Raw genomic sequence first — 70,117 nt, forward strand, 5'->3', positions numbered from 1 at the left:
TGTATGATCGCTCATCATCGGTCACGGCCTCAGGCGATATAGAAAAGCGGAGGGAGGGAGAGTCTAAGCGCACGGCAATTTGCATAGCTACAACCTAAAGGGAGCCCAGCGAACTGCACAACGTCATTAGACTTCTATCTTCGGCCTCCTAACCTCGATCCACACATCCTTAGTCTCGGCAACAAGGCAACAGTTCCTAGGCATCATCCCCACAGGCTTCAACTCATCATCGACCATCCTCAAGGCAATAGGCAACATGAACTCATGGCAGCCAAGCAATCATATGGCCACCGGCAACATAAGAACAGTAAGCCCTTATTGCACCCATTCATAGAATACCGTAATCATGGCCAATACCAGCGGCATAGCACCAAAACAAAGGTATGGCAATAAGCTACCATATGGCAATAGCCAACACAACCAAGTCAGCAACACAAAAACACTGAGATCGTAATGCTGACAGCATTAGGCTATCCCTCATCTGGTCAGGGGAAGCACATATGTCGTCCTGCTCAATGGAGAGACCTAACTGACCAAGCCTCCTCCAACAAGGGAGAATGATCAACACAAGCGTTAGCCAAAGCGGAAAGGATTGGCTAGATCAGAGAAAGGGTGGTGTCTCACACACGGCCGGATTGGTACAGGGGACATTGCCCAACCGATGACAGGCACATTGATCTCCAGGGGCAGAACACGCACCCATCAGCATGGCAATGGCAACAACAGAGGAAGAAAGCAGCCACCCACACTCGCCAACATGCCAAACCAGACGAGAACAGCACACGCGCCGGCAACAATAACACCCGGCGGCGCGGCTCACCAAGCCACCGGTGGCAATGAATCGGCCAACATGAATATGAACAGCTCATCAGCTAGAAAAGCGACACAACATGCAGTACACATCGGACACGGGCGGCCGGAGCTAAATCTATCTCAACACGCTCGCGCGGCAATGGAGGTCCACACGGCCGGAGACAAGCCAAAACAACTCAACAGGGAAGGTCACCAGAGCGTAGATACATTTCCACGGCAACAATGAGGACACACGTCGGAGCGCGACCACGCTTCCATGACCCTTTGGCCGGAGCACACACATACGCATTGACAGCAGCTGCCGGCCGAAGCTAAATCGATCTCAATGCGCTCGCGCAGCAATAGAGGCACACACGACTGGAGAAGCACAAAGAAAACCAAAATCGACATCAAGCGGTGGCACCCTATGAACAAGGCAGCAACAGCACGCCAGAGAACATATACAACGGCGATCAACAGCGATGAGAGGGGGGTGCCGGATCGAAACGAAGTTCACACCGGTGACACAGCACATGACACTAGGATGCCAGCTCACCACACCGGCACGTTGGTGTGCGGCACGGTGGTGCAAAGCACCCCACGCCAAGGAGAGAAGAGAGGGGCGATTTGGGTCAGCTCAATCCGGTGTGGCCTGGGAAAAGGTGGGGTCCAAAGAGAGGGAGAGAGAGGGGGCAGGCCTGGGCCATAAAGGAGAGGAGAGGGGAGAGAGAGGTGAGCGGTGGAAGAAAACAACCCGTCTGCTCTTTTTCTTTTTTTTTCTATTTTCTTCCTTTTCTTTTATGAATATATATTTGTGTACAATGCAAATATCTGATGAAATATCATCGTACAATACCTTAACCGGTGCGCGCAATTCCTCTGAGGAGTCTGCATCGAGGAGGATAAGGTTTGGTGGGCATCATTCCACTTGACTGATTGCGCTCAACAATGGCACACGCGCCTCGAACGCAAAGAAGGCACGCCATGGTGGACTCGCTTCACCGAGCTACTCAACCTCTATTTTTGGGCCACCCTTGTGTGCCAATCCCTAGGGCGAACTGGCGGCTTGATGCCATACAAGGCTGTAACCGACTACTGTGAGCGCTTCCTCGAGATCTTAGCCCACGCTAGACCCACTAACGACATCTCAACAGGTGCAACTCTTTACTGTTTGTTTGCAGGAACCCATGAGCATTGACGTCTAGTTGAAGAACCCACATTCCCTGAAGGTCACCATGAGCCTGGCGCGCTCCTTTGAGCGCTTGAAACAGGCATTCTAGGCGAGTGGTCACACGCTTCGCGCCGTGTTACACCTGTCGCTTCAAAAGGCCAGTACCAACATTGTCACCCTAGCACCAACTAACACATCGCAGACAACCATGGCTACCATGGTTGGGTGCATGGTGAAACGGTGTTCGAGGCCGAGATGGAAGATTGTCATCGTCGTGGGCTCTGCTTCAACTGTGACAAGTAGTAAGTGCGTGACCATAACAAGTCATGTCAGCGGCTCTTCCTCCTAGAGCTGGGCGATGAGCTGCCACCGCCGACTGTTGTGATGACGACATTGACACCAACACGTCACACATCTCACTACATGCAATCGCCAGCTTTCAAAAGCCCAATACTTTGCAGGTGCAATGCAAAATTGGTGGCGCGATGCTAAACACCCTGTTGGATTCGGGATCTACCCACAATTTCGTGTCCTAGTCCATTGCAATGTGCACTAGCCTCCAGTTCTAGGCACGGGAATCTCCACATCATGGTGGCCAATGGCAAACGGGTGCCATGTTCTGACGTGTCTTTTTTGACAGAGAATTTGGGGCATGTCTCTCTGAATGAACTGTTTAGGCTACTCCTAGTGCATAGTATTATGTTGTTGTATCTAAGACTGCCACGTCATAAGATGATCATTAATTTAATGTGTGGAGACAACCCTCCAATGCATAGTGTCATGTTGTTGTTCCTTAGGAGTTCTCAAAACAATTAATTGTTCTTGTGGTTGTGTCTATGAGAGTAGACCCAAAGATTTAGATCACGTGCAAGAGTGGTATCTTATATAATGCCTCTCCCAATGCTTCAGTATGATTGGTTTCTTAGACATTACTCCCTCTGTAAAGTTTACAAGGTGCATTTTTCTGAGGCTCTTAAACCAAGGAACCCAGTTAGTTTATCAAAATGCTCATATTTATAGTTCCATCTACTCTAATTTCATGCACTTATTAATGCATCACTGTCACTAATGCAACTGCATGCATGCATGCATTAATCGTGGGAGCCTCTTTATTGCCTCGTGCAAGGTGGATGCGATACAATTTTGTATAAAACCTCATAAGTATGTACACGCTTAATACAATCTCAAACGAAAGAATTGAAATTAACCGCCAAGATTAGGCCTTTAAATATTGGCCATGAAGCATGAGTAAGAACTGAGTTTGCATTATCCGCCCGTAAACAACAGAGCCATGGAGGCAATTATCCCAGATCTCAGTGAACCATTGCCAATTTATACAGGTATACTGCAAAGCTTAGCTACTCTTCATTTTTATCTCAATATTTTCTGCATCCTGTTCTAATCATTTCTGTTTCTTTAGACATCCCAGACTTGAATGAGGTCATACCTGAACTTCATTCTAGCGACACATCTCACCAAACTGGTGATCTTCATGCTAACATGGGTTAGATACAAGTTCTCATGTTCTTTTGTTGTGAATGCGCGCACCAAGCTGCAGAGTAGCATATCGTTTTTTTAAAAGAACATGAAATTGTTTTTTCGTTTTCAATAGATGAAGATGTGAATGGTGAAACGCAGTCCTCAAACAACGGGAGAATGAACTTTTAATTGATAATAGTTTTTGGCCAAGAGGTCATCGTCGTCTTCGCCCTCCAAGTCTGGCACCACTTCATCCATGGAGGAAGTTGGATACTTTTTGATCATCTTGTTCCACGCATAGCTTTAAGTAGCCGAGGGGATTATATTAAACGTGCATGCATGCAGGATGTATGTATTGGAATTGACATGTATTAAATACCTGAGAAATACGATGAGAAACAAGGGTATTAAAGGAAAATGACCCACAAAAGGTGCTTTGGGAAATGTGTGCGCCTTATAAATTTTTAAGGAAGCTCTGAGAAAATACATCCTATATTTTTCTATGAGGGAGTAATTAGATGTCCACGTAAGAAAAAAAATAGATGTGACAAGCTATTTAAAGAGGAGAGATATGAAGCTTGTTTCTTATGAAAGAAACTAACTCTTTAAGCAATCTTAGATGATTACGAGATAACAAATTATTTTGAGAGATCTTAATAAATAAGCAACACACATCGAAAGCTTATTTTCTAATATTAATTTCTTACTCTCTCATCTAAGATATTATTGAGAAAAAAACATTAGGAGAGACCTAAGATACAGCTTGATTCTCTCTCCTATTTATCTGTTTACCATATCAGAAAAAAAATTCCACAAGACACCTAATAAATGTGCATAATACAGCCATTGGGAGTAGTCTTAATTAACGGAGCGAGTATTGAGTTGGGAAGATAAAACGTTGCATCGCTGGGCGTCACAATTGCCAACAAACAATGCATTGATTTCTAACTCAGAAGCCAAGGATTTACAATCCAAACGATTCAGCTTCGCAGAACTGAAACCCCTCCATCTCCCTGCTTCAGTGCTCCTATAAAACCACACGCGAGCATCCCCGTCTGAATACTCTAAGAAGCACCAGCCACATCGATCCATGGCTCCCAAGATCCCGCTGAAGCTGCTGGTAGAAAGCAAGTCCAAGAAGGTGCTCTTTGCCGAGGCCGGCAAGGAGTTCGTGGACTTCGTGTTCAGCCTCCTGACCCTGCCGATCGGCGCGGTGGTGAAACTCATCTCGGCGGGCACCATGTATGGCAGCATCGGGCGCCTGTACCAGAGCGTCGACCACATCAGTGCCTCGTACCTGCTCCCCAACACGGACAAGGCGGACCTGCTCCAGCCCAAGGTGCTGCACCCGGACGGCCGTGAGCTGCTCCTGCTGCAGGGCGGCGAGGCCGACGGCGCGTCGCCGCTGGCCAAGTTCAAGATGTACACCTGCCCAGGTAGCTGCGTGACGGTGACAATGGAGAACAATGCCGAGTGCCCGAATTGCAAGCAAGCTATGACCACAGAGATGACCTTCGTGCTGCCGTTCGCGGCGCGCGCCACGGCGGCACCGCAGGGGGCGTCGGACGACAGCGGCGGGTACGTGAAGGGGCTGGTGACGTACATGGTCACCGACGGCCTTGAGGTGACGCCCATGTCGGCCATCTCCAGCATCACGCTGATCAACAAGTTCAGCGTCGGCAAGGACGTCGATCTCGCCGAGAAGTTCGTCAGCGTCGGCATGGACGAGGTTCTTGTACTTGGACTCCCTGTAGCTAAGTATTTGCGCTGCTATTTCTGACATGATCTTCGTCCGTGGTCAGGGGCTGGCCCTTCTGAAGGCGGCGCTGCGCTCCGACACGGTGCTCTCCGACGTCTTCCTCGCGAGGAAGAAGTGATCGTGATGCTGATGAACCCATAAGTTACTAGAACTACTGCTTGCTGCCTATGTGTTTCTGCGTTGGTGTCCTGTTTCAGTTTCGGTCTGCTGTGTCCGTCAGTTGAGTTCTATAGGTTGTTCCGCAGCTACTATATATATAAATAAACCTTAATTCTGCAGCAAAGCCAGTTTGCATTGCAAATCTGTTCCATAATTTGACTGCAAATCTTTACGTTTGGCGGTGTTTCTTGGGATCCTTAATGCCTCGGCATCTGTTGGATCAGGTACTTCTGAGACGTACCCGCAGCGGTAGTCGATAACTGTGCGCTCGGCATTTTCTGTTCTACTGACAGTACCTACAACTTCATTCCAATCTTGATTCTTTTCTTTCAACCTTCATTTGAGATTCAGAAGCATGTGATTTAAATTGACATCATTGACCTTATGGTCGTTATGATGTTCCTGACCCCACGATTATGCGTGTGCCCATTGCAATCGGCCAAAGGTGAGATTTTGTTTACATATGGTTGTAGATGCACACTCTAATCTAGAAATTGTGCAATTCCTGACATTATGCTTTTTCTATAGATAGATAGATCGACGGATAAAACGTAGGATTGACTCTATGGGGGGGGGGGGGGGGGCATAATTCCGTTCCCACACCTGCCTGCTGGTCCCTTCTGTCCTGCGCGGGAGCCGCAGCAAGAGGCACGGGTTGAGAGAGTGAGAACCAAAGAAAAAAAATGTCTTTTTCACGACGGAAGTGGAGGCGAGCCAGCAGCGTGTTTTTTTAGATTTTGATATTTTAGGAATTTTTTGAAACTGGATCAGCGGTAAAACTATTCAACATGGTGGCACATATTCTGCACCAATGCTTTTGTTGTGGATGTTTTGTGTGCCACGATAGGGGCTCGGACTCCCCTAGCACGTGCGGGGCCTTTTCGCTCTTTTCTCTTTCTTCTATGTTCGAAACATACAGAGCGCGAACAACTCTCTTCCTTTCTCTGTCCTTTCCTAAAATCCAAGAATTCAAGACGATTTGACCGTGTATTTGCTTGGGATTAGGTCTGCAAGGTAATCTCATTCATTTCCCCTTGTTTTTTGTCTCGATTTTTGGTGATTTCGATGCGAACCCTAGAGGTAGGATTCCATGAAAATGCGCTCGTTTTTGGGCTTTATTTGCACCTTGGATTCATATGTAGGGCAATGTAGGTAGCACATGGGTTGTGTATACAATTTGGTTCAATTCCGTTTAAAGTTTTTGGTTATTGGTAATTTAAGGTTGTATATCAGTGCAATTTTATTCAATTTGTGATGAAATTTATATGTATGTGTATGATAAATGTAGATTTGATTTATGATTGCATTAGTTCATTTTAAAAGTGAGGGTTTATTGTTATGCATTGATAATTTGTGATAGTACATCTTCATATGATCCTATGTAGTGTGTGCATGTTGTTCAACGTATATAAATGTTATGTTTTATTTTTGGCAAACAACTTATGTGTTGCGTTTTAATGTGCTATTATAGATAGAAAGAATAGTCCGTATGCACTAAGATGGTGAAATTTTGCAAAGTGATGATGGCAGTGCTAAGTTTAGCAGTAGTATGAGATTGAAGGTTGTAGTTTTCAAAAATCGTCCCAAGTTTGTAGAGTTGGTAGAACGAGTGAAGGAAGCGGTGGGGTGGAATGAATCGAGTGTAGTTATTGAGTTGCAAGGAAGGTATGATGTGGGTCATGGCCATAGTCACAAATTAATGCTATACTTGGAGGGTGACATAGAGTGAGAAGCATATGTGGACAGGGTGAAGGAATCTCACTGGAAAACTCTTGAGGTGGTTGCGGCAAGAAAGGTGGTTCAGATGAATGCCGATGATGGATTGGATTTAAACCAATCTCCATATCTTGAAGGCATCGATGCAATGTGTTGGGCTGACGAGCGATTAAATACTGAAGTTGAAGTAGGTGCAAGCCAGCCTTTGCCCTGGTAGGGTGGTTCCCAACCTGCAATTGTAGATGCTGGTGAAGATGAGGCATTGAAGAGTGATTTAGTGTGTTTGGCACAAGAGGTTGGTACAATCAATGCATCAACGGTTGGTGGTAGGGAGGAAGGTGATTTGGAGGAAGCAAGTCGTGCAACCAAGAGGGAGTTGGTATAGATTGACTTTGATCTAGAAAAGGTATCTGATGAATTGGACCCTTGTGTATTTGGCGACATGACAGCGGACGATGTCCCTTGAGGCTAAATACGAGGAGGACTTCGATGATGATGGTTCCGTTGGCAACATGAGGGAGGAGGATTGCCGTGCTTTCAAGTTGGTGATTGGCTGCCATCCTCATGTCTCTGAATTTAGGGACCTTAGTAGGATTGAAGGTGTTGTAGTAGATGGAGGTCATACTACAGCCTTGGTATCTGATGTTTCTCAAAGACCACTTATGCAGAAAGGTATTGAATTCCTCACAATACTATCCTTGAAGATGTGGCTACAAGAATATTTCGTGAAGCACAACCGGCCATATAAAGTAGCTCACTCTAATTATAATGTGTGATACACTGTGCAATGTGAGAGAATAGGATGTGTGTAGATGGTCTGGAACCGCAAGACAGACCGCAGCACATGGAGAGCCACTAGTGTTGTGGAGCTCTACACATATGCTGATGACCAATGTTTGAAGAAGCATTTGCAGTTGAATGCAAGATTGTGTAGGAGCTTTTCGTCTACAAGGTTAGCTATGGCGATTGGAGTGAAGCGTATGTACGTATTCCTACCTTGTTCCAAGCAGTTAAGGAGTGCAACCCGAGCATGGTGTACCACATAGAGCCGCATTGGGAGAAGTTCATAATTGTTGATAATGTTGTATAACCTATTTATGGTCATGCATTCTGGTGCTTCGGACCGTGTGTGGAGGTATTCAAGCATTACAGGTCGGTCCTCTCGGTTGATGCCAAATTCTTGACAGGGAAGTTCAAGGACACTTTGATGATCGTGATAGGTGTATATGGGGAGGATCAGCTGCTTCCTCTTGCTTTTTCTCTAGTGGAGAAGGAGGACAACAAGAATTGGGAATGGTTCCTACACTTAGTTAGGATTAATGTAATCGGACCACATCATGAAGTTTGTATCATATCTGACATGCACAAAGGTATTTTGAATGCTGTGGACAAGGATATCCCTGGTCTTTGCAATGTGCACCATAGGTGGTGCGTGAGGCACTTGGCGGCCAACTCCCATCGGCAAGACGCTACAAAGGGTCAGACGGAGGAACTGAGATATATTTGTATGCTTGAGGAGAAGAAGTTGTTCTTTGAGGAGTTGAAGAAGTTGGTTGTGTTGCTTGATGAAGGTCCTCGTTAGTGGTTGGAAGGTCATATATCAAAGAAGTATAAGTGGGCTAGGGCATTTGACAGGGAATGATGCCGATATGATGACTAGCAACATGGCTGAGGTTTTCAACAAAGTGCTTAAGGGAATTAGGGTTTTTCTCGTTACAACAATCTTGGCCTACACCTTCAAGAAGTTGAATGAGTACTTTGTTGATAGGCTAGGCAAAACTGAAAAGTTGAAAAATATGGACAAGCAAAAGTGGGGAAAAGTGGTTTCGATGAAGTTATCCCAACAAAAGACTAAAGTGTCACATCAACGTGCGGTGTTCTTTGACAAGAAGCCATGAAAGTATGAGGTAATTGAGCATGGTGGCACAAGTGTGGGTGGTGAGGTGGTTGGCGGTCAGGCATTCGTGGTCATTCCCCCTAGAAATGAGTGTAGTTACCAACGACCCTAAATATATCACCTTTCATGTTCTCATTTGATAACACTCTGCCGTATTCATAAGTTGGACTATTAGTCACCTTCACATGTTCCATTCGAGTTCTCTTTAGATGATGTCATTGAAACATGGTCACCTCACTTTGAACCGTACCTTGATCCTACACAGTAGCCCCAATACCAAGGTCGCACTTACGCGGCAGATGCTGCTCTCATGGTCAACACTAGGGGAAGACAGAAAACTAAGTGGTTGCAGAATGACATGGATAGGATGGGGTCATCACGAAGACAAAACTACATGGACTACTTTTTGTATGATGGCACTCAAGACGAATGCTCACATTTCCATAAGAAAAGGCATAAAAAACTGGCATGCCCTAAACGTGAGCAATCTAGGAGGGGAAGAGGGGATAGTAAGGGTGTGGCACGCCGCAACAGGACAGCGAGACAATCTTTTTGTTTCTCATCTACCGTAATAGTTAGAATTTGTAAAATGTACTCCAATTATGTAACTTTCTTATGTTTCTGTTATCTAATTGTTAAATCTTGTGTTTTTAGGATGACACATCTCCTAGCCTTGGAGGAGCACTACGATGTGACACACCGGGCAACGAGGGTTGCCGGAGGAGAGGTAAAATTTCACATCCTACTAATGGCATTGTTTCTTTTGTTTTTGTATTTTTGTTATCTCCATGTAATTGTTTTTCTTTTTTCATCCTAGATGCCACTGACACTCCGCCCACGAGGTCACCCCGCTATGGACTATGATGAGCGGTACACCCTGTACTTGCGACAGATAGGGCTTATTGGTTTCTCCACTCTTTACCAGCAAGGAATGACTACGTTTAATGCACCAGCTCTGTCTGCCCTTGTTGATAGATGGAGACCCGAGACACACACCTTTCACATGCGTTGTGGGGAGATGACTGTGACGCTTGAGGACATGGCTATTATGTTAGCTCTTCCTATCAGAGGCTAGCTGGTCATGGGGAGCATGGCTTCAGGTGCTTGGCGGGATATGGTGGAGGAGCTCCTTGGTCTTCGCCTTGACGAGGATTCGCATGAGTCGAAGACCTCCGATGTTCCTCTCACGTGGCTGGAGGATAACTTTTAGAACTTGGATGAGGATGCCGACGAGGAGACTGTTGAGCAATACGTGAGGGCATACGTGTTGCACTTGTTTGGGGCTATTTTGGTTCCAAATTCAGACGGCAATGTTGCTTCCTGGATGTTTTTGCCGCTACTCAGAGATTGGGCGGTCGTAGGGACCTACAGTTGGGGATCAGCAACCTTGGCATGACTTTATCGACAGTTGTGCTACGCATGCCATCGAAGCAATGCAAATTCTAGCTTGGCTGGTTGTGTTTACCTTCTTTAGAAGTGGATGTGGATTTGACTTCCAGTGGTTAGGCCTGCTTGGGTGGAGAAGAAGCATTGGAGGTTTACCCCTGACGATAGGAAGCCCACCACATCTTATCTAAATGATAGTTGTCGTGCCAGTTGGACGAAAGAAGATGTTGTACAAGTGCTACACAAATGAGTTGGACTACCTACAACCTGAACATGTAAGTGTTATGTAGAAGTGAATCATAAGTTGTGATAATTTGATGTTTATTTGGCACTAATAATTGGATCCCACTTGTAGGTGGAATGGACGCTATATCAATCTTCGGTGGTGCAAGCGATGGACTTGAGCATCTTATGTAGGCGAGATCTGCACTTGTGGTTCATGAGATGCCCCCTGATTTGCTTTTATGTGGTCAAGTACCACTTCCCGCATAGGGTCATGAGGCAATTCGGGATGTGGCAACATTTTCCACCGAAACTGTTCTCTACTAGCATCGACCTCCACAAGTACGTGTAATGTTTTCAAGTCTCCCCTTATTTCCATCTTACTTCAACGTATAGACAGCTTCCTGTATGTATGTGAAAGTGCATCTGGCCCTTATATATGGTTTTGATAATTAATGACAATACCTATAGACTAATAATATTGTTGAGTTTGTTAGTAAGTTGTTCATAGGTGATGCATGGAGGAGACATATGCATCAAGATGAATGAGCTCTTAGTGATACTCATAAGAAGAAAGAAAAACTCATATAATATTGGCGATAAGCATGAATGCTAAGTTACTTATGGAGATCAAGTAACTAAAAGTATGTTATTATTAATAGAGTTTTATAGACTAATCCATGTGCCTTGTGCTTGAGAGTAAGTTGGGGTTAGGATCCATAAGAAGGTATAAGTTGAATTGAAATCATATATGCGAAGAGTGAAGAACAAGAATGAACTCCATATATGATAAAGTGAACTCCTTGAAGATGTCGAATACAAAGTTATTTTTCTATGATAAGATGGTGAAGGACAAGTAAAACTCGGGTACGATGGACCCTCCGTGGTGAAGGGCAAGAAAATGGCTGGGCGTCGAAGGACCAAGACAGTGGTGAAGAGCGAGTGAAGGTTTTGCGCCAATACCGTGGGAGGCTATGGGAAGCTACAGGTGATTTGCATCAATCACATGAAGAACCAAGAAGAAATAGAGTAACGACGATATAAAAGTTGACAACCCTCTAAGTTTGAAGGAAAGGAGCGGTACTCGAAGGTATTCAAAAGTTCAAAGTGATTCAAATGAGTTTTACATTTGAATTTGAGTATATGTGTGCCACACTATTAAGAGGGATGCAACATGAGCTATTTGTCGTGTCTCAGTGCTCAATAGTTTCTAATCAACCCAAAGTGAGAGTTCGCTTTAGGAATTCAGTGCGGAAAGTGTGGAAATGTCTGAATTGGGTTTCAGAGTGTTCCTAGTATGATCAAATGTGTTTGGGATCAGGAATTTAGTTGGGATTTGTAGCCCTCTAAATAAGCTTTTCGTAGAGTCTAAAATCGTTAAAATCAAACTTCAAGATCAAAAGTTATCGCCGTTTTCAGAGCGTCAGCTGTGCTAAACTCAGACACTCCAGGTTGACCCAGATACATCGGATTGGACAGAGTCTCCGAGTTTAGCTCCAAGCTGGATGGTCTATTAGGGTCTAAGTGTTTCACCCTGAGACTCTGGGTTCTGGTAGTTGTCCGGACCTCCGAGTTGTACTCCGGCTAGGGCTCTCGCTTATACTTTCTAGTGCCAACTTGGAGACTCCGGGTTGACCCAGATACTCTGTGTCAGTAAAAAAGCTGTGTAACGACTAGCTTTTGGGAGAAAGATATAAATAACCTCTTAACTCCACCCTTGTTTGCTGCTGCTTGGGCACAAAGAAAAATATTATAAAGCCAAAAAAAACTCCTCCCCGCTCCATTTTAGTGTGAGATTTGAGAAGAAAAGTGAGTTAGGTTGAGAGATTGAAAGATTGAGTGCAAGTGAGCTAAATTCCATCTTGAGCACTCGAGTTCATCGGCAAGAAGTTCATCGTCATATTTGTTACTCTTGGAGTTTTGAGCTCCTATGTGGCTAGGCGTCGCCGGTGAGCACCCAAGGTTATGGTGCACCGTGGGAAGTTTGTGAAGGCTTCAATTTCGCCTCCAGAAGGAAAGAAATCAAGAGTGGAAACCCTAGCTCAAGTGTGACCAAGTTTGGAGAGGAAAAGGGTTGAGAGAGACCCGGCTCAAGTGTGACTGAGCCCCTCAACAGAGACGTAGGAATCTCTAGAAGAGGTGTATGAACTTCGGGAAATAAATCTTGAATCTTCTTTCTTATTTTCGTGTTCTTGTATTCTTGCTTGATCTACTTGCTCGTGTGAAATTGATTATAGATTCTCCGTGGATCTACTTAGAATCATCATTTGGAACACACGACTCCATTCGGTTTGAGCTAGAACTCCTTAGACGTCCTTTAATTTCAGTTTTGAGTTCATTCTCTGCTGAACCCGAAGGTTTCAGATTTAACTCGGAAACTTTGGATACTGTACAATTAGATCTAAACCTGGAGTATCCAGGTCAACCCGGAGTGTCCAGTGAATAGTGTTTTCAAGATTTTTAACTACCATTTTATTGCATATCTTTTGCAAGATTTGAGTAATCTTTGTCACCCTAGAATTGTTACCTCCACATTTAGGGTGTGTTTGGTTGGAGGGCGGGGTTGGATGGGATAGGACCATCCCTATTTTTCTGGATGGGACGATCCAATTTTCTGTTTGGTTGGGTTGGATGGGTTGATCCAATTTTCTGTTTGGTTGGTGGGATTATGGTGGATAGGGTGAGCCAATATTCTGTTTGGCTGGATGGATTGGATGGGTTGAATGATTGTGATGACTTTTGGGTAAGATTACCCCTTTGAGTTGAAAAACTTGTCTGATAGACTATCATGGATTGCTAATATGCTCGTGGGATAATCCGATCTACCGAACATTGCATCACCATTTCTGCTCGTCCTTCTCACTAAAGGGATTGACATTCTCGTGCTTGCATGGTGTTCAGATTCAGAGAGCTGCCAAGATTACTTCCATAGATACTTGCATGATTGATGCATGCCACAACTTCCATGAGCTTACATACAAGCTAAAATCGTTGATGGAGCTTCAGGGCAAGCAAGCTAAATTTGCAGAGACAGAATGCTGTGCTACCAACTTGCCATGAATGTACTTCAACGCAACTAGCGATGATATTCTTCATTCAACATCAAAAGTACTCCTGTAAATTGTAATTTCAGACACAAGATTGTAGATATGAAGTGATATTATATTTAGGATATTTTTCTTGGACGAAATTATAGCACATTCAAACTAAATTTAGCTGTAAATGTTTTTAGACGCTGAACCAGCAAGAATTTGACAACTCACAAGTGGTGTATGTTTGAATATTGTCCCTCAAGGCATCACATATACATTCTTATTGTCCCACAAGACAGCTGCTCAAATCAACATAGATATGCAACACACATATGCAAAAGAGTATGGAACTATACAGCACCACTCTGGCCCATTTGATATGCAGCACACATATAAAGCACACATACATCACTTTCACTCTGCCCCATTTGATACAACATACATATGTTGCTACTAAAGCAGACCATACAACCAAACTTTTCATATATCCATATCCAAATGATTAGCACCATACAAGTTCTCCATATAAGGTCATACATAACCATAAAATGTCATACAAAACCACATAGATTTGAAGTTCTCCATACGCCAAATGATTAGTACCATAAAAGTTCATATAGAACCACAACCATGCAAGCACATCAGCACCACTAGTGCATTACACATCAGCACCACTTAGCAAAAGAAGTTTGATCCTTACAAGCAAAAGAAGTCTAATCCTTACAAGCAAAAGAAGTCTTATCCTTACAAGAAATATGAGGATTGTCAACCCAAAGTCTGATGCTTACAAGCGAAAAAAGTCTGCTTAACATCCAAGAAACTTCTCACTTATGAACTTAGCAACCCAATTTAACTTATGATTGAATGGTAGTGAGTTGAAAGCTCTAGCAATATGAGGATTCTCAACCAAATGAGCATAGTAAAAGGATATGTGTGTCTCATCAAAACCAGGAAGGTTATTCAAGTTGTCCAACAAATCTTCGGGCACATCCTTGTCAGATTTATTGGCCTTCTCTATTGCAATGGCAAGCCTTTCGCCAACGGCTTTGAATGTAGAAATTAGGCCTTCCTCTTCACTTTCAGTTGTCTTGGCTCTCTTAGCTTTGGTGATCGAAGATGTTGCCCCATTGTCATCTGCAGTGGTAGCACCACCCACATCCTCCTCTTCACCTTCATTTTTAGTCACTTCGGTAGCTAGAGGCCCACTTGATCCCTTTGCATACTTCCCCGTAGCCACACTAGCACCAAAGATAGTAAGCATCTCACCATAGTGCTCAATAGTTTTGTTTAAATATTCTACATCAGCTTTATGATCCTAGCAATGAAAAATTAATCCACAAAATTGAAAGAAGCATATGTGCTGCTGACCCATAAACTAAAAGCTTGGTCGTCTTGTCCATCTACAATACCACAATCAAGCACACATCACAAATATGAGGAATATAACCATCCATTCGTACAAAAACAACGAGCATAACACATGGACTGAACTTCAAAGGCAGCATAACACTTCAAAGGCAGCCACACTGCCTATTTTAAGGAAATCCTATGTGTCGGAGAATTAACTCCTATCGCAGGGATCCCGAGAGACCCCTTTTTAGAGATTCGACCTGGGGGATGATCCTGAATAAGTTCGTCGGAGAAATAAATGGGAATGAATGCAACGACCGGTGGTGTGGGTGTCGACCTAGTGCGAGAAGAAGTAAATGCACCAGAATTTAGACAGGTTCGAGCCGCACGGGGGCGTAATACCCTACTACTGTATGGATGCTATAACTGTTCTGAGGAAATCCCTCAAGGATGTTGCTAGTTACAAGAATGTTGGCCCAACTAAGAGCTTGAGGCTCCTTGTTCTTCGGCTAGAAGTGTGCTCAACCTTGCTCATAGTGTTTTTCTTGCGCTGTGTTCTTCGTGTCTACTCTCGATCTCTCGTTGTTGGTCCGATTCGTCGTGGTCCCCTACTTCTGTGTTGCCGGCTATTTTAAGTACTCGCCGGCCACGACATGCCCCGAACGGAAAGGAGGGGGCTCGAGTTCCGAGACACCATAAATGGAAAGGGTGCCATCATTTCTTCTGGGCGAAGTGACCGGGGGTGGAAAATGCGTCGCACGCCCGATCGCCCGTCACCATAAATGCCCTAGCAACGGGCGCCGTGGAGAGGGTCCACCGGGCAGCCGCAGAGCAACCCGGCGTGCCAGTCCTGTCTTGTTCCCCTGCCACAGCAGCGCGGCAGACAGAACGCCTTGATCCTCACGAGGTTATCCGAGACAAGCCAGATGGCACGGGACGGGACCCATGCAATTAATGACCCCACGCCTCTCTGCCAAAACATGGTAGGAACTGACGCTGAGCGCGGCGGGAGCAGTTGGAGGTGTCAGGCCACGCACGCTCATTAAATGCGGCCTCGGACCTCTGGCTAGTTGACACCTCATCGGTAGGCCCCTCGGGGGCCTTTCTGGGTCGTCGGGGTACCAAGCGCTGGGGGTACTGTTCATATCCCCGAGCACTCTCTCCCGAGAATGCCTATCCTTGTCTTCGGGGTGCCGGGTGCTCGGGGGTACTGTTCACCTCTCCGAGCACTCTTGCATGGACCCTCGGGGAACCGAGTGCTCGGGGGCTGCCGCGTGCAGCCCCGAGTACTCTCTCCAGGAACTTAGCTCTTCTGATCATCGGGGGACTAGGGTGCTCGGGGGCTGCCGCGTGCAGCCCCGAGCACTCTCTCCCAAGCACTCTTGCATGGACCCTCGGGGAACCGAGTGCTCGGGGGCTGCCACGTGCAGCCCCGAGCACTCTTGTATGGATCCTCAGGGAACCGAGTGCTCGGGGGCCGCCGCTCGCAGCCCCGAGCACTCTCTCCCGGAACTTAGCTCTTCTGATCGTCGGGGAACTAGGGTTCTCGGGGGTGACCAGACACCTCCCCGAGCACTTTCTTCCCGGTACTTGGATTCTGCGGATCATCGGGGTACTGGGGTACTCGGGGGCCACCGACCGTGGCCCCGAGCACCTTCTCCCGGGACTTGATCTTTCCTCATCCTACAGGAGAGACCTCGCGGGATGGCGCCATGTGGCGGATGGCTGGCCTGGCCTCGGAATTCAGGGACCCCTGGTTCCTGATACACCAACACTATAGCACCTAGGCTCTAACACCACCTCCCAACACTTTTGCAGTATGATGCTTTAGATGTTATTAAACTACTTTTAGAAATAGATCTATGTACGCAAATAATGATATCAGATAACATGGGCATTCAATATCCATTATAACAAAAAAGAGGTCAATATGGCAGCAAGCAATAGCTTATGCATGGTGCTGCAGTGTAAGTTAAATCAACTCTTTCTTTTCCCAAGAACCTAATGCTACCATTACGTATCCGCATCAGCATCAGCTGTAGCTAGAATGATTTGGCACTTTACGAATTTGCATAACCAATCAAATGTAAAAATACATACTATAGCACTCGGTTAAATTCATCCTACAATTATCGATACTAGGAGCTTGCCAGCTATGTCCAAATCTCTATGGGTCTATGTTCCTCCTACAAGAGCTTATGAGGTGACAAAAAATGTTTACCCAACAAAACCCATCTTTTGATCCTAATAAATCCAAAAGAAGAGCCTCAAACCTTAAATCAATTAAAGCTGATGTTCACCTCAGCTGGAGCTTCTCGTCCGTGCTGGGTCATAGGGCTGGGTCGGAGGACTCGTCGGGTCGCAGGAGGATAGAGGAGGGGCGGATGATGGAGTCGATACAGAGATCTGCCTGTTCGTCAGAGGGGGTCGCTGCTCGCCGGGTCGGAGGGGCCGCCTGCTCGACGAGCTGAGAGGTCGCTGGAGGGGTCGCTTGCTCGCTAGGTGGGAGAGGTCGCCGGAGGAAACGACTGTCCATCGGGTCGGATATTTCACTAGAGGAAATGGTTGCTCTGTCGGCTGCTCGTAGGGACGGAGGGGCTAGAGGGGTCATAAAAAATGTCTATTGACCCCTCTCTAGACGACATCATTGTTCTTTCAGTATGACAGAATGGACATGCAAAAGTGTAAGAAGATTATAGACTGGCTTCACGAGCACCAGCGCTACATCAATGAGTTCCATCAATTTGAAGCAAACAATGCCATTCAACCTCTTGAATAGGACAATTCAACCGGTACCTTTAGTGGTATCACACAAACTACTATGTTCACTTGAGGCCTAGATGGACACAGGCGAATATGTTGTAGGATGAGTCCGACGATGATATGGACAATGCATTCGATAGGGGAGTTCATGAAGGAATCCAAATAGAGGGCGTCCCAGTTGCAGACCAGGTGGTATGGCTTACTAATCGTCTCCTTTGCACTTACATATTTTTTGTGTTACCTACAATAGACGTCTTCATTTGAATTTTCAAATAGGCACACGAGCTAACTAGGACGGCCAATGAGGCCGAGCTTGCATTAGGGACACCTATTGAAGCTCCCAACAAGTCAATTACTCTTAGGCATTTCGTTGAGGTATGAAAATTTACACGTCTTTGACCATGTATTGCCTGATGTTTATTTGTAGTTCTCACTCCATACTTTTCGTGAATGCAGCGTTTGCGTTCCAGGTGCCGCAAGATGGCTGTCTGTCTTGGATGTCGTGGTCTCGTTGATGATGTTGTCCATTCCTCACAACCAGCAGCTAGCGGGTCAAGGTCACGGGGTCCTTCGTCTGCAGCACCTTCCTGTTCAGCAAGTGGTGCCACCTCAGGAGGATAAAGCCACAAGGGACCCACGACGAGTGAGTACGAGGAGGAGGAGGAAGACGATGATGTGGACGAGGACAATGATGATAAGGAGGAACATGGCGTGCAAGGCCTTGAGGAGATAGGACCATCTTAGCTTTTGGATGTACCATCGGGCTCTTAGGTGTCGCAAGCACATCCTCGCAAAAAGCCTCATGACCATTACGTCGATCCGTCTCTAGTCATTCAATGGGAGCGTCGTCATAAGCAGCCCCAGAAGTACACTCCTGGCACACATGCTCTCTGCCGTCATCGCATGCAATAGGTGAAATGCATACGCTATTTGTATGACTGTCACTCTGTATGAACTCTATGTGTATGACTCTATCATTATGAACTCTATGTAGGTCATTATGAACTCTATATGTAAACTCTATGCAGGTCACTATGTCCATTTTTGTGTGGAGGAGTTGTGCAAGTTCCTGATTGAGCTCTATCTGCGCCAAAGCATTTGGCGCGGGTATGTAGAAGTACAGCACCAAAGTCTTTGGCGTGGGTATCATGGCACCAGCAATCTTGGTGTGGTGCCTCGGACGTTCTGCTCTAAGGAAGTTGGCGCGGGTGCCTGACCCATCAATATCCTTGGCGCAGTAGCATGGAATGATTGCGCCAAATGGTTTGGCACGGATAGGGCTCACCTAGCCAACTAGCCAGCGATCTCTATATGCTTGGCGCAGTATTGTGCAGTCCCCGCACTGAACCATTTGGCGTGAAAGTGCTTTTCGACTAGGTGCCTCAGATAAAGTGCAACAATGGTCCAAGGAAAAAAATTACAAAATGGAGCTTCTGATTCTAAAAAAGAAGTAGCAATCTTCCTATTTCATTTTTTGCGTAATTGTTGCTCTCGTCATGACGCGTTCAAATTTCTCAAATAAACATACCAAACACATAAATAGAATAGTCTATATGGTTCACATAGTACAATCGACGATGATTACACACTAAGTTCACAAATAATTCATAACATAGTACGCTAATCACACACTAACCATCACGAGATCCAACGCAACAACATACCCATCCAACTAACCCAAAATGCTAATTGTCTGGCCCATCGTAGATCATCTCATCATCATCGCCGTCATCGTCATCGTTTGGAAGAAGCACATGCAAATTAGCAACAAGTGCCTTCATTGTCTCCATTTGCACCACCTTACCTACCACCTCTTGACCTTCCATGGCTCTCCTAGACGATGTGGTTCTATCACCCGTTTCCCCTTCACTTGGTCCCCTTCCTCCTCTATCCATTCACCATCAAGACCATACAACAAATCCCCAAAAGTTACAAATAGTACCATGACACTGCATTCAAATTCAAGATTGCTACATAATATCTAATGTTACCTTATTCAAATTGTAAACAAGCAACCATACTCAGTTTTTACCTTTGTTATCCATTCACAATGGAAGTAAGGAGATCTCCCAGAAGGTTCACAAAGCACACTTCGTTTTCCACAGTTGCACAACAAAGGATCCGTTACATGTCTTCTGCTCACTTCCCACTTCTTTGTATCCGTCAGTTTTGATGAATTTAGTGGAGGAGGCACCCAACGAATAAACTTGTCATATGGTTTCGGATATTGAGTAAACTGTTTCACCTTCAGGATCCTAGGGTCATACATCTTAGACCCATCAATCCAATGAAAGAAGTAGCACATCTTTCACTACTGCAAATTATTAAAACATCATTTCAGCAAAAGTAATATCATATGCTTTTACCTTAACCCATAACAAATATACACTCACACGATAATCCTTGCACAGGTAATAAGCGCGGCTAGCAGTATCTTTATGTAGCGACTGAAGGACCATGACAGGCTTACCACAGTCACAAGTCGGGACGGTGAGAGCAGGAGGAACAAGGGCATCCTTGCAACTAACATCAAGATATTTCTTGCCGATATGTGTCCACTTTTACTTACGCCATAAATGGTCTATCATAGTATACAACTGCGTAAACACAAATCCATTACCAATTTGATATGCACCAAACATTTTTATATTCAACACTACCAAATCTTATGTACTAAACTTAGTTAACATCTTGTAAAAAATCAATGCACATAACTTCAACGCACAAATTCGCTATCCACTACTTCAACGAGCAAATTCATTACACACATTCATCAATTTGTTCTATGCCTACACTGTAACCCATCATAACATCATACTATAGGGCATCCTCAGCCTAATATGCAAACAAATTTTGTTCTACAACATATTTCTAATCATATGCAACCTACATTGCATTTCTAACCATTTCAAACCATAAATCATCAACTAGAACCGGCAATTTCGCACCACAAATTATATCTAGGGTTTCCACTCAAACCCACCTAAATATAGCAAAATCGAATGAGAAAATAAGGAGAGATAGAGAAGTTTACCTAAACAAGACGATTCCGATGACAAATCACGGTCAAAACCACCGAAAAATACAAAATTGAGAGAGGTGATGAAGGGAGAGAGAGAGTCGTCGCCGCTTCTACTATGTTCAAAGAGACAAAATGATACGGGGAGGGTGGCCATATAGAGGCGTCAGCGCTAGAGCCACTAGCGTGGCACACAAAACATTCGTGACAGAGGCATTAGCGCGAAATATATGCTACCTTGGATCCCCACCTACAGCGTGAATTCGATATCAGTATTACCCCACATAGCATGCCACGCTGACTATAACATCCACGTCAGCAATAATAGCGCAGGCACACACCATCCTATGTGACACGGAGCCAGAGGATAAAAATCGGAAATAGTTTTACCGCTAATCCAGTTTCAGAAATAGTTTCGAAGAGGATCAAGATCGAAAAAAAAAAATACGCCAGCCGCTCGGCCCTTTCCATCTCTCTCTCTCTCTCTCTCTCTCTCTCTCTCCCCCACGCGACCGGGGCCCAGGCGAGCCTAATTCCCCGCCGTCGCTACCGCTCGCCGTTGCCGTTTCGGTTCGGTTTCGTTTTCGTTAGGGCGGAGAAAGTGGTACGGAGGCGGGGGGGCATGGCCGACGCGACAGGGACGCCGGGGCTGCCGGTGGCGGCGGGGAGGGAGAAGGACAAGGAGGGCCGCCGCCGCTGGGCGGCCAGGTGCGGCTTCGCCGTACTCGGCATCATGAGCACCCTCCTCGTCTACGGCGTCCTCCAGGTCCCTCTCTCCCCGACCCATTTCTCCACTCCGACTACTATTGCTGCCAAAATTTTCCCCACCGAGAGATTCTTCCCTCCGGCGAGATTCACGGAAGGAAAAGAGCTAATTTTGCGCTCGCGTCTGGAGGCCGGGCGCTGCGTCGGTTGGATTTCGCTTGCTCCCCTTCCCTTGTTTGCTTCCGTCGCTGCTTGATGCACCAAATGAATACGGAACTCCCATGGGATCCATATGCATTCTTGTTTCGGTCATGGGCCCTGGCTTGCCATGGTAATAGACTGTCCACATGGTTTAGTTGATTGGCTGCAATTTCAGATGGCTTCATCACAGTTTTGATTCACCAAAAGAGCTTGCAAATATCGATGGATTCGTTATTACAATGTTTTTTACTGCCCGGCTTTCTCCCGAATTCGGCTAGCTCGTACAACAGCATTAGATGAATTGTATAGAGACCGCAATGTTCTTTTCCTCAAAAAGAGATTGCAGCGTTCTGTTTTGATTCTTCTGGCATGGGAAGTTGTCCATGTCCTTGTGTATCAATGGAGACTAGTGCAATATTCTTCATCTCATTCTTCAAGTGCTACCTCCAAACCCGATTAAAAGGAAGCATCTTATGTCAAACAAGTTTTCTCATCCACTGTTCACACTATTCGAACTGAACGATGCACATGAACAAATCGGTGCTTACTTAGTGGTTACTTAGGGTTCTCCTTTAACCAAATCAGCACAAGTTCCTTGAGTGAATGGCGCATTCGTAAACGAATTCTTATTATTTTGCATGTACTAGTCCTGCTTCTTTCACATCGAATTGTTTTTTCTTTAATTAATTTTGAAAGATTCCGATTCCTTCCTCAGTTTGCGTTCATGGGCATTGACTTATTGAATGTGTTGGGGTTTCAATGTTATGCAGGAAAAAATCATGAGGGTTCCCTATGGAGCTGAGAAGGAGTTCTTTAGATACTCACTTTTTCTTGTGTTCTGCAACCGTATCACTACATCAATGGTGTCTGCACTGGTGTTACTGGTACACATCTCTCACTGAGATTAATTCTTCAACTGTCTGAATCTGCTAAACTGTTAAATTCTGTATATTTGTGCAGGCAAGTAAGAAATCCTTGGGCCCTGTTGCTCCAATCCACAATTACTGTGTTGTCTCTGTATCAAATATACTTACCACGACTTGCCAGTATGAGGTTATATTGGTTTTGTTCCTTTATTTCTAGTGCCATTGGCATTGATTTGTGTTACTTCTTTACTGAATATGTGACATGATTTTTTCAGGCCCTGAAGTATGTCAGCTTCCCTGTCCAAACACTTGCCAAATGCGCGAAGATGATACCTGTCATGGTAATATCCGCTAGACACCAACCAGTGATTCGTACATCTTAACTATGTTCTAGTCCGTAAGAGAAGCATGCATGTCTTTCATGTTCTAATGGTTATCAGTTAGTAGTGTCTGTTCATTGAAACAGTTATACTTTATGCAGCCTAGTTTGATGCCAATTGTAAGTGGAACCAATATGCATGGATCAGATCTGAAAGATATGAAGATGTAATGTTTAATAAGATGCGTGTGAGAATTATTGTGAAAGATGAATCATACACACGCGCGCGCGCGCGGTGAGTCTATTCTGCGCCTAGGCGCAACAGTGAACTACGTTGCGCCACCCTCAGTTGTTGCACACACCTTCCCACCACCCCAGTTATGGCTAAGAAACGAGTCAATTACGACAACACATATAGGTGAGTTACGATCACATGATAAAAAGTGTATAATTACGAGAAGCATTGTAGTTTACTACTGCGCCACCCCCAGTTACGACTAAGAAAATAGTCAGTTACGACAGCACAGATAGTTGAGTTACGATCACATGACAAAAAAGTCAGTTACGATAGCAATTATACTGCTTTTTGGATCATAACTAGAGTGTGCGCAGATGTGACCCAGTTACGATCACAGTTAAGATTAAGAAAATAATCAGTTACGACAGCACATATAGTTGAGTTACGATCACATGACAAAAGAGTCATTTACGATAGCAACTATACTGGTTTTTGGATCATAACTGGAGGTGTGAGCAGAGGTGACCCAATTGCGATCACATGACAAAAAAATGCATAATTACGGCTAGATAAGGTACCCAATTACGACCATATATGTTTGTAGTAACTAACCTATCTTGTGAATCGCAACTATACTGTTTTTTGGATCGTAACTGCGGGGTGGCGCAACAATGAACTACAGTGCGCCTAGCCACATAATAGATATACAGTGTGTGTATTAAATTTTTTATTTTCTGAATAATCATGATGGCGCCTTCTTACGAATATTATCTTCTCTTTTATTGCTTGGTAGATTTGGGGCACAATAATAATGAGAAAGAAGTATGGTGGAAGAGATTACTTCTTTGCAGTCATTGTAACTATGGGTTGCTCATTGTTCATTCTATACCCGGTAATTCATGTGTCCAACTCTCTCCCCTTTATTGTTGAGCATCAAATGATGCAAAATTGTTCACTGCTATAGAAAGTGTATTGGATAGAGAAATTTCAATTACTATCAGTGCTACATCACAAATTGAACAGATATAAGACACATGATAGGATTGAACTAATAGTAGGATGGAGATGGTGGTCTTGATCTAACCCCAATAAATTGTATTAATTAACAGGCTCGGACTTATGAAAACTGTTGATAACCAACTACTCACTTCTGGGGCTAATTAGCCAATGCATCTATCATCTATGAACAGTAAACCTATATATTCATAATGGCACTTGTAAATTATATAGAATGTTGAGCTATTGGTATTCTTTCCTGAACTGAGTTTCCTCCCTTCTGGCTTTCATGGATACAGGCATCGGTGGATGTCAACCCATTCAATAAAGGCAGAGAAAGCACTGTTTGGGGTGTTTCACTCATGCTTGGTTACCTTGGGTACAACTTCTGCTTGTCTGCTACTTATTTCCACGCTAAAGAAAATATCCTATCATACTTGAACTCATGAGGCAGCTCATGGGATCCTGTAATAACTCAGTTTTGTGAAGCTTTATGATTTGTCCATACTATTTGACCTGGGAATCTGTTTTTATTTGCAATCATGATACTACTTTGTTCTCTTCAAAATGTACTATGTAATGTTGGGATGCTAGATCTATGCTTTTTTTGTTAGACACATTGAATACATAGGAAAAGTACTAAGTAAAACCTCATACAAGCCAAAATCAGGTTACTTTTAAAATTTCCCCAACACTGAGTTGTCGACTATATTGTATTAGTACAAGTGTACTATTTACCAGTGAAATTTACTGTTGTGTTGGTTACTTTCTTTCACTTAGCTTTGACACTCAGGCTGATCTAATTTGACCTCGCATCCTTGTTGTTTTCTGGATGTATAGATTTGATGGGTTCACAAGCACGTTCCAAGATAAACTCTTCAAAGGGTATGATATGGAAATACACAACCAGATATTCTACACGACAATGTGCTCTTGTCTTCTTAGTTTAACTGGTAATTGCTTAGACACATGTTCTTGTCTTTTGACTGTGTACTGCACAACCATTAAAGTTTGAGTCAATTCTGTTTCGGGACTAAATATGGTGAAAGCTGCTCAGCAGTTCTATACATCATTACTTCCATAGATTATATTAATGTTTTGCTTTGCTACATCCATACGTTATTAATAGTTCCAATAACCGTGGTTTTATTTCTCTGTTACTTCGTTCCTTTACAGGACTTATTCTCCAGAATCATATGATTCCAGCTGTGGACTTTATGTTTCGTCATCCAGATTGCTTCTCTGACGTCGTAATCCTATCCAGCGTAAGACTTACCTTTTGGTCCTTTAAAGTGCAATGTTGCTTGCTCCTTGTGTCCAAATGAACAAGTGGAGACCATAGAGGCATAGAGCACATCCACTTGAGCATGATGGATATAGGTGACTGCAGGGCCAGTATGACGAATGGAGATGAAATAAAATGACAATAGCTAATTGTGAAATATTCAGTCTGACAGGAAATGAAATCTAGGAAAAATAACACTTTGGACTCTCAATTTTTATGATTTGCCTCTCCCATGCCCACAAAGCAAAAGCCACGCCATAGTTGTTTGAATAATGGATGCAAGTTATCCCTTTGCCGTGAGATCACATTCCGTGTTGTTCCAGGTTGCAACAGCAAGTCAGTTCTTCATATCCTACACCATTCGAACATTTGGGGCTCTCACATTTGCTACCATAATGACAACTAGACAGGTGGATGTTGGTCTCGTCAATGTTATGCTCTTGCATTCCTGCTATCTAACCTTTTCGTAACAATAGTTGTCCATATATTGTTGTAGTTGGTGAGTATATTGCTGTCCTGCGTCTGGTTTGTACATCCTCTCAGCTGGATGCAGTGGGTTGGCGCCGTAAGTCATCTACCTCTTGTCTCATCAGTCATCTTACCGTATCACCCATTTTTATTTCAATAATTAATAACATCAATCATGTACTACCAGGCCATTGTATTCGGAGCCCTGTACACAAAAAGCTTCTTGAGAAGTAAGCCCCAGAGGCCAGCGGCTACAAGCCCGTCGCAGGGTTCAAGCCCGAATTCTGCTAACAACAGTTGACCAAATTACATAGGAAAAATCTAGTTGTTTGCCTTGCTGTACCAGAACGTCTTCGTGTCCGAGATTGATGACATCCCGATGAGTTAACTCAACAGATAGGTTCCAGAGCAATAGAACAGCTCCTAACCTGGAGATGAGAAGGCTGAAGGTCTTAGTCTTAGTTTAGTATCCAATGACCAATTGTTCAGGCAGCCCAGCATGTGTTAACTGAGCTCGATTGCCAATTATGTGGCTCAGGCCATTCTCTGTTAACTACACTGCATCACGCCAGCTGCTTATAACCATGAAACCTGATGTACACTGTATTTTAATTTTATTCCGTAGAAAATTTTTACACCCGCAGCAACAGAAAGGCTTGTAACTACAAACTTCTCTTGGTATGTGCATGTGTGATGTGAGCAACATATGGTGCCGGTGATCTCTAGTGCTGCATTGGCGGGCGGTTGGCACTCCTAGGTTTGCTGGTTTGTGCTAGGCGAGATTGATACTTCTTCTCTAGCCGAGGCAAGATTAATAGTAGTTAAGTTTCAAGGCATGCTTGGATTAGGGGTATCAAATTGGTTGGAATTCAGTTCAAATCGATACCAAATTAAAACCAGGTGAATGCAACCTTGTCAGATTACTTCTAATAGAACATATTTGAATTCGGGAATTTTTAAATGCTTGAGGTCTTGTTTGGTTTCTGCCCAGCAGCCTACCAACATCGCAGACCACAGCTTACACGCGGCCTTTTAAAAGAATGCGTATTAAAAAAATCTTATGGTGAGGAAAAGAGAGCAAAAAAGAGAAGTTATATTTATTTTAAATTCAAAATTTGTAAATGAGACATAGAAACAATCTACGAAACATCAGTGAACATATCCAAAGCCTAAATGTCAGCTTGAACTCACCCTAGAGAACTTTGTATCGTAGTATTGTGCAGTGAAAGATTTTTTTTTTTATCACACGTATCGTGACCATGTTTCTGATGTGCTCACAAGAATAACATAATGGGATCAATACAAGTACCAAGACGATTCCCAGGAACATCAATGCATATCAATCACAGTGGCAGGCAAGATGAGTTTCAGTTTATATCAGATTTTGGAAAATCACCAGTAACGACCAGAATTACATTGCAAGAAACCTGAGAATAATAGTTAACAGACATGTAGCTTAAAAGTTATGACCAATTGAGCCACTTATAAGCCAAGAGGATTAAAAATCTGTTCCTTTCAAAGATGTACAAGAATGTTTTGGGTGAAAAGTAATGACACGGCGACCTCCCGGTATCTGAGCTTACATTACAGGAGAGTGGATAAGTGTTAATTCACAGATAAAACGTTCTTGGCAGCCTCCTGCCATTTGGACAAGAGCAGATCATGAGGCACAATTGCCAATCCATCAGTTCTACTAAATGGAATCTGTTTGTAGCCTATTATGTTCAGGGGAGTGGTTGTTGTGGCTTATACCTCGCTGACAATCATCGGTAACGACTGATGCTGGAGGGCACGCCTTCATTGAATGATAATTTGTAGCTGAGTTTGTTAAGCTACTAAAATATCCTGATACCTACAGCCTACAGTTAACTAGTATTCAGTACTTCCAAAAGACTCTCGGTTTCATGCTCCTTGAAAACCTGCAATGTTTAAATCCAACAAGAGTCAGTTATGTTGTCGAGCAGAATAAAGGTGACGTAGCACTAAGTAATATTGTATGCACTTGGAAACATATGGACACGTTACACTAGTCCACAAATGCTGCCCCGCATCAGAACTATCAGGCTGTTCAAACAAGAACAGGTAGTCCCATGCAGGATTGCAGGGTTTATGATAGAGACCAAGGTTTGTGGATCCAAGCAATGCCAGCAGCGAGCGGAAGTGCGCTTTCTGGTGTGGTCGAGTAGGGAAAAAAGAAATCCCAACCACATCACTATTATTACTGGTACGATGAGCTTGAATGGTTGTGCCAAAAAAAAAAAAGAGAGAGAGAAAAAGTTGAAGCAGTTCAATTCGTGTGCTCCAACAGAAAAGCAATAACAATTCAGTCTACACTATATAGAACAGAACAGAGTTACATAACAGAGCTTGAGCAGTTGAGCTTCTTACTTAGGGTGAGTTACAGAACAGAGATTGTTTTTTCAGTGAACAATTGACCATCTTACACGTGGGACCCATGGTCCATGGACTCAAAAGCTTCAATACAGCATGACACAGCTTCATACTTATCATCAACGTGGGCGGGCACGGAGCTCGGCGGGCAGCACGAGTGGAGCTCGGGCGTGGAGCTCAGTGGTCGGCGAAGGCTAGGGTATTGCGGAGCTCTGGAAAGTGGAAACAATGATGAGGTATTGCCCCCCACTCACGCTTGGTCCCCTACCTCATCCCCTCTACCCAAGCGCTATTGCGCCCGCCACACAAGAATTCGTCGCCACAGGACACCACGCCTATATGGCGGACGCCAGACGATCGCGCCATGGCGTCAACATGGAGAGACCCATGATTTCCGCCATGCCGATATGGCGACGCCATGACAACTATGAAACCAAAAGAACTGGAATGGGTCAATGAGTTGGTCTGGCCTGGTCCACTTGCATATTATTCCAGTAACCTCAACTAGAACTGTGTCAACCTGATGCAAAGTTATTCCTATTTATTAGTTAACAAATCATCATTAGATGCTGTGGACCCTTGACTATACAAGCATGTCACATTACAAAAATAAAGATAAGTAGTCTAAGATAATAATTTACTCAACAGGATAACCTATCTGGTCAAAGTTGTCTGCACTATAAATTATATGTATCAGGTACAGAAGTAGCTCACAGGGTTTTTTTCTTCCTAAGATGGCCTAATGTTCTATCAGATATTGTCACCCATACATGAAAATGACCAAAGTTTTTGTCCGATAATTGCTTTTACCATTTTTCATCAGTCTCACAGATTGAACACCACGATTCAAGATTCTACATTCGAATATTAAGAACTGCTGGCAGATGTTTAAGTAGTGAAATGAAAACTAGAAAGAAATCATTACCATGGCGTGAAAGCAAGCGAACAATATAATACAGACTGTTTGGGTTTCCAATTAACTTTTTTCCATTCTACATTCGAATATTAAGAACTGCTGGCAGATGTTTAGATGGTAAAATGGTAATTACAGAGAAATGATTACCATGGCGTGAAAGCAAACGAACAATAAAATACAGGCTATTTGGGTTTCCAATCAATGTTTTTTCCCCAATGACACTAGATCATTATCCTCAGTTGTAGAAATTCAACGAAGTATCAACTTTCATGTGTAGGTTTAGGCAATCTGAAGCCATTCTAGAATTTATTTCTGCAAGAATTACCAACTAATAGACATGTGCAATCTTGACACATTAATAGCACAATACACGATTAATTTTTCTTCATGACCAAATATAAATGTTACAAACTGACAATCTACAGTGACTAAAATCAATAATAGCAAAGGGTAACAAGAGAACAAACCAAAACAGGTGAGTAATAACATGTTGTGGCCTCATATAAAACTGCAGTTCACTCAACCGTACTATTTAAAGTTTCTGTAACAATATAAAAGACTGAGTGTCGCTGGTGTTAAATAGAGACACATTCAAAGTCAGAATTTAGTAGTCTCCTAAGTCCTAAGTTCTAAGCTGTTTATACAGCTTGAATGACAGCTAAGCTCCCTAATTTAGAAGCAAAAACTAGAGAAGCAGAGCAAAGTGCACAAAATAGTGAAGGTCTATGGTATGCAAGTACCTTAACAGGAAGAGCATTGCTGAGGCCCTTTAGATGAAGAAAATCACCAGTAACTTGTTGCCAGTCAACACCTTTGCCGCTCCCACATTCACCTCCTATCCATACATATACCATTTTAACTGCTTCTATTCTGCTGGCATTTGAAGTAATAAAAATCAAAACTGACTTTGGGTCAAGATCCTTGCGTGCGAATGTAGTTAGCTTTTCCATGCCAGGCCACTGGTAGACTAATATGCGTGCATTACTGCAAGCCTCTGGGTCACTGTCAGTATGCTCGATTAATCTAGTTTCAGCATGTGAGGTCGAACTATTACCAGTGCATTTTTCTGAGCAACACTCGCCAGTCAGCTGTTTAACACCATTTGTATTACTCTTATCTGAGATTTCCTCAGCTCTGCGAATAGTAGGCGGTACCCTTGGCAGCAATACTAGATCCTTTTGCAGAGATGGTAACTTTAGAAGTGAAAAGCCTCCTCTTCTTTCAGCTATGGAAGAGGTCTTGGAAGGAGAGCGTATTGATTCCAGGCCAGGCTTTGAAGGTTCCTCATTAGATGATTGAGAAAGGGGAGACCTGGACGATGCCACCAAAGCATGGGGCAAATTAGATGAAGCAGGCGAGAGACCAAATGATGGTGGGGAGCTAGTTGAAGGTGACAGGGAGGGTGAGTCCGAACTATACTTTGAACTGATGCTTGAATCCGACGATAAAGAACTCGGAGAAAGGAAAGGAGGTGAAGTTGATGCTTCTGCAGCCAAGTGCTGTAAACGGTCCACCCGTGGATCCAAATCCCTGATTAGAGCAGAATCTGAATAAACTCGAGATAGCGACCTGGTGATAAACTTGTGCCTAAGTGAACTCCAGCTACTTTCTCTAGCTGGAAGATGGGTCTCATCCCCAGCCCCAGAAGTTGAGAATGCTGGAACTACACCCCCAGTGATTGCTTTGTAGACAAGCTCAAAATCAGCATCATATGATTCCACTCTCCGGCTTCCCGGGTTACTCTTGGATGCTGAATCAATCTGTTCCTTGCTAACCTTTGTATTGCTATCTGAATTAAGTGGTGCACTTGAAAAGGCATCCCAAAACTCTTGTGGCTCCAGCCCTTCTCTAAGAACCTTAATGTGCCCCTGCACCTTCTCATACCTCACCACCTGAAAGGCTGCCGCTCTTGCATCCTTCTCCATCACCTGATCGCACTTCATCCCAACCCAGACATAGATCGACGACAAAACATGAACGATGAAGGCACCTCTAGAGTCCAGGGTAGCAGGTGATGGCTCATTGAGCATTTTGGGCACTAAATGCAGAGGGGCATACTGCGAGTGAGGCGCCATACGGTACATCCGGAGAACTGAATTTGGGGACAACGGAATAGCATGCACCCGCTTTTGGCACTGGAGCAGCTGGCAGGCAAACCCCATGTTCGGATTTGCGATCCCACGGGCGGCTTTCACAAATTGGAACGCATCATCAAAGCTCTGCCCTTCCCTCCACATCAAGTAGGCAATCACCAGCGATGTTGACCGCGACACCCCCTGGCAGCAATGCACGAACACACGCCCGCCTTGCTCCCTCACATCCTCAAAATAATCAAACACATCATACAAGATGCTGGTGATGTCCTCCGTGGGGCTGTCCTGCAGCCAAAGCGTTCGGTAGACAAGGTCCGACTTGAAGTACTCCGGGCAGACGAAGCCCACGCAGTTGAGGACGTGGGTGATCCCGTTCTTCCGCAGGATGTCACGATTCTTGGCGACGGCGTCACCTCCAAGGTAGACATGCTCGGCGACCTTGGAGCATTCCTTGTCAAAGAAGGCGATCTGGTCCTTGCGGCCCTGCGACCGGACGGAGGAAAGGTCCAGCCGGAGGCCCTCGCCGGGCTTGGCGGAGGACGGGCTGTCCGCCTTAGACGCTCCTGGCGTGGTGGGGTTGGGCCACTCACCCACGTCGTCGGAGCCAGCCTTGGGCCACTCGTCCAGGCTGCGGCGGGTGATGGCGAGCGGCTGCAGCGGTGGGAGGCAGGAACGCGCCTTCGCGCCCATCGACCTCGGAGTCAGGGGCGGCGGTGGCGGGACGCGGCGGGTCTGGCCGCCGGTCCCCGGCGCTGTTGCCGCATCCGGCGGCGGCTCGGCGGCCCCCCGTGACGCGGACCAGGACGCCGAGCGCCAGAACTTCCGCCCCGCGCCGACGCCGCTCCCGGAGGCGGCCGGGCCGTCGTCGGGGGTGGCCATGTCCACGAATCGGACCCCCCGAGCGGCGACGCTGCGCGAAAAGCCACCAAAAAGGCAGGATTTTTACGCCGTTCCGGGGCTTAGAAAATCCGTTAAAAAAATGGGGGAAATTCAAACCTGATCCGGCCAAGATAAAACCCGGACTCAACTCCGGTCGGGGCGCTGAAATCAGCGGTGAATCGGGGCGCTCGAGGGCGACCGGATCGGGAGATCGAAGCGGGGCGAGCACCACCAGTCCGTCCTCTCGGGGAAGGGAGGGAGGAAGGGAAGGGAAGCGGGTAAGGGTTTTCAGGAGGAGCCGACGGTATCTGGTCCGTCGGATGTGCGTCACGATGCGTGCGATTCAGATCCGACGGTTGAGTCCGCGGTGGGCCCGGGTTTGACGGGCCGGGGAGGGGAACCAGAGGAGAGGGAGGGAAAAAACACTACATGTCCCCCCAAAATGTTAGGTGCACCTGCTCTTCGGACACTTTGCAAGAAATTTGCAACTAAATCCTACGAATTTTCTGCTAGATTAAACCGTCTCAGGTACGGTTATTTGCGGTAATCCGATTGCTCTAGTATAAAACATACATCAGGTATCTAATTTTACATGAGGTTTGATTTCGACAAGAATCGGTAAAAATGCTTGCGTTACAAATGTGACCAAAAAGCTGATAAAACTCGCCACATATTGAGAACTTGATTGGTATATGTCACATCGGCTTGAGGAAGGACATGGTTAGTTGAATTTTAAAAAACCTAAATAAAAAGTGCTACCATATGAGGTCAAGTCACTAAAAGGGATTCTAATTGCTACAAAATGACAAGGGCATATTAGGTGTGGAGCAATCTTGCTTGCTCCTATATTTTGGATGTTCCTTCCTATTTTCTAAAAGTATAGGGAAGCTAGAATCTGATCTACTATTTTAGTGTAGTATCCGTTTTTAAAATTCATTTACAGCTCAATTCACTTGAGGAGCGGACCTATATACGTATAATACCTCTTTTATAATTTTATTATCGTTTCATATAAAAAAGTTAATCTAGATGTACTATATTTGAAACTATCAATACATACTAAACTCACTACATAGAAACATTTAAGCTATACGAACTGAAACTAAAAAAATACTAATAAACCGAGATATTACATCTAAGGCGCAGTTTCATGAATTTTGTAGAAACGCTAACCTGACTGCCCTAGTCAAAATTGCAGTAATTATCGCGACAACTATGTCAGGCGATCTTTCTTGTATGGTTAGTAACAAATCAGTGGATCAGATACTTGTAGCAGATATTAGCAGGTACTTGACGGCATCAAAGCAGTAGCATTGGGTCCAAGAAACCGGTGGCCAAGTCACTTCATTGACTGCGAAATTACCAGTCCAGGTAAATTCTGCATTGGCACGTCGGCAAGTAATACAGGCCGAACATGTACGATACCCACTGACATGTTGCATCACATTCACACAGGTAGGAAAAGAAGAACATGTAACATGGAAGCACATCAGAGCAGGGCCACTCTCCATCCAGTCTACGCCACACAGCCATTGTCTGTTCTTCAGTCTCAGTCCAACTCCAAGAGCCAATCTTTCCAATACAAAGTTCCACACATCTTTTCTATGAATTCAGATTTTTTTTCTTTTCCATTTTTGATAATAATGAATTCAGACTTTAGGTAGGCCATGGGAGTATTCCTTGCTTCACCAGCAATGCACTGCACAACATAGGAAAAACTGGACGATGGATAGAGAAATTGGCTACAGATATATATATATATATATGGCCAATGAGGGTGAAAGAGGATGGTTCACCATCACCGCGAAGATCGTAATGGAAGAGGATGGTTCTTCCTGGATAATCACAGGGTTGTATGGTCTGCAGGCTGAGGGAGACAAGATGGCCTTTCTACAAGAGATTAGGGGCATTTCTACCAACAATCTAGGAGCATGGCTGCTGCTGGGAGACTATAACCTCATCCTGCATGCCTGGGATAAGAGCAACACGCGCATCAACAGGAGGCTCATGAGGGCCTTCCAATCGACTCTTGATGCTATGCGCCTTAAGGCAATCAACTTAAACGGCCGTAATTTTACTCGACACACACCCGCATTGATAGAGTATTTTACACGGTAGAGTGGGAACTCCTCTTCTCGTCCTGCTTTTTGCAGTCCCTCCCAACTCTCATGTCAGATCATTGCCCTCTTCTCTTGCAAGATGAACTCCTCTTGTCTAGGCCTAGTCGCTTCCGTTTCGAGAATTTCTTGGTGCACATGGAGGGCTTCAAAGAGATTGTCCACGCTTCATGGACAAAGGCTATCAATACCGTTGATCCCCTAAAAGCCATACACCTCAGGCTTAATAGCCTAGAAAAGGACCTTCAGAAATGGGCTCGCGGTGACACAAGTCTACAGCTCGCTGTGGCTAGGGAAATCATCCCCAGAATAGAAGTCGCGCAAGAGGGCCGCACTTTATCTGAAGAAGAATTAAATCTTCGTAATAAGCTTAAGGCTCGCTGCATGGGACTTGCTATGATTATAAAGTCAAAATTGAAACAAAGATCGAGGCTTAATTGGATTCGCAAAGGGGATGCGAACACTAAATTCTTCCACTTGTATATGGCAGCACGGCAACGCAAGAACTACATTTAGATGCTTAACAGTGATGCGGGTCTCATTCACACGGTTGAGAATAAGGCCCAGGTCCTCCTTTCCCACTTCAGCAAGCGCTTCAGTCCTCCTCCGCCTAGACAATGGACCCTAGGTTGGAGCACACTGGGCATTCAATCCTCCAACCTTGAGCACCTTGAATAGCCGTTCTCTAAGGACGAAATCAGAAACACCATTTTTTCCATACCAAAGGACAAAGCTCCTGGTCCGAATGGTTTCACCATTGCTTTCTTCTAGACAGCCTAGGACATCATCAAGTAGGACCTCACAAAGGCTTCGACAGTCTTCATGGGTTGAGAGCAGAAAATTTTAGCCTCCTCAATACTGCACACATCCTCCTGGTCCCAAAGAAAACTGAGGCGCTGCACGTTGGAGACTACCATCCTATTAGTATCCATAGCATTGCGAAGATTTTCTCCAAACTGCTGGCCAATAGACTTGCCCCGCATCTTAGCGGCTTGATCTCAAACTGTCAAAGTGCTTTTATAAAAAATAGATGTATCCAGGACAACTTCTTGTATGTGCAGAACATGGTGTGCCATCTTCACAAATCCAAAACCCCATTGCTCTTTCTCAAATTGGATATAGCTAAAGCCTTCGACTCTCTAAACTAGGGTTATCTCCTAGAACTTTTGCAAAGGCTCAGCTTCGGTCAGAAATGGAGAGAGTGGATCTCTAGCCTTTTTGGCGCAGCCACCTCCCGAGTATTGCTAAATGCAACCTAGGAAAAAACTTCCATCACAGCAGGGGGATCCTCTCTCCCTCATGCTTTTCATTCTTGCTATCAATCTGCTTCATCATATCATAGAGCAGGCAATAGGGCTTGGGATTTTTGCTCCCCTTGGTGATCAGACTATTAAAAATTGAGTGTCGTTGTATGCCGACGACGCAACCTTATTCATCAGACCATCTTCGAAAGAGTTGCATGTGATCGGCCAAATCCTAATGTCCTTTGGAATTGTGACCGGGTTGATGACGAATTTCCACAAAAGTTCATTGCACCATATAAGATGATCAGAGGTTATTGTGGCCAGCCTTACTCAGCACTTCCTGGATGAGATCAAGGACTTCCTATGCCGCTACCTTGGCCTCTAATTGCACACACATAGACTTAATTACCATGGCCCACCTACATCCCCTGATCGACAAAATGGCTGCTAGACTTCCTAGGTAGAAAAGAAACCTCATGTCCAAGACTGATCGAATGACGTTGGTTAATTCGTCCCTCTCATCAATTATGATCTACCACCTCACAGTCTTCCCCTTGGCTAGATGGGTGTAGAATAAAATTGAAAAAAATAAGGAGGGCTTCCCTCTGAAAGGGCACATACAATATTCATGGGGGGTCATAGCCTAGTAAATTGGAAGAGGGTCTATCAACCTCACAAGCTTGGTGGATTAGGCGTCATCAACCTAGAGAAATTCAGATGTGCCCTTCATCTTTGCTGGTTGTGGTATGAATGATTTACTGAACCCAAGCCTTTTTCACGTCCCAAAATGCTAATTACGTAATTAGGCATGCATAATCGTCATCGCATGTGCTTGCACGTGTTTGTCTATCAAAAATCGATTAAACATGTCTCAAACACCTTAGAGATGGTTTAGAGTATTTTGGAGAATCCCTACATGCCTTAGAGAAGAAAAAGAATAAAAGGAGGATGATGAGAGGAGGCTTAGAAAAATTTCAGCAAAAGAACCCCCCCCCCCTCGCGGTCTGACCGGTGCCACCCGCATTCTGACCGCCAGGTGCGTACCACGTGGGCTGTCACGTGGATTTCTCACGGTCTGACCACCCGAGCTCGCGATCTGACCACCAGCACATAGAGGCTCGGGTTAAATGGATCGATCACTTCCTTTTCCTCTCTCCCTCTCACTTTTCTCTCATTCTCTCTCCACCCGACCCTAGAGAGAGAAAGAGAGCTCTACTCGTCGCATTCGAAGGCCGAAGATCGGAGGTGGGAACTCCCACGAGCTTCTCGGAGGACTTCCCTAAGTTTCCCCCCTCTTCTCCTTCGTCGGAGACCCGTTCATCGATCGTAAGTTTCACCACCACTCCGGGAGCCAATCCGCGAATCAAAGCCTCCTTGAAGCATTCCAATCCAATAGAAAGTTTCCATAAGCTGAGGTGAGTTATCCCCTACTGTTTTCCCATTGTTTCTGAGCTCAATTCGACCCTCTTGTCGTTTAGGCCCAAGTTCAACCTAGTCTATATCCAATCCATGGTGTATTTTGAGTTTATCTCGGTGAATGGTGTACAAATCACTTTAGAAACACTCCACTAGTCCTATAGAGTATTTTGGTACCCTTCGTTATCGAATGTCTCGCCAGAATCCTTGGCGACGACCCCGTAAAGGCGCTACTAGCAAGGTCTGGAGGTCTGACCACCGCTAGGACCGGTCTGACCACCAGTTGGGACCGGAGAATCCGAGTTGAAAACTTATACAGGAGTCTGGCCGTCACTTGGGCCGATCTGACCGTTGGTGGGTGGTCTAACAGCCATCATGCCTACGGTCAGACCGTCAGAGGCTAAAACTCTCTGTTGGCCACCGGTCAGGCTGCCACCTCTACATCGGTCTGATCGCTAGCCTGTTAAAGCTAGGTATACTTAGGTTACCTTGTTCGAGGTTTCAAACTTCGAAACCGTAATCACTTAGCGGTCTTTTGCAAATGTTTTTGAAGCTCGCCGCTCTATTATACTTCAAGCATGCATCATTTGCACATTTTTTTCATTATTTATTTGTTTATGTATTGCATTTTGATTCGTTTAGAGGGTGTTGTGCCGCTGGTCCAAGCGAGTGAAGGCGACGCCAACCTTCCGGAGTTTTGCGAGTGTTGTGCGGGAAGTATCAAGCAAACCCCAGAGCAGCAAAGCAAGCATCTAAGCGTATAGCACCTTTCAATTTGAATTGTGAAGTCTAAAATTCATAAATTATGCTTTTATGTAAGTTTGCATGTTCAATGAGTCGATGTCGGGCTTCTATGGGTAGAACCTATATGATACATTGTCCTACCTTAGTTATTTGATGATCTATATCCTTATAGCCTTGATAATATTGTTGATGTCTAACTTGAAAGTCATTTGAAATGCTTAGTGATGCATAGGTCATCAGTAGAAGTCGAGCGATGGTGCAACCATTGTTCGTGAGCTTAGGGCTTACTTATTTTTCACGAATATTGATTATGATGTCGATGGTTGGATGAGATATGAGGATGAGATGAGATGTGAGTGGTGTTAGGGGTGTCTTCTGCCCCAGAGGAGTTCCTCGGGATAGTTCGGGAGAGGAGCCAGGCACCATAAACCGCTTTGTATCGGTTAAGCACTGTCCGTCAGTGCAGTTGGCCTTAGCATTTTTCGTACTTATTACATGTCGTATATGAGAACTATAAGCCAAATACCTTTGTAGTTGTGACATTTTGACGTGCGAGTCGATGGTGTGAGCGGGCAGGCTTGTAGGGGTATCCAGTTTGCTCTGGAAGTAGTTCTAGATGACCCTCGCACCTATCGGAGTATGATCAAATGATTAAAGCTTATTGGGAAATGTTAACATGAGTACCTCCTCGTGTGGGTCTATGTGGACACATGAGTTGTATGGTCCTCGAGTTGTGTAGGTAAAGGAGTACCCCTGCAGGGTGTAAAAATAATTCGAATTGTCACGCTCTCGGTCATGAGCATACTTTTGTCCATTTTGCATCAGTCGTAGAGTTATGAATGTGGGATGGTGGTATGTTGGGTAATGTTTATGGTTTGCTATTGATGTATTACTATAGTTCCATTTACACTCATGTGCGGGTTGATAGTTATAGGTTTGAAAGGGTATGTTTGTTATGTTTAGATACTCACACATATGTGTCTAGATTGTGAGCGTATATATTTTAATCAACCTTATGGTCTTTTTCTTGCTAATGGCCCAATACATAATCCTTGAAGTCAGGTTAGTTATATGTACCATATATGGATTAAGTCTTACGAGTACCTTCGTACTTAGCTGCTCTATAAGTTTTGCAGGTGAGGAAGAGGCAGTGTTTGGCTACTTCACGCCCATCGATGCTAGCGGCGGAAATGAGTAGACAACTACTCGGAGGTCACACTTTTGGGGTGAAGCCTAAGGGCATATGGCTTCACCCATCTTTTGTTGTCTTTAGCTTTGGTTTCCGTTGCGTAGTTTCTCTTTTGGCTAAGAGTTTATCAGTTTTAGTATCTTCCTAGATTTATTTTGCTGTAAATTGTTAAACTTGTAAATGGTTAAGAACTTGTAATATGATTTTATTACTCGCTCTTTGTTAAATTTGATTGTGATTGCTTATGTTGGAAATATATGTGTTTCGATCTTTAACACAAAATATGTACCGGGACTACCGGGATGATATTCTGATTAATCGTTGAAGTCATGATTATATAGATGATCAACTTGGTAATTAACTAGAATATTATTTGGATGGTTCGCCTATAGCCTTGGCTGGTTCTACTCTACCCTATGATGCCACAGATCGTAAGCTCTTTGAGGTCTCCACAATCATCTCTATTGGGGATGGAAATAGGACTAGGTTTTGGCATGACAGATAGCTCAATGGCGCAGCTCCAAAGAGCATTGTGCCATCTCTTTTCTGCCTGATCAGGAGGAAAAATTATTCGGTTCACACCGAGCTCACAAACGGGAGATGGATTAATACTCTTTGATGAAAGATCACAACCTCCATCCAGATTACCGAGTTTGTTGACCTGTGGTCTCAACTCCAAAGCATCCACCTCGTTTCGGATTCACTTGATACCGTCACCTGGAGGTGGACGTCGGACGACACCTACTCGGCCAAGTCGGCTTATTTGGCCCAATTCTAGGGATCTGTTGTGCCTTTTGATTCTAATATCATCTAGAAGGCCAAGACTAAAAATAAATGAAGATTCTTCGCCTGGACCCTCATTCAGAACAAAATCCTCACCGTAGATAATCTGGCTATCAGAGGTTGGCTGCACAACCCACAATGCTCCTTATGCCAAATCAGTTCAGAGACAGTCCATCACCTTTGCCTCGATTGCCCCTTCACCACTCAGGTCCGATCTCAGGCTCTCTCCGCCTTCCGCCTTCATCTGCCTCCTCATATCCAGGTTCTGCCGAACCAAACACTATGAGATTGGTGGCATGCAGTTTCAGTGGCCATGGCGGCAACACACCATGATGACCTCAATGGATCCCTCATCTACACCATGTGGAACGTATGGAAGTAACGCAATCGACACATTTTTCAGAACTCAACTAAACAACCAGACAAGGTAGCAACACTCACCATTGTGGATATCAAGCTAAGGAGACAAACGTTGTTTTTAGACGAGTGAGAAGCCTTTATTTTTGACGTGCGGTTTTGGCTGTCACGTTGTGGTTTTTCTATTCCCTTATGTGACATGGTTGGTCACTCCCAAATCTTGAACTCTTGTAATTCAGTTTTCTTCTCCTTCTTAATTTAATCAGGCAGAGCTCCTGCCTCTTCCAAAAAAAAAGGGTGACATGGGACACTGACCTGTAACAAAGAGCCAAAGCCATTCTCATCAGTCTACATCACCAAGCACAACAGACGGTCGTAGATTACATGCGCCATGAATGCGAGCTTGGACCAGCGAGAGCTTCAGGTCAAGGCCAAACTCAGGAAAGGATGATGTCTGATGGCGACGAGTTCCCATAATCCAAATCCGGTAGAGTAAGCAAGGCAGTTGAAATGTCCACACTGAGATCACTACTCCCTTACCAGTTCAAAGGAGTTTGGCCAATTGTCCAGTTGCTGATATTGATTCGGATACACATGGGAGGAATTCAAGGACAGGGCAGTTAAAATCTCAACCGATTTAGAAGGAACTAGATAATATCATAAATAAAAAGAAATAAACACCTAAATTCGTGTCGAGGAAGACTCAAACATAAATGATCTAGACGTATATCCACACCCTCAATCAACTAAACTAGGCTCAGTTCCTCGACAACGCTGTTAAAAGATAGCTGAATTTTACTGTTACGTCGATGACCGTCCTCTCCCCAGTCAGATTGAAACCACAGTTTTATTTGAGTTTCAGAGTGAAATACACAGCGATGGATTATTAGATTCTTATCGTGAATGACAAACAGATATGATTACAAGGGACAATATAGCGTTCTTTGTTGAAAGTATGGCAGGCGTATGAAGGCACAGCACCTCATGCATATCTTCACTTTGAAGGTCCTTTTCACTGAACAAAGCATGAACCTGGACCTATTGGAGGCCTCCGAGCATAGGAGTTTGTGACCGGAGCCGCAGCAATTCCGCGGTGATTCAGCAAGCATCTGAAATAGTGTAATCGAGACAAGACGGTTGTTTCTAAGTCTTGGGCAGATATGGCCTCCAATTGACTCCACATACGCTCTACAGTAATTCAATAGCGACAAGTGAATCCTTGTGGAAAGAACGGATGCAAAAATGATTATGATTCACACTTCCATGATTTGTGTCTTTCGTACCTGCGAAAGAAGCCGCTCGTGGCCATATTGTTTGTTGAACATCAGACGTGTCTGCTGTCTCGCCCCACATGCAAACCTCCCCACCGAGTACTAGCTTTTGCTGGTCCTTGTTACTAATACCAGCCAGTGGCTCGCTGGTATAGAAATCTTCCCAGGGAACATCAAGATGATCAAGGTACCAAACACCTTGATTACTCATTATACATCTGAAACCCTTTGCCACAACCTTAGGGCAGACTCCAGGACCCAGCCTGCAATATTTCAATAGTTCAACTTATGTACTGTGCATTGGCCATTAGTTTAGATATGGAAGATATATGATTGTCAAGACATGAAAGAAACATATTCAATAGCGTAGAACAGAGTTATGGTTTACCAGTTGTGCACCACTGTTAGAGGATTTAGGTTTTCTTTGAATGAATTGAAAGTTTCTTCCCTGCAGGATGGAAAGAAGAAAGCGGCAAATCAAAACAAAAGCTCAGCTCTTTCTCCCTCTCCCCCCATCAAAAGTTCTAAACAAGCAAGGATGTAAGTGACAGACCAATTCACAGGAATCCAATTAAGCTTAATTGCCAACTCTTGGGCCTTTAGCACGAAGTATTTGTAAGCATCTTTTGAAGTCATGTTGCGTTCATCAAGCCTGGAATTGGTGATGTTCAACTATTAACGAAAAGGAACATGTAGCAACAGAGTTTGATAAATCATGGATGAAACCTAGTTCGTGGATAAGATTCCATACCACTGCCTCACATGAGGTGTTGCATTCCAGCACCCTGACATGGATATTAAAATCAGGCCGGGAAGAATTACAGGAGAGAAAAAAGGACTCCAGTAATACATTCAAATATTTATATATCGCCGTCTAATTCAGCAAGACATTGTATCAGTGACCATTGTACTGAACATCCCACACATGGGAACAAAACTAAACAAGATAATTGAGCATCAGAACTTCAAAAGTAATGTGCCGCTAGACACATCAACCATCATTTATCTATCAATTGAAAAGAAAACTACTATAGTGGTATGAACCGATCTGTTCAGCAATTGTGAAGGGTGTTCTTGGAAAATGGCATCCAAATTGTAGTTGAAATTGATGCAACCAAGAAAACAGAATGACAGCATGCTAGCTTTCTTTGGCAAAAGCATTATTAGAGGCATGTACAATTATCTTCTAAAAATAGGGTTTTACATTCTTATAGCACTTTAATTGCAAGATAAATTGGCTAACCTGTATATACTTCATCACCACCCAAGTGAAACAGCCCGAATGGAAAGATTTTTCTCATATCTGAGAAGATAAAAAAGGTTAATTTTGACGTCAACCATTTTGTTATAATGCAGTCATGCACAATGTTGATAGCTACAAAAGCCTGCAGAGTAATTATTATGGATCGTAATTATCAATGTTTGGAGGACAAATGTTGTACAGGAGGATGGTTATACTGTAGCTGGATGCCTTTTTTTTAAGTGGGCCCTCGAAATACAAGATGTAGTATTTGAACTCACGCAGAGATTCACACCACACGCACGCACTCACCCACACACACCCCTTTAAGCGCAAGCTAAGACTTACAGCCTATACTCACACTCACGCGCCTGTCTCGAAGAGATGGTCTCGGACTGTAGCACCCAGCGCGTGAGGAAACCCTACTTGGGGGCGAGCCCCGGTGCACCAGCGCTGATCCTAGGGATCGAATGCTGGAGGGCAGCGTGCCACCTGCATGACTTGCCAAACGAGCTACGGCTCGCTCTCTAGCTGGATGCCATTTTGTGCACATTGCTCTGCTCTTATCGTCTTAGGATTGCCTGCACATGCTTCTAAAGCAATTCCAGGGTCCAGTCCAATCTAAGAAATAAGAATGTACCATTATTGACTAGGTCCTACCTATGGAAGGCAGGTCATGAATTTCTGAAGTAATAGTTCTTTCATGAAATTGGCTAATTACTTAAATCCATTTTATGAGTTGTAGTAGAGCATATTGTAATAAAACACAGCCCAATATTGAGCTGGTCATTCCATATTGGTAATGATTTGTGGAAGACGCTTCTAGATGAAGCACCAAGTCCAGTTTTGAACAGAGAATCATACGCCGGATGACATGAACTTATAAAGGTGCTCACTTCCACATGCCACATTGCGTAATTTCAACGTTTTCTCATTCATTTTCTTCGAAAAATAACATATGACGTGAAGATAAATATCAAGGGGGTGAGTGTTTGTTCGATTAGTATTCAAGTTCTCAAATGAGTTAACTAAATTGGGAAAGAAGTGTGAAAGGAACTAACCAGACAAAATTCCAAAAATTACTTCAAATGTGAAATTACTAGAGACATCTAATGGCTCTGTACAATTGGGAGAAGGCCAGAGCTTTGGGTATCCATTTCCCCTGCAGAAGTTAAAATTTGTACATGAATTTCAAGAGCAGCAAACAAGAGAAACTTTACATAACAATCTGAAATGTTTGTATGTCTAGACACATAACCTAGTTAGAAGTTACGTACACAAGTATGCACCACTTTCAGACAAAATGTAAAATCGATGGATCAGGACAAGTAACCATGATTTTGTTGTTGTAGGTATACTGGGACATATGCTGAAGGCTGCAGCCAGGAGCAACCAAACTGCTTGGTTAATAGCACAGAAGAAACCCTTTTGCTCAGGACTGTCGGAATAAACTTTATCCACAATGAAGCATAACTATTGTGATGGAGACATAGCTAATGGATATGAAGACCAAGCTTGATGTCCCATGCGTCATGGAAATCATCATTCTTGGGGCTTGGAGCATATGGATTACAAGAAACTACATGGTCTTCAATCAAGTTACCCCAACCATGAATAATTGGGACAGGATTTTCAGAAAAGAATTTGCCTTGGTTGTCCATAGAGCAAAATATTCTAGCTAATTCAGCTCAAATATGGCTACAGCGATTTTTGTAATATTTTCTTTTCCTTTATTTTGTACATATAATTTATTTTTCTAATATATATACAGTGGGATACTCTCCTACGGTTTTCCCTAACAAAAGTGCTTGGTTAATCAATACTTGTAACTCTAAGTGACACTAAAAAATAGTAGCCATAATTTGTTCATTTGCAAATGAGATAACTAGGTTGCACATAACGAAGCGACTGAGGAAAAACTCTCCTGAAACACAGGAAGAAGTCTAAGGTCTCTGTCTCTTTGAATATCATAAGAAAAGCTACAGTCAAACTCACCATGATTCTGCATGACCAGGCACATCAATTTCTGCCATGACATTAATACCTGTGAAAAGTAAAGAATAGTCCAACATCAAATCCTTGTAGAGAATTTTAACTTTTAGACAAGAGATAACTAAAGAATCTGCAATAGAGAATTCGGTGATATATGTAAGTATCATATGATACTATACTCAATAAGATGAAAGATATATACGCATGGGTTTTCTATGACTGCAATATGAAATGGCAAGTAGCTGAAGGTACCTCTTTTCTTAGCGTAGCTTTACCATGGTGAAGTTTGAGACAAGATACAAAGGAAGCAATTAGAGATCCATCAACAAAGAAGTGAGATGGAAAAATATACAGTTTAAGATGTAGAGGATGAAGAAAAGGCTAAATCCAATTGATAGAATAACATACTCGACAATATCATGTGCATCTTCCACGGTATAGCGCTCCCATTTTGAGTATGACCCTTTCCATAGATTTGGATATGATGGTACCTCCAACGGAAAGGATTGCTCATCGATGATATGCCAATGAAGAACGTTCTACTGGACACAACTCCAGGTTTCAGCACATGGAGAGTTCTGGTAACATAACTAACACAATCATGTAGATAATAGCATTACCAGCTTAGCAAATGACATAGAGTCAACCACTTGCTTAATCACATCAATCGGAAGGTAATGCCGTGAGGTGTCTGCAACAAATGTAACAGAACCAAAATTAATCATTTCGTCATTCTACGTGTTGATTCTTGTGGATAATTCAAAGTGACATTAGTATAGGCACTAAGATACATTTTTACCTAGGAGCAAACCACGGAAGGTAAAGCGGGGCTCATCTTGAATGTACCATGGGGCATGGCGCACTTCAACATTTTTGGTATCGTAGTTGAAAACGCAAAGTTGACTGAATGTCTGTCGATCAGTTAAACAAGAAACATTAGTGTATATGCTCCAAAAATTTTGAGCTCTTCAAACATCATGCAAAACATGTTTACAACCAGCAGGCTCAAAAATAAAAAATAATTAAAAAGGAGGAGGGGGGAGGTGTTCTTTGCACACTCAGTTCATACCTCCAGTCCACGAATAGCTCCATATATTGTGTTTGCCTACAAGAACAGACAAAGTATGGCTTCAGTTACAACATCCTAGTGCATAAAAGTGAAAGACAAATATTTTGTATGCAAAACAGAAAGAAAAAAAGATCAATGTAAATACAAGTATGTGAGCATATGTGCACTCAAGCATGGTTACTGCATATGGATAAAAAAAAGAATGCTTTGACTACACTCATGCCCTCAAGACTACTTGTTCAAAATATTAAGCAGTTAGCTAGTGATACTTATCTCAACTGCCTTATGAACCCCAAGCGCTAACCATTATTTTGACCATTTTGATAGAACTCAACAACTTGAACAATTCTAGTGAAAATTACAAACAACGAAAAGGAGTAACGGCAGCAAACAGCAGAGAACTAGTTTCACCATTTTTACAGTTAGATGCAATAAACTAGCTATACATTCACAGTATGGAATGTTCGGCAGGAAAGAATATAGAACTGTGTTGTACCGTTATGCATCTACATCTCACCGAAACCAACTTACTTGAGTAATGTTTGCAAAATGTCCGTTAACAATTACTCGACAGCTCACTCTAGAAGCTCCACAATTCATACGCAATCAAGGAGCCAAGCAGAAGAATTTGCATTAAATTCGCCAATATTACTCGGTAGAATCAGGGGGGAAAGCACACACCTCTATGGTTGCTCCCCCCACGATCGAATTGGCGCCGCCAGCCGCCGCCACGTAGATCGTGTAGCTCTCGTCCACCCCCAGCTCCAACTACACGGAAGAAAATTGGGCAAAATTTTCACACCCGTGTACTGATCCAGACGAAACCAGTCCCAACCAAACCTGGAAGGCTGAAACACTGAGCAACACTCAGTACCGTCTCGTTGGCGGAGGCGACGACGACGGTGAGCCTGGCGACGTCGTACCCGCCCGAGGCTGCGCGCGCGGCATGCGCCCACGGCGCGAACACGAGCACCCTGTACCTCTCGAACGCCTCCGCAACGGCAGCCGAGCCGCCGCCGGGGCCCTGCGGGTCGAGCGCGAGGTCGGGATCGACCGTCAGCGTCTGGGACCCCGAGGTGAAGCTCTTCGGCAGAGGCCAAATATAGACAGGCTCGCCGGAGCCGGTCGAGTTCACCTCCGGCGGCCAAGGGTGGCGCCGCGCGCCGGCGCCGCCGGAGGCGGCGAGGAGGAGGAGGAGGAGATAAGCGAGGAGGTTGGGGGCCATTTTGGGAATGTGGTGTTGGGAGGGAATCGTTGGGCTAAAGTGTATATATGGCGGGAGAAGAGAAGGTTCGTGTTTATCATAAAGATCCTCTACTTTTAAGGATATTATATTAAAGTCCGTTTGGTGCCGAAGTCAACTTAGAGAAAGGAGTGGAGTGCGGATACTGATAGTATAGGGGTCTTTGTACAAGAACACTCAGACAGCACTTGGCAGCAACGTGGCTCTCACGTGGCGGCAGCAAACAACCGCCAGCTCATGTGGGCCCCAGCTGCCAGGAATGGATGGCAAGCCAAACTGTTTTTGGCGTTTGCCTCAGCTTAATTTCTGGATACTCACTTTCTTGGATTGATGAGCTGAAAAGTGCAGTAAATCAGATTGGAATTTGGAAACTTTAACTTTTTTTTACTTTTCTTCTATCTAATAAAAACTCCTAAAACTTAAATAATTTATTCACTTTGTCATCTACTCTCCGTCTCGTTACCGGCTATGAATATGAAACCCGTTTTATTAATAAAGAAGTTAGAAGAAAAATTAACGGATAATCTCCTACTCTTTCGGATCCCAACTTAAATCAAAATCTGTCATGATACATCCACATTTTTATATATTGAGTTTGTGTTTGATATTATCATATCTGATATTTATATTTTCGTTATAACTGCACTTAGCTAGTGAATCAATAACCCAAAAAATTGGGTTGTGAGTTTTTTCTAACCAATGGGGGCGACATTCTTTGGAGTAAAGACTAGAGAGGTGAGCTGCACTTTGTCTATCTTATAATACGAGTGAGTACTCACTCTATGATGCAGGAGGTTGATGCCCACACGGAACACAAACAATCTTTGCTTAGCTGATCCGCGAGCTAACTGATGAGTATCATTTGAAGGTGGGTGACAACAACTGAAGCTGACCTGATTCCAAAACAAAACCCTGACCCGTTATGGCTTCAGATGCATGCAGCTTGAGAAGCCAGAGTCGGCCCATCAACTTGAAGAGCGAGCCCAGCTTTCCAATGATTCGTGAGCAAATGAATGAATCCAACACGAAGCAATGACAACGATTAATAAGCAGCACAGCAATTAGCATAGCAGATAAGACGAAACACAGAGCCATAAGATGGTAATTTGACGGAACTTTAACGAAACCAGGCAATTGTATTCATCTCGAATAAGGACGCAAACGAGGACATGGTATGAAGTTTTGTTTGGTATAGCTAAAATTTATAGGTTTTTACTAAAAATTATTTTTTAAAAAATTATTTATTGCTTCTGAGAAAAGCTGTTAGCTTATAAACTTAATTTTTAATTTCTCAGCGCATAGCTTTTCAAAAAATCCACTCAGTCAACTTATTAATTTTTAGTTTATTTCATCAAAAATCAATTTACCAACATTTCAAAAGCCAGCATACATTTAACCTGTTTAGCATAACTTATTACTTTTAAGAGGTAGAAATTACTGACAAACTGTGACAAACAGGGCCGAAAGACTCCAGCGACGACAATGACGAAGCTAAGACTTAAGACTGACTTCCTTTAGGCTCTCCTAATCTTATTATCAAGCTAACGACGACCTAGGACACCTCTGGATATGCTCAGTTGGGGGCGAAGAAGATCTCCGAGTCGAGCCTCTTGGACCGGAACAGCTTCTCCATCTCCGGCGTCGTGTTGAACGACGCCTCCAGCACCTCCGGCGAGATCGCCTTCCACACCGACGTCCTCCCAGCCAGGTGGCTGAAGATCGGGCTGTTGCACACATACCAAGCATTGCGCAATTAGCTCATCAATTCATTCAAAACACATGTCATGTGCAGAGGACCAAACAATGCAATGCAATGCTATGCTAATGTTGATCAGTGAAGCTAGTTACTTGGGGGTGGTAATGATGGAGAACCACTCCATGCCGGATGCATCGGCGATCTTGGAGACGACAAAGAAGCGGGGCACGATGAAGAGGTAGCCGCCCTCGACGTGGGTCTCCAGCACGCGCTTGCCGTCGGTGCCGACCACCTGGACGCGCCCGCTGCCGCGGACGATGTACGTCACCTGGTACGCCGAGTCGCACGAGAACCCCGGGGAGCACATGGAGTGGGCGTCGATCCGCACCAGGTCGGCGCCCAGCCCGACCTCCTTCACCAGCGGCAGGTTCTGGGTGTTGAGCACCACCACGCGCCCGCCGTTCTTGATGTCCACGTCCAGCGGGGCCTCCAGGCAGTTGAGGGCCATGCCCTCGCGGTCCTGCGCCGAGGGGGCCGGGAGCTTCTGCCCGGCGCCGAGCTTGATGATGCCGGAGGCCGGCTGGCTGGACACGAGCTTGGCGGCGTCCTCCTGGGCGAGGTCCCAGGCGCGCCCCACGAACTCGGTGGAGAAGCCGGTGAAGATGCCGTTGGCGCCGGTGAGCTGGAAGTTGGTGAACTGGCCGGCCTTGTGGCCCTTGGAGGTGTCGCCGAGGAAGAGGACGACGAGCTCGGTGGTGGCGTTGGGGGCGTTGTGCCACCAGGTCACCACGCCGAAGGGGAGCGCCAGAGCGTCGCCCTCCTTCACGGCGACCACCTTCTCCTTGGTCGCCTCCGGCAGGACAATGCCGCAGGTCCCATTACCTGCAAAGCATCGAAAGCAGAATCAACAATCAATGCACTAGGGCAAGAATTCTCTAACAGAACAGAACTGAACTACACGAACTGTGTGTGCTCTCATAAATTGATTTTAGTTTGGAATTTGGTGATGGCAACATGATGGTAAGAAGTAGTTAAACGAGATTGAAATAACAACTAGCATCAATCCCAATTGCATATTAGAAACCATCGATCGCAACCTCTTAAACAAAGACTTTTAAAATAAATAAAAAACTAGTGACCAGTAACCAGAACAGTAGTGTACAAATTGATTTTATACTAAAATAGAGATCTGAAGCACGAATCTAATCTGATAATATTTGAAAACTGAACCACTACAAACTGATAGCATCACATGATTTCCAAATTATAAACATGATCGAATCGATACTGTTCAGCTCTCACATCGGACACTAGCAATCTGATTTTTCCACTCAAAGCAATCAAATTCGAATCTCCGACCTCATGCTGATCAGAGTTTAGTTCACAAACTAGATGCCGTACATCTTTAAACTAAAAAGAGATGTGATGCACGAATCTAATCTGACAAAACTAAACGACTACGAACTAATGGCATCATATAACTGAAACTAAAAGAAGGAAGGCGAATTCCGCACTCAACCAAACCAAAATTCGAATCTGCAACCTCCTGTGAATCAAGTTTGTCAGGACCAACAACCACGTCCCCACACGCCCCGATCGCCCGAATTCTAATCCGAACCAACCAACACGAACGCGCAACACGTGAACAACAACATACCACTGGCTCGGCTTGGCTCGGCTCTGCTCTATGAACGAACGAGTAACCAACCTATCAGAGGAGGAGGGTGGGTGTATGTATACCTTGGAGGACGTAGGCGACCTTGGCGGAGTCGGAATAGCTGGGGAGCGAGAGCCCGCCGGCGGCGAGCGAGAGCTTGGCGGCGCCGATGGAGGCGACGCCGAGCATGGGCAGGTCGGCGGGTGCCCACTCGTAGTACGCGCCGCCCTCGCCGCCGTACGCCTTCCTGGGCTGCCTCGGGGTCAGATCCACCGCCATCTCGCAACGCAAAAGGAGGAGGAGGAGGACGAAACGAGCTTGCTTCTGCTTCGAGGAGGAGGTGATGGACGGAGTGGTGGTGAAGTGGCGACGGGGGCTGGGGTGCCTATTTATAGCCGCGGCGGGGGTGGTGATTAATTTAACCGCGGTTAGCTAATGGATAGAGAGATAGGTTAGGATGTGGGTTTATCTCTAGTAACCACTTTTCCCTTCCCCTTCCCCTTCCCCTACGCACATGGCATGGCAGTCAGTTGGGGCGTGGGACCCGCTTGTCAGAGGAAGCAAAGTAGATCGAATTCAGTTAGGCCGATAAGGCTGACGTCACGTGTCTCCATGGATTTTGGAACCAGTTTCAGTTTGGGATGTATCAAATCTGGGTTAGATTTTTAGCAGAATTTAGTTGGAGATACAAGTCTAAAAATACAGTCTCCGTTTGGGATGTTTCAAATTTTGGGTTAGATTTTTTTCAGAATTTAGTTGGAGATACAAGTCTAAAAATGTACTGTAGCGTAATACGTCCATCATCAGGGACGAGCTGAACCTAACTTGGGAACCTTCTCCACTCCGATGAAGAATAATTAGTTGGAACCCACATAATTTGACATTTCGGAATCGGTTCCCAAGCTCCACGATAATCTTCGTTCTCAAAAAAGGAGGGAAGAAAAAAAATTATCATTTGAGATGACCATGCATGCGCCTGACGAAACAGGGTTTCAGCTCATGAAATATGTATGGCCGGCCATACGACAAACATAGATAACGTGCTGCTTCCAGGCCATCACCACATGACAACTTCTAAAGCGTCAAAACAAGGTACAACAGGATACACGCAAGCATAGAAGCAGCTCCATTATTTGATACCAAAGTTTACATTACATTACAGTAGATGCGCAATTTCATAGCATAAGATCACAAGGTCTCACATGAAACCGGCAAGGAATGGTCCATATAAAAGGTGCACACTTGTAATAACAAGTTAACAACGAAAACAAAGCACTCAGAAACATGGTGCTGCATTATTCCAACCCAATCATGCATTCAAGCTACATAAGCTGATGGTGTCCAAGTAGCACCAAAGCGCAAGGGGGCAGGAGCTTATGCGTTCACCTTCGGTGCCCATCCCGCAATCAAGTGGTCCTTAGATGGCTTAGTCTTGACAAAGGATTCACGGCTGAAAAGGGCCTGCACAAAGATAAGTGCGGTATCAATTATTTGATTCTGGCCAGGTTTTGGAACTGAGTTAAATGCAACCGCTTAAGCATTCACGTACCTTGGTGTACGCATGGACGCTGGTTAGGTTTTCCGGGATCTTCCAGCCCTTGAAATGCTCCAGCGCAACCTGGAGGTGGAAGAGCTTTGGCCCCAGGCTAAGATCAACAGCCGATACGTTCTCCCCGTTGATGTAAGGACCCTGCAAACGCCATAATGTTGATAACGACATCAAACAAGGCTCGGTTCAATCAAACTACATGGTCAGACTAAGCAAGGCCCATGCGAGAAGGCACTAAATGAAAGCAAAATGATTGCAATATGTCATATCCAGACAGGTTAAGTGCTCAGAAAATGAGATGTGGGTACGATCCATATGGTTGTGGTAGCATGTGTCATGTCTATTCCCTTGCTGAAAGCAGCAGCCATACCAAACACTAAAAGAATGCAATCATGCAACTTACATGAGCTTTGAGATGCTCATCTAGTGCCTGCAGCTCATCAAGAAGTGCCTTCTCCGAACCATCATTAGGATCCTTGCTCTTCAAGAACTTGACAAAGGATGGGAAAATCTTCGATCCCCTGTCATCACAACCAAATTGAAGCATCATACACAACCAGAAAGACAATTGCCAAAGGTCAAAACTGAAAATGTACAACTACACAAGAATCCATGCCAGACTAATACTTCACTGGACAATAAATTAAGGAGATGGCAATGTCACAAGTCGTTAGCATGTCATAAGCTGTCAAATCAAGTGCTTCACAGATCCTCTTGCAGCTACTTCATATTGAGACACTCATGATTAATATCCTCGAAGAAATCTCCTTAAGGCAAATGCATTATTTCCTTTTCTTAGTAGGATATTATGCTCCAGTGTCCATGAAAATTACAACCAGAAGTTTATAATCCAAAACCTCTAGGATTGTGATTTATCAGGCGTATGAATTATAAACAGCCAAATATATGAACACAGGGCACCCTTGAGATGAATGCAGGTTGCATTAAGTCCTCAACCTCTTTAACAAAAAGGACTATAGATATAACAAGAAACTCCAGACGCAAGCAACAGTGGAACTTAGGCCTCCCAGACATTTTATAGTAAACAGATCATTCCCCGCAGGACTCAAGAAAATTTTCCACATACAACACAACTTACACTGATGCATACTCAGGAGGAGTTACAAGAGATGGACTTGGGAACTTCTCCTCAATGACTTGAGTGATCACATCAGAATCAACAATCCATTTGCCATCACCACTGTTAAACACAGGGACCTTCCCCTCTGGGCTGATCTTCAGAAACCTGAAAGAGTCATTACAGTAGGTTAGAAAAGAAGACTACAAACAGGCAAAACCCCAAATTCAAAAGGGGCTAAATGACACACTTGGCTCACTGAAAAATGTCAGTTCAGAAGCTGCAAAATACTAAAACTTCTTGATCTGTCTACTGTTAGTACGGATTCTACAATATTGTGGAAACAGAGATAGCAAACAACTTTTCAGACAAAAACATGCAACTGTGTACTAGTTCATATGTTCATTCCTTTTAAAAGAAGGAACATATTTTCAATCACGGTGAGGTAAAAAGTAATTCGAAATTCACATAAAAAAAAGGTGCATAATTCCAAAAGCACCGGTTTAAATTGACAAGCTCCTTTTGTTAATTTCACTGTTTCAGTAATTGATGGCTTATGCATGCAGTGAAACTTCATGACTGTCTACCATGAACCAATGTGTTCTGAGTGAGAATGCATTAACTTATATCAATGCTAACCAATGAAAGGCACAATCAAGTCTACGATGTACACTCACTGTTGTGGAGACTAGTGATGTGATACTCCATTTGCAACGTTCTAATGGCCCAAGAGTCTGCAGTAGAAAGCATCAATATATCCACCCAGAAAAAAACTCCAAAAATTCTATCATCTAGAGTTCACAATGTTGACAGTTATACCTCATTGGTGTGCTTAGAACTCTAAATGATGCATTTGGCCAAATTCCCTTAAAAATGTTGCGCAATAATCAGATAGCAAATCTACCTGCCCCAATAGGTATGTTTCCAACTTGCCATGGAGCACAATCAAAATGGTGAGGCCATCATAATGAAGTAAACCAGGTGATTTTGAGATTCAGTTCATTTGAAAAGACATCTGCAACTCTATCAGAATTATTTTGGGTTCTCTTTTGATAGCTTTGAGTTGAGTCGGGCTATAGCTTGTTCCTGAAATCTAGAGAAAAGAATACACGGATGAGACGACAAGCAAAGGAAAGAGAATCTCGTCATGAAAGGAATGATCCTGAATCATGTCGTGACGGGAACCGTGAAGGGAAACGATTGGAGCTTAAAGGAACGAAAATCCCTTATCTGACTCGTTCCTGTCCCCAGAAGTGAATCCCTTGGATTAGTCTTACTACACTTCACATTTGAGACCAGGCATGTCAACCACATAAAAAAAATCCACTAAATCAAAGAGGGTATCTAATCAGCAGACAAGCTGACAGGCGACAGCACTAAGACGCTCAGTTCAGCCTCGCACTGTTCCTAGTCCAGTACCACTAAACCACTGAGTATTGAAGTCAAGACAGAAGAGAAATGGCTTCGTCAAGCAGTCGTCAGACAAGGTAGAAGTCTTTTGGAAAATTAGTGGGAAGGGAGACCAGACGGACCAGTCGGGCTTGTTGCTGAGGTCAATGAGCTTCATCTCGTAGGGCACCTTCTTCTCCTCCAGGGTCAGCAGCACCCTCTGCGAGAAGGGACCTGCCAGTTGCAACCAGACACGGATCAACGAGATGGTTAGGGTTTCGGGTCGAATCGGGCGCCGAAATGGGGAGCGCAACGGGGCGAACCCCATGATGAGGGGAGCGCTTACAGTCACCGAGCGTGTCGGGGGCCCCGACGGCGGCCTTCACGCACACCTCGACGGCCATGGCGACTGCGAGCTGGTCTGGATTTTGTTCTCTTTTTCCTCGATTTTTTGGGGTCGAATTTAGGCGAGGTTTTTGCTAGCGATGAGGAGACCGGGAGGGTTCCGTGCGCACTAGTTTATAGGAGGAGAGAGAGAGACGGATGGATGGGGACAGCGACGTGTGGGCCCAGAGGCCGCTCTCATGGGTTTCCTCTCATGGGCGCGCGTGAGCCACGTGTGAGGTTCCGTGCGTAGTAGCAAGGCTATTCCCACCGTCCCACGGTATAGTATCATGTCGTTATATCTAAAACTGTCACGTTATAAGATAATAATTATTAAATTGATGTGTAGAGATAATTTTTTAATGTATAGTATCATATTATTATTTCTTAGAAGTTTTAAAAAATAATTAATTATTCTTATGGTTGTGTCTACGAGAGTGAACCTAAAGAACTGAATTATGTGGCAGAGCTGTATCTTATATAAGATATATTTTTCTTCTTTCTTCTATTTATTTTTTGATAAAGACTAAATTAGGGTCGTAGGCGTTAATCATCTAGCCCGCATATCATTTCACCTAGTAGAACAGACATAAACGTCATCCATATGAGTCTCACTGCACCACACTCGTCTCCATCAGAATCTCACATGTCACGCGCGCGCACACTCTCGCACATCGGCCTGCTTGCTAGCTCTCGCCGACAGCAACGCTCTCTCCCATCCATCGTCGCTGCAACCTCTTCCCAAGAGCAGATCCCTCCACATGTGCCCTCCTCTCATTCCTCTTCCTTCCTCCCATCCATCCCTACACTTTCCCCCTCTCTTAGATGGAGATTTCTTCTTCTCATCAGATCTAAGTTCCTCGTTGTCAGGATCAAGCTCCTTCACTTGAAATCAGCTCCTCGTCGTCAAGGCCAAACTCCTTCGAGTGGCGAATAAGACGGGGACACTTAGGAGAGCTCAGCGGTTGCAGATCGTGAGCTTCATGTCGCCAAACATGAGTCAATTTGGGCGCTGCCCAAATTGAGATCCTTTGGATGGATGGGGACAATGACGTGTGGGCCCAAAGGCCGCTCTCACAGTATTTTCAGTGTTTATCTCTAACTTCTATCTTTTATTTCTCTCAATACATTTTTAAAAAATCATTCTCAATTTTTCATATTTTATAATGTTTAAAATTATATTTTATTTATCTTCATTAAAAAATAGCTCTTTAAAATTCTCTTCTACATGAGTAAAATTTTCTTTTATACCAGTTTCATCTCTATTCTCTATATTTCTATTCTCGATATACCATAATAAATTAATAATAAGGGTTACCTAATATTTATAACCACTAGCGTTTCACTCGTGGGTTTCGTGCGCCACGTGCGAGGAGAGAGACGGATGGATGGGACAGCGTTTGAATGACGAGTGGGCCCAGAGGCCGTTTTTCGGGAGCCTTCGCGAATCGGGCCGGGGTGGTAGGTAGCGAGCGAGTGGGGAGGAGTGAGCCGCGTGTGATGTACTGATGTTTCGTCGCTTGTGCTTTTCGGAGGCGCAAGAAGATAGGAAAAAGATTCGGTGCTGCTCCTTTTCCCTCAGCCTCACTTTTCTTTTAAAAAGAAGATTGGGTGCAGGACCTGTCCCATTCAATTATCATTTAAAAGATTCGGTGCTGCTCCTTTCGCCCTCAGCTTCGCTTTTCTTTCGAAGAAAGATTAGTTGTGTTCGTTATTCGAATCGGTTTTATAGAGCTACGTGGTATAGTTTGGTTTAATAAAGTTATATTTATTATAAAAATATTTTTGTTGACTGTAATTATTTGTACTGAGTTGAGATTCTATTTAGATGACTGAATTTGAAATGCAAGGAAAAAAATGAGTCGCTCATGCAGCCTCAGATTCAATCACTAAATAAAAATATAGCTCAGCTTGTTCAAACAAATACAATCAACAAAAACACTTTTCTTTTCAACAAATATTACTCTGCTCAGCTTACTTATACGATACAACTAAAGAAGGGGTTAATTAGATTGGTGCTACTACACTTTTGCCCCATTCAAAAAATACCATTACAATTCACGAAATCGAGCATGTGCCATTACAATTTCACTCTTATTTGAAACATGCCGCATATATACATTTTTTGCATGTATTTTACACGTATTAGACATAATTACCCCTATCTTCCTTCTCCAACTCCACCCTGTGACCTTTTTGGCTTCAGCGACCACGCCCCAACCACTTCTGCGGCACCCCCGACCACGCTGCTCTCTCCCTCCGTAACACCCCCGATGAGCACCTACGTCACCCGCACCCCCTCCTCTTCTTCCTTCCTTTCCCCTTCCCCTCTGACCCGGGTTGCCACCATGAGCGTGTCACCTCCCGCCTCGGGCTCCCTCCAAGCCCCTTCGGTGAGGGGATTGCCTCCCCTCATCGAAGCAGTTCTCATGCGCGCACCGCCTCGGTCGGGGAAGCGCCGAAGCGGGATGGCCACCGATTTGGAGCGTCGACGCCCTCTTCCTCGACGCCGGCCAATCTTCTTCGCCGCTCACCGTCGTGTTGTCTCTTTGCTGCTCCATCTTTCAAATCCTTACCTTGGTGAGCTTCCCTGTGATTCATTGAAGCTTTTGCGTATGCCGCTTTTGCTCCGACCTATCACCGGCAAGGCTGTCCGCACGAGCTGAGCGTTGTCACACCATGGTGCTCGCCACCGGCCTAGTTCCAGCAAGGCCCATCAGCTAAGAGGCACATAGTAGAGTTCACATGCACATGTAGATGCTTTAGGTGCCCTCGGCCGGCCAAGCTGTGCCCCCGTTTGCCGACAACAGTGTACAGTCGGTGGCCGCCTCTGAGCTCGCCGCCGACCGCTAACAACGTTTAGTGCCTCAAATGGAACCTCGGTGACACGCTGATGCTTTTGCCGCCGTTCAATGGCCGAGCCGCGCCATCGTTCATCGCCGACGAGAGCCTGCTATGTCGGCCGACCATGGGTTATGTTTCCACCAAGAGCCAGTGGCAGCCATGGAAGATGGGGAAGGAGATGGAGATGGGTGAACTAGAGAAGAAGACAAGGGTATTGTCGTCCAAATTTGTACATAATGGTATGTTTTAAATAAGAGCGAAATTGTAATGGCACATGCCCGATTTCATGAATTATAATGGCATTTTTTTAATCTGAAAAAAGTATAATGGCACCAATCTAATTAACCCAAATATCATCTGGGAAACCAAACATACCCTTAAAAGATTTGGCGTTGCTCTTTTCGCCCTCAGCTTCACTTTTCTTTCAAACAAAAAAAATGATCGGGTGCAAGACATATCCCATTCATCAAAGTTTCCAAGCAAAAAAGTGGGTTAAGTTCGAATTTATGATTAAATGGCATAATACACCCTATTTTCTCCCATGAATACCTTGAGGTTTCCAATGAATTTATGATTAGGCTGGCCTAATTTCCCGGGAAAAATTAGCAACATGGCTACAAGTCTTTTTAGCACTGCTCATTGAGAGCTAGTAATGAGAGCCAGTCTGGATTCAGGTATATGAGAGTGGGATGAAGATTGGGGTGTGATAAACCTGGAAAACTTTGATATAGAAAATAACACAAAAGAAACTAAAGTGGGGGAGGGACCGGCAGTGGACCCTTGAAAGGGTGCTAAGGTTGCTCCTGAAAAGGACATGTCTTGCACCCACAGAATGCCGACAAAGAGGGGGATGGACTATTGGTGAACCCTTGAAAGGGAGTTACTCCATCGTTGTTGCCTCTTTCGGTAGTAGCTTGGGTTTCATTACCTTACTCGGCAAGTGGTAGCCGTTTTGGAGGGTGAGGATATGGGTAGTAAGAATATGGAGGACTATTATTATCTCATTCATCCTATCCTAACCTTAATCCCAATATTGAAATACAAATGTCGCAGTGGGAGTTGGTTGGATGCTTTTCCTAGAGGGCTTGTATTGCTAAGAATTGACTTCAGCTGGATTGGTTTTGGGCTATTGTGGTTGTGTGATTATAGTGAGATATAGAAAAGAATCTTGAGCGACTATGGACTTTGTCGAGGATTTGTACTCGATTTGTCTATTGTAGGATACTTGTGAAGTCAATGAAGTGTACCTTGAATAGAGGTACAAAGCTATACGGGTTCAGGTCACTAGTAGGGTAATAGCTATATGTTCTGTCTTACATTGATTATTCTTGGATCATAGAGTACAAATAGGGATATGGATGAATGTAATCCTAAGAATTATGCGGATTTTGGTGAGCCTAAGGCTTAAGATCTAGTTGATTAGGGGTTGCTTCTGTCATGAATCTTCGATGGGTGTTGGTCTTCTACTCGACTAGTGAGCTATGATTGTTTGATTGCATGATCAATCTGACTTATGTTGTTTTGGACGTGCCCCTCTCCCTGACTTATATACTCGGGGGAACTTAGGGTGTGATCCTACTCGGATATCTTGGTCATCTCCTACTCGGACTGTAAAACTCTCGCAGATCTAGGAATCCTTCTCGAACAGAGGATAACTTTCATATTTAAGATGAGTAGCTTCCAAGTATATACTTTCAAGTGGTGGCCATTTTGGAGGTGCGAGGATATGGGTAGTAAAAATATGGAGGGCTATTATTATCGCATTCCTCCTATCCTAACCTTAATCCCAATCTTGAAATCCAAATGCCGCAGGGAAGTTCGTTGGATGCTTTTCCTAGACGTCTTGTATTGCTAAGAATTGACTTCGGTTGAATTGGTTTTGGGCTATTGAGGTTATGTGATTATAGTGAGGTATAGAAAGGGATCATGAGTGACTATGGATATATCGGACTTTTGCTAGCCTATTTAGGAGAAAATCTTTCTTTTTGTATGCTTCCATCTGTAGTCTTTGTAATGCCTAGTGGACTTAGGGATGGAAAAGGGTACAATACCTGCGGATAGAAGCTATACAAACATGTACCCACGAGCTAATTTCTAAACCTGTGCCCACACCTATTACTCGTCACGGGTAAAAACTGACATCCGCACCTACCACCCGTCATCATATACCCACAGGCACACCCGTATACCCACCAATATAGTAATCATGTATTAAACACAAGATCAAGTATGTAATAATAATATCATCAATTTAAATATACATCTCAACTAAGATAATAAATAAGTATTTCACATATACATGGCATGCATATCACATTAGTACATTACCATATAGTTCACATATACGACATATTATTTCACAATTTAACAGTGGGTTCACATATCAGATGTGTGAAGTGGGTACACGGACGAAGCGGGCACAAGTAAGCCTAATTCATACTCATCTCTCTATAACCGTTGAGTTTAACTTCAAACCCGCACTCATACCCATGGGTAAAGATTGCACCCTAAACCCGCTCCCATTAGGGTTTTTACCCACAGACACACGGGTAAAATATATCCATTGCCATCCCTAAGTGGACTCCCACGATAGTACGAACCTCTTGTGAAAACTTGATCAACCATTTTGCATGTCATTTGATATCTTCTTTTCCTTTCAAAAAACAATAAATGCTAAAAAAAATCAAGAAATGGAGTAGGTTGAGGGAGTAATTCGCAAAAGTGTTAGTTTAGAGGTGGCCATTGAAATGTTTCAAATTAAACGGGTACTTGATCCCCCTTCCGTTTAAAGCGCACCACTCGTTAGTTCTCCCTCCTCCCAAATTCGTCTACTCCTTTCTCTCTACCTTGATAAAACAATTGCACCTCTCGCCTTGCCATCCATGCCGTTGTTGCAGCTTTCCTACTCCCTGCCCCTTCTCTCCCAAACCCCCAGGTCATATAAAAGCTCACTTGCTTGATTTTCCTTTGTTCGACTTTGTATTTATTTTTAAAATTTGAATTGAGGTTTGAATCTTTTCCCCTTGCGAAAGCACTCTCCTACAAGAATTAAAGTTCTTGGACCCAAAAATTGAAGGTTGAATTTTGGAAGTCTTAAATATTTGATTTGGAGACAAGGATGCAAAAGGTAGGTGAAGGGTTTGCACTTGCTTCTATGCCCCTTTCCGTTTTCTTTTACTGAAAAGCCTGATCTCATGTTGAATTTTGGTAACCTGAAGTCTTAAGTTTGGAGATGTGGAAGGATATACACACACTGTTGCTCAAGGCTCCGCTTCCTACTGCTCTTCTTTGTTGAAAAATCATATTAAAATAAATTGAGTTCACAATTTTCAAGTCTTTTTAAGTTCAGAATTGAGAATCCCAAATTTATATCTTTGCTTTTTTTAGTTCAACATTCATAATTTATCAGAGTTCTTTTTATTTCAAGTTCTCACCTCATTACCCAATTGAGATATGCGATGTGCCGCCATAATTAGATGCCCACAATAATTTGTGCAACATCTTTCTATCTCTTGCAATTAATGGTGTTTATATCGAGCATAGTTCTTACAAAATTTTCTATTTTTTAGTTCAAAATTCAAAATCTCAATTGCAGTGCTTCGAGTTTCGAGCTCAACGTTCATTATTTATCAGAGTTCATTGTTTTTTTCAATTTCTCTCCTCATTGCCCAATTTTGATCTTCTATAATTTGTGCAACATCTTCTATCTCTTGCAATTAATTTGTGCAATGTCCTTCTACCTCTTGCATATAACTCATGCAACATTTTTCTATCTATTGCAAATAAGTTGTGCAATGTCTTTATATCTGTTGCAATTAATAATGTCTATATCTAGCATATCTCATGCAATATTTTCTAGTCTTTCAATTAAGGATTCAAATCCCAATTTCAGCACTTCCAGTTTTGAGTTCATCATTCATAATTTATCAAAATTCAATTTTTCTTCAATTTTTTTCTTAAAGTTCTCACCTTTGTCCAATTAAGACCTGCTATGTGTCCACAATTATTTGTGCAACATCTTCCATCTCTTACGATAGTGATTTGTGCAGCGTCTTTCTATCTCTTTCAATTAACAATGTCTATATCTAGCATATCTCAGTAACATCTTGTGACTTGTATAATCAATGACAAGTACGTATATTAGACGAGATTTGCCTCGTACACAAGCGTGCGTGCCTCGTACCGTATTTGCCTATAAATACGCGGTGCTCCATGGACAGCACCGCAGAAGATCCAGGAGCCGCGGTGTGGCTCCGGATGCTCTTCGGGCCTGGGGTTTCGCGCCTCGTGCCCCACCCCACCTTTTCGAATCCGAGCGACCGGGGGCCCCACACCCACCGCCCTTCCACAGTCACTGACATGATGCCCCGGTTCCGCTTGTGGCCCGCGTGCAGCGAGGTTGGCGTGGGCCCCACCACCCAGCCACGCCGGGCCCCACCGCGCCTGAGCCCCAAAGTTCAAAATCTCCCTTGGAGAGAGGCGGGGAGGAGACACGCGGAAGAAGAAGAGGAGGAGGAGGAGAGCCCAAGCGCGGAGGAGAGAGGACGGAGCGGAGAGGAGCGAGCAGAGGCCGTGATGCTACGCGGCAGCGGCGGCGCGTCGCGAGCCTCGGCGAAGCCCCGGCGCCCCCACCCCCGCCCGCGGCCGCCGTCTCCGCCCGCCCCCTCGCGCCGAGGTGCGTGATTTTTTCTCCCCAGTCGTTTCGTAGCACCGAGCTTGCACGCACCCACCCCTTGCCCTCTCCGCTTCGACGGCTCCGTTAGTAGCTGAAGGTTTCGGGCTTACTGTCTTGCGACTGCGCAGCACGCGCGGCTCCCGCTGCCACCGAATCGAAGGAAGCGTCGGTGTTGGAGGCTCCGGTTGTGTCTTCCGTGGAGGAAACATCTGTAAGTTGACCAGTCCCCATCTCCTCCTGTTCGTTTTCGCCAAGTTATTTTATTTTATTTTTCGAGCTGCTGCGTATTTGATTTGCCCCTTGACATGTATGTATACATGCTTTGACTAGATTGTTATCTTTTAACCCAAGATTCAGGTCTCTAGCTCGTCATGTTCTTGTCATGCTTGTCTACCATGATTCCTAGTAATTTCAGTTGTTGCATGGTTACACCAGTTCACATTTGAGTTCAAGCGAAGATTTAAAAGGGCGAAGAAGGCAGTTTTTCCGCCCATGGGTGCGCCGAGAGGTGAAGAGAATTTAAGAGAGGTACACAATGTAGTACTACTGTTGTCTCCAAATGCATTTCTACATACATTAAAAAATGGTTGCTTTCTGAACTCCTAGCTGAAGCCATGGTCTCTTTCTATGTTTTGCAGTGCCTCTCTAACAAGGCAAATGCTGCTCCTGCAAAGACACCCTTGGCGAAAGAGGGGCCGAAGCAGGTGGAGTTCACCCATTGCGCGCCTGGTATTGTTGCCAGGCTGATGGGACTTGACACCATGCCTCGCCCTGAGAAAGTTCTTGACCGGTGCCAGAGTGACATCCGGGCTAATAGGCAACGGCACTTGTCTGGAGTTGTTCAAGAAGTGGCTCGTGGTTCATCTGGAGATCAGCCATGTAACATTAGTGCTGACGAGTTACCATCACTGAAGGATGTTTTCGAGGTGACTGAAATGGAGAACATGGTGATGCATGAATTGTTGAAGTCTGGAAATGAGAAGCCACATCTGAGGAGTAATGAGGTTGATCTGGAATTTGTGAGGCAGAAGTTCTTGGATGCCAAGCGCCTTTCCACTGACGAAGTACATAGGAATTCTAAGGAGTTCAGTGAAGCACTAGAGATACTCCACTCCAAAAAGGATGTTTTCCTTGAAATCCTTCAGGAGAACAGGAGTGCAGTGTCAGGAATTTCAGGACACATCCTTAGCCACAGTGGATTGCAGTGCTCTCATACAAGTAATGCTGCTGCTGAGCAATCGTTTGAACAAGAATTCCTTTGCAGCATGGAAGGTGTGAGTGACGGGATGCTTGACGAACCAAAGGAATCTGAGAAACCTATTCCTAGTATGCTGCTCAAAGAAACTTCAGTTATGCCATTGGAGCTGTTGGCACCAAATGGAAGCAAGAGTAAAGGTTCAGGCCATCGTTCTCAAATTGTAGTTCTGAAGCCAAATCTTCGAAAGAAAAGTTTCACGCCTGTTTTATCAAGCCAACAAGCATCACAGTATAATCAGAGGAGTGCACAATATTCGAAGGGCCCACGCCATAATATATATAAGCAAGTTGTCATGCATTCTGTGCCACCTAACAATGAAGTTTTGGAACAAGAAGGGGGTATAACAAAACAGAAAGTTAGAATACAAACACCTAAAAGTGGTAGCAGGAGGAGACCATCCGAGGATGAATATAACCTTGCAGTGGACAGTGAGACAAAAGTTGCTTCGGCCTCTCATGATGACACCATGCCCATTGATTCAAGCATGCATTTTGCTGGATCATCAGTGAGCAGAAAGGCTAGAAAGCACCTCTCTGAACGATGGCAAATGGCCTGCACATTTGGTTCAGAAAATTCAATTCCAAAAGGCATGAAAACACTAGGTGAAATGCTTGAACTGTCTGATAGAGATGCACCAAAAGTAACCTCCCACAAGAGACAATCAGATCCACACTTCAACTGCGATGATGTGAGAAAGATGCCAGCCAACTCTCTTGGTATTAGCAGTAAAGATGGTTGGAAGACAGGGATTTACTGTGAAGATAATCTAAGAGACGGTGCATCAAGGAATTTTCCCAGGTCCAAGTCTCTCCCAGCCTTATCCACTAGATCTACAGAATTACCAGGAGGGAGGCAATCTGCACCTACCTGTAGGTTGCCCATTCTGAAAGATATATTGAATACACCCACCGATGAATCTGGAAATTCACATGTCAGGAAGAGATCCCCAATCAGAAGTGCAAAACAGAAAAGTGGGAGAGCAATTGTTCTTGTAGGAAAGGAAAATATGCTACCTGAGAAAGAGATTCATGTAACTTCGGAGAAAGCAAGGCATAGTATCTGCGTTTCTGATCTGTCTCGGTCAAGCAACATATATACTGAAAAATACCCTGATGATGCTATCAGAGCTGGGGATCCGCAAGCATCTGATTCTGCTGTTCAACACGATGACAAGCAAAATTCGGAAGGTCATATGGGGCGGACAAATCAGAAACTACCAACATTATTACCAGAGACAAAACAAGATTTATCAATTCATAATCAGGATAGCATAGTGTTGAAGGTATGTTGCAACACCATTATCATTAAGTAGTTTAACATTTTCCCTTGTCCATGCTAGCTGGTCAACATCTACAAACAATTGGCAGCAAAGTGGACTGTAATCCTATCAACAAAATAAATGATTTGAAGGGAGTGAATTAGTTTCTGATGTTGACATTAAGAATCGTTACATCATTTCTGCTGAATGTTAGAAATTTGCAAGACATTTGTAGTTGGGTGGATATTCAGGCTTAATTTATTCTTCTGGATAAATTTTTTACTGGTAACTTATTTGGTTTGTGCAATTTATGGATCTGCGAGTAGCAGCATCTCATGTAATTTTATTTTTTATATGAAATATTAGTTCTAAATCGAGTCATTTCATTCCATTATCAAGATTTGTAACATTTGGTTCCAGGAGGGGAGAAACCCATCAGTGGAGATTGATGTTGCTGAAGTTAACCCTCAAGCAATACAATCTGCACTTACCGCAAGTGCAGAGAGTTGCGAATGCTCAAGTCCAACTTCTTCATCTCAACAAAGTTCTGGTGAAGAGACTTCCTATTTTGGAATCTTTAAAAGCATCAATGTTGGTATTCAAGGTAAGCACATCAAAGCTGATTCACCTTTCCTTCACTTCATATGGTTTAATATGCTAAATGTTATTCCTGTCTCTTCTCATGAACGCAGAACTCAGAGTGCAACTGAAGATGCTAAATATGGAGGACCAAGATGATATTTGTGGAGACTATTCTGATACATCGTCAAGTGATGAGTGCAACAATATGAACATCTCAACTTACCAGGCGATGGAAGAACAGTTACCAATATTCAAGGATGAGGCAGACAGGGATTTCTCTTATGTACAGGACATGATTGCTAGCGTGTGTGACTTGCCACACTACCCAGAAGATTGGCAAGTGAGCTCAGATGTGTTTCTAGGGCTTGAAAACAAGTATAGCAAGCTGCTCCTGTGGTCGAAATCGGACAGGAAACTTTTGTTTGATCTTGTAAACTCTATCCTGGCTGATATGACTGCTCCAGGCAGCAGTTTGCATTCAAAGATTATGATAAAATGCTGGCCTGAAATGGATTGTGGACAGCTAGCTGAAAATATCTGGCAAATGGTACAGAAGCAATGCGGCTATGAACACTTTGCTTGGGATAGTGTTCAACCTTTGCCATTGGATCATCATCCTAAATTGGAACTAATTGAAATGGAGATCATCAAGATGATACACGATGATATTATAGAAGATTTTATCGTCGAATTTATGTTACAAGAGAACCATCACTTTATCTACTGAAGCCTAGGGTTGTAATGGTTAGAGAATACTGACCAAATGATGTACATAACCTGCTGCAAATCACTGGTTTGCAAGATGGTTTATTATGTAACTCCATTTGATTGCCTTGGATCTGGAGTCTTGTAAAACATCTCATTATGTTACATTATATCCTTTGCATCAGCTGCATACTTATGCCGCTATGCAAAGGAATCATGGTTTTTAAGTCAGGTCCAGGAGACCTGGCTGTAGTACCAAGTAGCACTGTTCTGTTATGGTTTGACATGTATCTTCATGTCATATTTCATGCTTGGTCTAAATACAATTGGGGTAGTAATATTTTCTTCAACTTGTGAATGATTTGATCAAGTATGAGAGGGGGCTTGAGTTATGATCAATCTTTTGTCGTGCATAGAAATTGATAATGGATTTGAATCCGAATGCTTGTGGGTTTATCTCTACTCTGTTTCTTTTTGCAGGTTGTATGTCGTGCTGTTCTTTTATCCAGTGTAGAGCTTCAGGGAGCAGTTTTTTTTCGTTTTTATTCACAAGATAAACGACTTTAGGATTTTGTTCGCTGGGAGGAGAACGCGCACCACATACAGCACATCTTCTTGATGCAGTGTCGTCTAGTAGACACTTGTCGCGTAGGGTAATTATTAGAAGACGACGATGACGGTGTTGATAGCACCGGCGTAGTCGATGACGATAACAACGTGTGGCAGAGTCTACAGGGATCATAATCCTAGAATCCAGGTTTTCGGTATGAGCCACCTAATGTGGCTTCCAAGCCAAATCAGTTTCGTACCTTCCAGAAACAGGCTATACAACAAAAATATGTAGAGTGAACATCGAGCATGAATTCAAAGCCGAGAAAATGAAAGGCAAAGCATCCAGCCAGAACCATTTTACGGCACATCACACGCTGCCACAGATGATGATTGTCTGTTAGTACACAATCAAGAGTGTTCACGAAAATGCATGGCTAGCTAGGTCTACTAGGTACGTGCATCCTGTTTGTTAACTGTTAAGAGTGAACCTGGACGGTTTATAAATTTATTAGCCTCCAGTCCATGCTAATACCAATTATACACGTTCATGACAAATCCACACATTGGTTCTGCAATTAAATTAATTCATAGCCATGCATAGCGTGCATATAATTACGAAATTATACTATATCTTTATCACCCATTATTTCCAGTAAAAATCGCGTTATTACTTGACAAATGAATTCCTCCATGGATCTTGTCAAATTAACTAATTAATCCTCACAGCTGTAAGCACACATCTGGCCGAAAAGAAATTCTATGAGATCTAGTCTCACAAAATATCCACTTTTGTGCATATCACGTGTCTCCTTCTTTCTCTCATTTGTACGTAACAGTCGTTGTATCAAGAAAGAACGATATGTATCAAAGTCTTATAAAATCTTTCGATGAAGAATCTCGTAGAATTTTTTTCCTCTGTCACGAGACAATAGCGTCTTGAAGCGGAATATATCGAGTCCCAGCAGCACAGCATGTATATATATGTAGCATTAATTATATGCACGCAGCGTTGCAACACGTACAAAGCGCGCACCACAAGAAGCTAAGCAAGCTAGCAACAATGGCCGTCGCGGCGCTTCTCCTCCCCCTCCTCATGCTCCCGCTGACGCTCCCCTCCACGGCGTCTGCGGCGCGCCAGTTGGACATACTCGTCCATCCACGGACGACGCCACCGCCATCGACGCCGTCGGTGGAAGACCGTTCCGACTGGTCGTCAGTTCAGCGGAGGGCCGGGTTCCCAAGGACCCAATCCCAGCCCGAACGACCCACCGCCGCCGCCGCCATCGATCGGCCGTCACTGCCAAGGTCTCGCTGTTGGAGCATCCAACCCAATCGACGCACCGGTGCCACCGGACGGCAGACAAGACTTCCCGGAGCTGAACAAGGCATAGAGCGTCGTTCGTTGGTAAAAGAAATATAAATAAACAATTAATGGTTGTCCGAAAAGCTGAAAGCGAAAGCATCGACTCAATTACTTGTGAGGTGTTCCTGATGCATGACATGATGTACTCCAGTGATCGAGTCTTACTCAGTTGCGGAGAAAATTTATCAGTATTTTGTCAAGTTTTGCGTTAATAATTTAAAGAGGTTGTCGTCATGTTAACGTCTGAGTCTATGTGGATAGCCGACGGCCATCTCAGGCCTCGTGGCCGTGGAGTCTTTCTTTTTTTTTCTTTTTTTTTTTTGCGAAAGGTGGGATTTATATTAGAACTGAGCACAGTACAATCCCATCTTCCTCGAGGGTCATCTTCTCCAAACTCCATCTTCCTGCCCTCCGGCCTGCAGCGACGGACATCAGCACGCCGCACAGAAACAGGACGAAACCAATCTCTGAAGATGAAGCTCAAACCTCCAACCGAATACGACGAAGGACCCCAAACCTTAGATTGCCGCAAGGGCCAGCGCCATGACATCATAGCCAAGACACATCTATTGCTGAGAGAGAGCATCGGCGGTCGCCTCGTCAGATTCAGTCGAGGAAACAGCAGCCTGACACCACCACCATAAGAGAAGACGCTGGAGGCCCAAGAAACACATCTAACGTCGCGAGACCAAGCTCCGACGAACCAACAGCTCACATCCAAAAAGGGGATAATCCCCCGTTCGCAACACACGTACTACATCATACCTGGACAAGCGCCTGCCATGACCGTCACCGGAGCTGACGCAGAAGCCGGCGAGCTCACAGACGACCAGCAGGGACATCAAAAGCTAGCGAGGCGCCACCACCATTGACACCTCCCGAAGACCACAACCTACACCTACCAGATCACCAAATCTACAAACAAAAACACTAGTTACTACCTATCTAACCGCACCGGATGCCGATCCACCCATTTCCCACTTGCTCCGATTGCGGAGAGTCCGCCGGAGGAGGTAAACAGGCGAATCGAGAATTTTTTTAATATTACTTTTTTTGGGATATTTAAAAATAATACCGAAAATAAATAAATTCTAAAAATAACACCTATTCGTCTAACGGTTTGGCGAAAACTTATTTTCGTCCTACCGTATGACGAATATACTATTTATGCCAAACTGTATGATGGAAATAGGTGACGTGTCCCTAACGGTAGTTTCGAGGTTATTTTCGTCAAACTGTTGGACGAGAACTAATTGTCGCCAAACAGTAGATGAAAAATTAATTTTCGCCAAACAGGTTGCCGAAAACTCCGTGCCCCCCGTGACCCTCACCCTTGCGTCTGCACCCGTGAACTCCATCTCATTTCGCTACCCAGGCATGACGGCGCGAGCAGAGAGCGACGACGCGAGCAGAGAGGAGAAAAGAGAAGATAAAAGAGGAAGAAGGAGGAGAGAGAAGGAGGAGGAAGGAAGATGAGGAGGGAGGAAGAGGAAAGAAGAGGGGAGGAGGAGGAAGAAGAAGAAGAGTAAGGTAATTTTTTTAATTTTATTTTTAATGTATGTCTATTGCTTTATATGTACATAGATTTAATTAATGATTAGAAAAATAATTTTTCCTTTATAAATGTTGATTTTAGTATAAATCTTTGTATCAGGTTATTTTGAGTATTAGGTTAAGAAAATAAAATATATGTGCGTACAAATATTAGATTTCGGTACTCTAGTTAAGATGATGTATGTAGGATTATATTATTGGATTGTAATAATATATGTTTTACACTAAAATATGATATTTACTGGATTATTTTGACTTAGGACTAGTGGTTTACAATAGAAAACAATAAAATAAAGAGAGCATAAAAAAAAAACAATACAACACCGAAGTATTTATGTTAAATTTTAAAATTCAATGAACATTATGTATTTTAAAATTCACAAGACTCTTAATATTAAATGGTATTAATTAATAAGTTCTTGAGAATTAAATATATTCAATTTGTTGTTGCTAGTAATATGCGTATTTAATAATGTTATCCCGATTTAGATTTAGGACTGTAATATTGATTGGATTTTAGGCAACGAAGACTATAGTACTTCACATTTTCACATTTTAGGACTAGAAACGGTGGGTCGACATGGCCATTACGTTACTCAATTTTAAGTTAGTCGTATTGTATGAATGTAATTTATTTTTATTTCTAATTAATAGGGACAATAAACTTGTAATCTAATTGATATATTTTTTAGGTGACAATTATGTTAAACTTTATAAATCTTAGAGTATTCGATGAAAATGGTCAAATCCATAACGGTCCATCTGGTGGGAACAACCGACGACAGCGGAGGAGAATCACTAGGTGG

At 44.0% G+C, this 70,117-nt stretch overlaps 7 protein-coding genes across 7 annotated transcripts; 3 read left to right on the forward strand and 4 right to left on the reverse strand.

Annotated features, from left to right (window-relative positions):
- Positions 1-4,354: 4,354 nt before the first annotated feature.
- Positions 4,355-5,319, forward strand: LOC133928216 (uncharacterized). The gene is made up of 2 exons (XM_062374444.1): positions 4,355-5,171; positions 5,245-5,319. Exons 1-2 carry the CDS (start codon positions 4,533-4,535, stop codon positions 5,317-5,319), a joined length of 714 nt encoding a protein of 237 aa, XP_062230428.1. The 5' UTR covers positions 4,355-4,532.
- Positions 5,320-21,207: 15,888 nt separating this feature from the next.
- Positions 21,208-26,524, forward strand: LOC133928303 (UDP-galactose/UDP-glucose transporter 5-like). The gene is made up of 11 exons (XM_062374567.1): positions 21,208-21,511; positions 22,422-22,535; positions 22,612-22,704; positions 22,793-22,858; positions 23,868-23,966; positions 24,370-24,449; positions 24,911-25,023; positions 25,247-25,335; positions 25,679-25,765; positions 25,852-25,920; positions 26,011-26,524. The coding sequence occupies exons 1-11, from the start codon at positions 21,368-21,370 to the stop codon at positions 26,122-26,124; spliced, it is 1,068 nt and encodes a 355-aa protein (XP_062230551.1). The 5' UTR covers positions 21,208-21,367; the 3' UTR covers positions 26,125-26,524.
- Positions 26,525-27,172: 648 nt separating this feature from the next.
- LOC133928304 (protein-tyrosine-phosphatase MKP1-like) lies at positions 27,173-32,375 on the reverse strand. The gene is made up of 3 exons (XM_062374568.1): positions 32,220-32,375; positions 29,871-32,133; positions 27,173-27,742 (listed from the first exon to the last, which is right to left on the reverse strand). Exons 2-3 carry the CDS (start codon positions 32,100-32,102, stop codon positions 27,689-27,691), a joined length of 2,286 nt encoding a protein of 761 aa, XP_062230552.1. The 5' UTR covers positions 32,103-32,133; positions 32,220-32,375; the 3' UTR covers positions 27,173-27,688.
- An 8,408-nt stretch (positions 32,376-40,783) lies between these two features.
- Positions 40,784-46,968, reverse strand: LOC133928305 (beta-hexosaminidase 1). The gene is made up of 15 exons (XM_062374569.1): positions 46,399-46,968; positions 46,206-46,292; positions 45,525-45,560; positions 45,255-45,366; positions 45,076-45,146; positions 44,864-44,994; positions 44,708-44,724; positions 44,459-44,507; positions 43,525-43,625; positions 42,467-42,526; positions 41,975-42,008; positions 41,777-41,875; positions 41,612-41,671; positions 41,236-41,486; positions 40,784-41,140 (listed from the first exon to the last, which is right to left on the reverse strand). Exons 1-15 carry the CDS (start codon positions 46,747-46,749, stop codon positions 40,965-40,967), a joined length of 1,635 nt encoding a protein of 544 aa, XP_062230553.1. The 5' UTR covers positions 46,750-46,968; the 3' UTR covers positions 40,784-40,964.
- A 1,174-nt stretch (positions 46,969-48,142) lies between these two features.
- Positions 48,143-50,603, reverse strand: LOC133928307 (13S globulin seed storage protein-like). The gene is made up of 3 exons (XM_062374572.1): positions 50,204-50,603; positions 48,616-49,345; positions 48,143-48,491 (listed from the first exon to the last, which is right to left on the reverse strand). Exons 1-3 carry the CDS (start codon positions 50,397-50,399, stop codon positions 48,341-48,343), a joined length of 1,077 nt encoding a protein of 358 aa, XP_062230556.1. The 5' UTR covers positions 50,400-50,603; the 3' UTR covers positions 48,143-48,340.
- Positions 50,604-51,223: 620 nt separating this feature from the next.
- On the reverse strand, positions 51,224-54,641 carry LOC133928308 (probable glutathione S-transferase DHAR1, cytosolic). Its single transcript, XM_062374573.1, has 6 exons — positions 54,483-54,641; positions 54,280-54,370; positions 52,769-52,915; positions 52,073-52,190; positions 51,670-51,810; positions 51,224-51,581 (listed from the first exon to the last, which is right to left on the reverse strand). The coding sequence occupies exons 1-6, from the start codon at positions 54,538-54,540 to the stop codon at positions 51,495-51,497; spliced, it is 642 nt and encodes a 213-aa protein (XP_062230557.1). The 5' UTR covers positions 54,541-54,641; the 3' UTR covers positions 51,224-51,494.
- A 5,546-nt stretch (positions 54,642-60,187) lies between these two features.
- On the forward strand, positions 60,188-66,219 carry LOC133928306 (uncharacterized). Its single transcript, XM_062374571.1, has 6 exons — positions 60,188-62,039; positions 62,168-62,250; positions 62,475-62,567; positions 62,678-64,579; positions 64,976-65,159; positions 65,248-66,219. Exons 1-6 carry the CDS (start codon positions 61,577-61,579, stop codon positions 65,862-65,864), a joined length of 3,342 nt encoding a protein of 1,113 aa, XP_062230555.1. The 5' UTR covers positions 60,188-61,576; the 3' UTR covers positions 65,865-66,219.
- The last annotated feature ends 3,898 nt before the right edge of the window (positions 66,220-70,117 follow it).

Source organism: Phragmites australis, chromosome 9, assembly GCF_958298935.1.
Source record: "Phragmites australis chromosome 9, lpPhrAust1.1, whole genome shotgun sequence".
NCBI classification, from domain to species: domain Eukaryota; kingdom Viridiplantae; phylum Streptophyta; class Magnoliopsida; order Poales; family Poaceae; genus Phragmites; species Phragmites australis.

Excerpts from the sequence above, each read along its gene's own strand:
- LOC133928216 (XM_062374444.1), top strand. The coding sequence starts at position 4,533 with ATGGCTCCCAAGATCCCGCTGAAGCTGCTGGTAGAAAGCAAGTCCAAG. Across the intron at positions 5,172-5,244 it reads TCAGCGTCGGCATGGACGAG|GGGCTGGCCCTTCTGAAGGC; the intron begins GTTCTTGTACTT and ends GTCCGTGGTCAG.
- LOC133928303 (XM_062374567.1), top strand. The coding sequence starts at position 21,368 with ATGGCCGACGCGACAGGGACGCCGGGGCTGCCGGTGGCGGCGGGGAGG. Across the intron at positions 24,450-24,910 it reads CTCATGCTTGGTTACCTTGG|ATTTGATGGGTTCACAAGCA; the intron begins GTACAACTTCTG and ends CTGGATGTATAG. Across the intron at positions 25,024-25,246 it reads TTGTCTTCTTAGTTTAACTG|GACTTATTCTCCAGAATCAT; the intron begins GTAATTGCTTAG and ends GTTCCTTTACAG.
- LOC133928304 (XM_062374568.1), bottom strand. The coding sequence starts at position 32,102 with ATGGCCACCCCCGACGACGGCCCGGCCGCCTCCGGGAGCGGCGTCGGC. Across the intron at positions 27,743-29,870 it reads GCAATGCTCTTCCTGTTAAG|GTTTTCAAGGAGCATGAAAC; the intron begins GTACTTGCATAC and ends TAAACATTGCAG.
- LOC133928305 (XM_062374569.1), bottom strand. The coding sequence starts at position 46,749 with ATGGCCCCCAACCTCCTCGCTTATCTCCTCCTCCTCCTCCTCGCCGCC. Across the intron at positions 41,487-41,611 it reads CTAACAGTGGTGCACAACTG|GCTGGGTCCTGGAGTCTGCC; the intron begins GTAAACCATAAC and ends GAAATATTGCAG. Across the intron at positions 41,141-41,235 it reads ACGAGCGGCTTCTTTCGCAG|AGCGTATGTGGAGTCAATTG; the intron begins GTACGAAAGACA and ends GAATTACTGTAG.
- LOC133928307 (XM_062374572.1), bottom strand. The coding sequence starts at position 50,399 with ATGGCGGTGGATCTGACCCCGAGGCAGCCCAGGAAGGCGTACGGCGGC. Across the intron at positions 49,346-50,203 it reads GGTCGCCTACGTCCTCCAAG|GTAATGGGACCTGCGGCATT; the intron begins GTATACATACAC and ends GATGCTTTGCAG. Across the intron at positions 48,492-48,615 it reads TCCATCATTACCACCCCCAA|CCCGATCTTCAGCCACCTGG; the intron begins GTAACTAGCTTC and ends TGTGTGCAACAG.
- LOC133928308 (XM_062374573.1), bottom strand. The coding sequence starts at position 54,540 with ATGGCCGTCGAGGTGTGCGTGAAGGCCGCCGTCGGGGCCCCCGACACG. Across the intron at positions 54,371-54,482 it reads CCCCGACACGCTCGGTGACT|GTCCCTTCTCGCAGAGGGTG; the intron begins GTAAGCGCTCCC and ends TGCAACTGGCAG. Across the intron at positions 51,811-52,072 it reads ATGAGCATCTCAAAGCTCAT|GGTCCTTACATCAACGGGGA; the intron begins GTAAGTTGCATG and ends TGGCGTTTGCAG.
- LOC133928306 (XM_062374571.1), top strand. The coding sequence starts at position 61,577 with ATGGACAGCACCGCAGAAGATCCAGGAGCCGCGGTGTGGCTCCGGATG. Across the intron at positions 62,040-62,167 it reads GCCCGCCCCCTCGCGCCGAG|CACGCGCGGCTCCCGCTGCC; the intron begins GTGCGTGATTTT and ends GCGACTGCGCAG. Across the intron at positions 62,568-62,677 it reads GTGAAGAGAATTTAAGAGAG|TGCCTCTCTAACAAGGCAAA; the intron begins GTACACAATGTA and ends TATGTTTTGCAG.